Source organism: Syzygium oleosum, unplaced genomic scaffold (genome assembly GCF_021117445.2).
Source record: "Syzygium oleosum isolate NSW1041296 unplaced genomic scaffold, Sole_v2.1 Sole_v2.32, whole genome shotgun sequence".
NCBI classification, from domain to species: Eukaryota; Viridiplantae; Streptophyta; class Magnoliopsida; order Myrtales; family Myrtaceae; genus Syzygium; species Syzygium oleosum.
The window spans coordinates 692,322-763,359 of record NW_026607516.1 but is presented as its reverse complement, the minus strand read 5'-3'; the positions used below and the strand labels follow the sequence as shown (position 1 = coordinate 763,359).

Here is a 71,038-nt window from a genome sequence, read left to right as displayed (position 1 = left end):
GAAGGTGACCCTCGTTTGTGGCTGGCGAGGGCTGCGACGCCCTTGCTGGTCCTTGCTTGTGGCCGGTCGGCAGTCATGGTCGAGTACTGGCCACAGGCCAAAGGAAAGAGAAGGAAAAAAAAACGAAAAAGGAAAATTTTGTAAAAATTAATAAAGAAAATTCAAAAAAGTATTAAAATATTATTAAAAATATCAACGTCAGCGCTGGTCATCACGTAGAATGCCCGATGTTCACGTCAGTGATTTCCAACTTAAATTGGCTGGATAAACTAAATTGGTACCAACATGAAAATGTTTAGGACTAAATTGGTCCAATAGAAAGGTTTATGATTTTTTTTTTTTGTACTTTTCCCCTTTTCTTGCTCTTTCTTGGGACAAAAGATTATATGTAGTTCAAGAGGTGTATGCATGGATTGTATGACGCTCTTTATTGTAAATTTCTTGTCAGTAGAATGGTCTGTTTGTTTCAAACTTAAGCAGCAAGGAGATGAAATCCATGAAAAACCACTACAAGGTTGGAGATTGATCATGTGATTAACCATTGTACCTTTAGGAAAATAGCCAAGACTGTATAAGCCTCAAAACATGCGAGGTGTCAACCCGGTTCAATCTCGTGGAGGCAGAGCTCCGTTGTTCCTTACCCAAAGATACGATTTTCTTTTTCCGTGCTAGTAAATTTCTACAAGTGGTTGTAAGTGTAAAAAAAAACCTTTTATAAAAAAAAACGACTGGTGACTATTTTCCAAATAACTTGTTGGTAACTTACAAAACAATATAATGAGATTATAGACTTTTTTTTTACAGTTGGCAAAAAATTAGCAATTTGTACAAATTTTTATATGCACAACTTACCAACGTTTCAAATTTATTTATTCTTATATGAAATTATCAACCTAAATTACAATTTTTTTTTATTTTTTTATTTAGATTTGATTGACTATTAGTTTTAAAATACCAACTGCTATTTAAGCTACTATCAAAATTTACTTTTTTTTTAACTTAACGATAGTTTTGGTGAATTACCAACTTTTGTTTGTCTTAGTTAGGAGACCCTTACAATTACTAACTCTGTTTAGAGATACCAACTTAAATTAACGCAACTCACCAAATTTTCGTCTATTAAAATACCAGCTAATTATCGACTCTGCATTTTCATATTGTCGTTCACTTATTTCTCCAACTTGCCAACCTTTCATATTCTTTACAAACTTCTATTTGCATTATACTAAATTATCAACTCTCATTTGAATTTCTCACCGCTATTGAGTTAATTTTCCAACTTGTCAACTTTTCATATAGTTTACAAACTTTCATTTGCATTTCTTAAAGACACCTTAAATTTATTAACTGTTTTAGAAATTATCAACCTTAATTAAAGTAATTTACCAACGTTCTCTGATTAATAATCAACTAACTTTAGGTTACCAACTTTCATTGAATTACTTACTAAGTTTATTTTTCTTTTAAAATCAAAATTTCTAATCTTTTACTAACTTTTATTTACATTTCTTAATTATGCCTTAGATTTACCGGCTCTCGTACAAAATTACTAACTTTAGCTCAAGGGATTTATCAACTAATCTAAAACCAACTAAGTTAACGAATATTTTTGCGTCACCACTCCGATTTGAGTTAGTTACTAACATTTATTTGTTATTTTTTAATTTATCAACTTTTCCATTGGATTACCTAATCGAGATCAATAAAGTTGGCAGTCACCCAAGCAAGGTCGGCAGTTTCTTATAATAGTGGGAAACTTTAAGGTGTTGCTGAGAAAGTCAAATAAAATTTAATAAATAATAAGAGCAATTTATTTTTGTCAGCGATAAGAAAGGTTGGTAATTCAAACAGGTAAAAGTCGGTAACTAACTAAAACAAGGGTTGGTAACACAAATTTACCAAGAAATCAAATTTGTGCGAGACTTGTTGAAATCGGTAAACTATCAAAGTGTCACAAGTTACCAACAACTTATTGGGAAAATGAATAACCAATAACCTTCTCTACCAACAAGTTTTCAACACTTGCAAGGGAAAAAAATCATTTCTTTTTTCTAAGAACAAAAAAAATAAAGTCGTCCCTCCTGGAGTTAGTATAGCAGTTAAATGCGAGCTCGTGAGCGGAGGAGGCGTGCATCCTTCAAATGCCAACAATTTCATGTTTTGGTCTTCTTCTTTTTTTTGGATTTTTCTCGGGCACCACTATCGGGTCAATATGTAACATTATTCATGGACCTCGTATTTATCTATACTTATTATAAAATAGAAAAAAAAATAAATGTGAGAATTGCGGATGTTTCTCTCAAGCAACCGCGTCTCATGGGGTTGCATCATGGTTGAAATAGCGTTTACGAAAATTATTGCTTCATCTAAATTAAAGGCTAAGCTACTCTTGAATGGATTAAGCTAATACGATTTTCTAAACAAGAAAAAAGTAATTAAGCACGATACAGAAAGCCTAATAAACTTCAACTTTAGATTTAGTCTCAATTCTATCCTAAAATTTTTTTTTTTTGGTCTCGTAAAAAATCGCCAACTTTTACTTAAGCGTTAAATTTGCTCCTGTTAACCCTTCGTCCAAAATTTTTCGTTGATAACCGAGAGAAGGAAAACTCCCGAACACGAGCTGTTCGAGCTTCCCAAGCCGAGTATCTCGAGTGCGAGCTCTCTGACCGCAAGAGATTGAAGGCTTTCGAATACAATAGATTGAAAATTGAGCGCAAAATGGGAAGATTCCTAGGTGATTTGAAAGGAATAGGGATGTGCTACGGGACCGGGCCACCCGAAAAACAAGTTTAGGAACCGGTTCCTGTTTGAACTGGTTCGGGAACCGATTGGAACTTGTTCGGTTCCTAGTTCCAAGTGAAGACCTACTCGGACCGGTTTTTAGCTTATGTTAAAAAAAAACATAGATCATGGTATTACTATATTTTCGATTACTACTTTTGATTGATAGTAATTTTTATTGCTCATCTTAGGGATTGTTGCTTTTGGCAAATAGTGATTTTTATTATTCATCTTTTATTTTGAATTTTTTCATTACTACTCATTATTTTGCTGGAAAAAATGAAACAAGAAAAAGGAACAAAAGAAAAACAGGTTCTCGAGTAGACTCTAAAACTAGATCGAAAAATAGGATAGGTTCCAAAACAAGTTCTAAGACAAATATAGTAGGTTCCAGGTTTCAAAAACAGAGAACCGGTTATAACAAGATAGGCTCCAGATTCCAGACTTGGAACCTACCCACCCTAGAACCGATTACCCCTAAAAAGGAAGACTCTCTAAAGAGTAAGAGCTTTTGAAGAAAACCAACCCTAATTGCTCTAGTTTTTACCCATATTTCATATCCAAGAATACATCGTTAGGGCTCATATGGAAATTCATCTCCAAAAGACGTATTCTTGGATTTGGGGAAAAACTAGAGCAAAGACGTGGAAATGCCACGTGGGATCACTAAGGGTAATTTTGGATGAAGAGTTAACAGAACAGACGTGGGATTTAAGTAAAAGTTTGTGATTTATTATGAGATAAAAAAAAAGTTTAAGATATAATAAGAGTTAGACTTAAATTTAGAGGTTTCTTATGTAAAAAAAATTAGGCTTTAAGGTATTAGTCCCTTGTGAGACCCACTAGTTTCTTGTCAAAACACTGGATAACGGCACGAACACAAAAAACGTACCACAAAAGCAATTTTAACTATATTCAAGCAAAAAGATCGTCGAATCTCGCGCCGTTATCCAAGATGAGCACACTGGTGTCTCCTTCTATAGTTGCGACTCTACTTTTTCAAGTCATCCAAGATGAGCACACTGGTATCTCCTTCTATAGTTGCAACTCTACTTTTCCATGACGCACGCCTAAATCCGGGCATCCCCAACACCATCATCTACTATGTGCGTCATATGATAGTTGACTTTTGCCCCTCTTTTTGTTGGCTCACAACTAAACCAACAACGGTTGACTTACTCTAGGTCAATTCCTGACGACGATGCCAAACAGGGCGTGCCCTTGTTTACCAAGAAAAGAATCAAAAGGCGAGTGTGCTCTTGAGGTTAGATTAATTAATAATCTTCTTGTTCCTTTTGCTTAAATTAACTTCAAAGGGCAAGTAATTATATTATGCAGAGATGGAAAAAAAATAGAGGAAACGTGGGCCATGCCGAGAATTGAGAAAGTCTCTAGAAGTCATATAAATAGGTTAAAAAAGCTCCAACTCGTACCACATGCCCATATATTAATCGTGTCTTCGATGCGATCATGTATTCGCTTTTTCCTAACAAAGTGTATTATTAAGTATGATCACGTATGAAAGACCGTACGTAGTGTAGTAGTAGACTTGTCAAATCGGTGGGTCGGGTTGAAAATGGTCCGATCCAAATAGACCCATTTAATTCGTTTTGACCCATTTTCCATTTTTCCATACAATGAAAATCCAGTAATCCATACCTGACCCACACATAACCTATACCAATTTGATCTATATTGCTAAAACACTTCCATAATTAACCTAATCTAGGAAAACTAATATTCGAATTAAGGTGAGAGTGCGGAGTGAATGGATGCGAAATTGAATAAGGATGAGAGAGAATGAAGAGAGAGTCATATAAGTGACTTGGATTTAAGTAAGTTGTAAACCCATTTAATATCATATTATGCTTAAACTCATTTATGACTCATTTACTGAATAGAATTAATTATTGTAACCCATCATACGTGAGTTAAAAAATGGATGTATGACTTATTTTGACCTGTCTATGTAGTAGGTACGGATATTTAAGGTAAGGTTTAGGTCGTATAAATCGAAAATAATCGTGCAACGGAAGTGCGAATTGCGTGGTTATCAAACAAGCCCTTAGTTTTCTAGCTAGGGTACTCTCAGCGATGGCAAGGCCACACGCTACACGACATACACAAGACTTCATCCTTGGGTTATAGGAGCAAAATATTCCGATAATGCGGCGCAAAAAGTGGGGGTCGAGATCATTTGGAAAAGCAGCCCAAAATGTGGTGCAAATCTTCCCGTTTAGCACATGATTATGCTTAATCCTCATTTAAGCTCAAAGCTATTGGAGGAGAGCACGGTGCATTGCATCAGTGGAGCCACCAATAATTAAAGGCACGAAAAGGCGACATCTCTCGACTTAATCTTCTTTCCGTCACGAAGAAAATGAAGAGGGGAGTGACATATTTATGGAAAACGTGGGGCATGCTATGCTTTGATTAGATTGTCCCACTATAGTTCTGCAAAAAGTCATTGGTTTGATTTGATGGGTGATACCTAAAGCTGAGGCAAAAGGGGAAGAAATGGGCAGAATGTGATGCACGAGGCTGTAATGCAAACGCGTGCTAATACTACGAGACCAGAGCAAAATTATTAATTAGTTTCTTAGCGAAGGGTTTGCGCGACATGTATTCGACAAGACATGATCGCATGAGGTTGAATGTGTTTGTTTTTTTCTTGTGCGAAGTGGTTTACGTGCGATGAACTTCGTCGTGTTGCCTTTCCACGAAAGCCGACCACCGACCATGTGCCCCACAAGGTTAGGACTCTCGAGATGGGCATGGACGGAACAAGGCATGGCGAAAAGAAAGAGCGAAGAAGGAAGGGAGAAAGAAGCTCTTTGAGGAGTAGGGTTTGATGGATATGGAGATTTACCTTTTGGTCGGAAATGGGAGGTGAGCTTCATCATGATTACGTAGTGTCGACCCTGTCCCGATTGGCCTAAAATCGAGCATTGGAGCGATTAGCACCACGATATTTGGTGGTTGATGATACCCCAATAATCAATATCGTGCGTGTATCTCATGCACATGCTCCATGAATCTACTCTTTACCGATGCGACCCAGGTCAAGCGGGGCTATCTGCTAAGTTTAAGCATATCAATAAGTAGAATTACAAAATGTCATTACGCATCGGTTAGAAAGTTCGCAATGGGTGAATAAGTAGTTGGTCCATACCGCTTTTTTTATTCTCTGTCGAATCAATGTTTGTTTGTCCATCTGTTGCATAAAAGCAAGAATCAAAGGCGTTCCCATCAAATCTGGTACATGCTGCATCATTTGCACCCTCACGTATAGATGGAAAAAATGGCATGTCGAGACTATTTCGGTGCAACAAAGGGCACATCTACTTTTTAACACCCTTTCTCAAAAGTTACGGCCACGAAAATATGGGAAAAATCCTCACCTTCAGGTCAAGTCTCAAATTTACTCTAATTTTTTTTTATTTCAGAAAAAACCTTAAACTTTAGGTTGAATCCCAAATCTGCCTCGAATTTTTTTTTTATCTAAAAAAAATCAAAACTTTAAATTTAGTTTCAAATCTGCCCCGAATTTTGTTTTGTATAAAAAAAATTAGCAAATTTCAATTTATTTTAAAAAATATACCCTCATGATCTGGTCCCAACTTAACGTGGCACTTCCATGTCGATAACAAATCCACATCAGCAAAGTAATGAGGTGATAGGTACAGACCGACGTAGCATTTTTACTTCGATAACAAATCAAACCCAATAAAAACTGTTGAAATGCTCCAAAATAAAACCATTTTAGGATATGAAAGTTAGAAATGATAACAAATCCAACCTAATTTTTTTAATTAAAAAAAACCCAATTTTTAGGATCAATCCAAATTTTTCCCGAACTTTTCTTTATCTAAAAAAAAGCCCCATTATTTTATTGATGTTGATTTGTTATCAATGTGGAAGTGCTACGTCAAGTTGGGACTGGATCACGGGATATATTTTTGAAAATAAATTGAATTTTGGTGATTTTTTTTACACAAAACAAAATTTGGGGCAGATATGGAACTGGACTTAAAGTTTGGGATTTTTTTTAGACAAAAAAAAAGTTTATGGCAGATTTGGGACTAGACCTAAAGTTTGGGATTTTTTCTGAGACAAAAAAAAAGAGCAAGGTAGATTTGGGACTTGACTTAAAGTTAAGGGTTTTTTAGGGAATTAGGCCAGGAAAATATTGGTACTTTGGATCTTACAGGGTAATTCGACAAGCGCGTCACTCAAACGTAGCTCACGAGTGGGTATAGCATCTCAAGGCTACCTTTTAAGACTTTCGCCTCAGGAATCACTACTTCAAATCACGTTTTGCTAGAAACCTTAGAGCCATGACAAAACTACGACACGGCATGGCCTCAGCTATATGTGTCACACGATCCAAACAGACCGAGAGAGTCGATGTGAACCTCACGTCGCGCAAGTCGCTTCTTAAATTGGGAGTACGCGGTTCATAACCCGTCACATCATCTCACCGACCGATTCAAATCAGTGGCTGTACAATTCTCTGATGGAATTGGTCGTACAAGAAAGCGACGAGGATTGAAGAGTGAGCATGTTTTGGTCGCACCGCCCCATGGGGGCAACGAGGGCCTCACTTTGTCAAGCTCCAAAACTGTCGATTTCTGACCACAAGGAGTCGTATTTTGATCCAATGATAGACTTTTCATGTTATAAAATGATTGGTGAAGGTTGCGTGGCTCCTGGATGGGAATCAATGGCACATTGTGCCTCCTTTCCCATTTAATCGTATACACAAGGACCGTACAAAATCACGTTCTTATTTTTTTTTCCGTACCGGTAAATTTCGTGCGTAATAACTACATTTTTCCATACCATAAAATTGATCAATGACCCTTTTTTTTTTATATAAATAAGTTACCAAGACTTTATGGGAAATTATTAATATTTTTTAATAGTTTGTAAATTATTAATTTTTTGTACCAATTTACCAACTTTTGATTGCGTAGCTTACTAATGTTTTGAATTTATTAACTCTCAATATGATATTAGCACCCTAAGTGAGAGTGACTTATCAACTTTTATCGAATTAGAGTATCGGCTAGTTTTCGGTTACTAACTCTAACTTGTGTTGCTTATCAACTAATAGTGTTTTCAAATTTATAAATTTTCATAATGATATACCTTACTTTTGCTAATTCTTTTTAGAGATTATAAACCCAAATTAGCGTGATCCACCAACTTTTCGCCGGATAAAAAATCACTTGGTATTGGTTTGCTGACCCTCATTAAAGTTACTCATCCATTTTTTTTTTAAATTTGCCAAATTTTTTTATCGTCTGCAATTCGCGTTTCTTCTCAATGCCTCGAATTCAATCATCGACTCTTTTCAGAAATTATCAACCTTAACGAGTGTGATCCACTAACTTCTTCGATTAAGTTTCACGGTAGACTTTTCCTATGAATGATTTCTGACACTTGCCAATTCTTTTAAAAATCTATTGGCATGGAGAAAGAAATTCATCTTTCTAGGAACGGAGCGGTAGAATTGTCCATGTTAACAATGTTGCAAGTTTACAAACTTGGGAGTGCCTTGTCCAACATAAAAAGGATGGGAATGTGTAGGTCGATATAAAAGTGTGAAGACGATGGGCTTAGTGGGTTGTACCTTACCATACTTGCGTGCGAATGCGCGATTATTAGGCACACTTAGCACTATGCGTGCTCGCAGTTCATAATTGGCATTAACCGACAATTGTTATATTTTATTTATTAAAATTTGAATATATTATTATAAAATAACTATGCACATAACTTCTTAATCTTTGAAAGGTTCTATTTGTTCAATTGTTATTTTCAAAAGTTACAAAATTTGGAATAAAAAATAAAAAAATAATTTATTATTATTTTTAAATCAAATTTTCAACGAGTCTGTTCACTTTGCAACCTTTCCCGAACAGTTGCTTTTGTCCTAAAGACCGACATAAATTTGTCGGTTTCCCGTCTCATAAAAAAGTCTTGTCGATTTTCCTTTTAGAAAAAAAACTACAGCCCTTGTTTCTAAATTGTTTCCTTTTGAGAGTTCTTGGAGAAATACTAGAATTTCTATCTGGTATTCTCGTGAGAGTTTGTAAGATCTTGGGAGATTTTGCCAATAATTATTAGCAATGTTGTGGGGCCAAATAATTCCTTAAAGAGAGTGTTATTACGCCTCAAAGTCCAATTCCATTCTTCTTTCTGATCACTTGTTTTTTCTCCCAACAAACTGAGTGATTTCGACCTGCAAAAAACAGCCATGGAGATCAGTCATCCATCGTTGGAGCACATCATCATTATGCTAACTCATGAGGTCAAGTGGGGCGAGTTCCAAGTCCACCATTTCGCAGCTATCCCATTGGACTTAATCCTATTGGACTCTCGTGGTCGCTGAGGATACGGGAAGACTTTCGTCGGATCGTACTCGAAAGGATCATTGACGACGGAGGGTCGTTTCCCACCGCCGTCTCCAATGGATGATAGATGATGGGATGCACCGAAGAAGAGAGTTGACTTGCAATGTGAAAGTTTCACGATGCAAGGACGCTAAGCGTTTAATTCCTTGTCGCGGCCGTGCGATGTGGAATTGCATTTTTTCCAAGTCATTTGCTCTCGACTCCTTCGAGTCGCACTTTGTCGGTTGGGGAGAAAGAGAGAGTGAATGGTTTCGAAGAAGTGATTATGGTTCTACGCGTCGAAACCTTTTTGCTAGGTCTATCAGGAACTTCGAAGTCTTTCCTGAGTGATGTGATGGCATCGTGTAACTTATCGGGACGAATGAAATCCGTGCATTTCGAGTTCGATGGATTCGCAAAATCTAAGCGCCCAATAGAAGTCGACTGTCACCCGATAAAAAGGGCGTAATCAACATTTGTTAGTTCACCTACCGTTGCTCGAGGTCGAAGCCGACACGCGATTTGATGATGCTTTTAATGGTGTGCACGGATGAAACTTGCGCCACTCGTGGAACTTCAATGTACTAGTCGTCAGATTCACGTTAGCTTGTAGAAATTTTTGTTTTCTCGTTTTGAGGAAATAGATGTATATTGTAACGGTTGCCTTGTTAGCTTCATGTGGTTGCTAGGAACTAGCAAAATTGCCAAAAAAAAAATACGGATTTTCTTCCGTAACGATAAATTTACATAAAAAATTATAAGTAAACTGTTGTTAACAAAGATGATCGGGGGAATTTTTCGTCGCATATAAACAATTTTTTTGTATTAAATTACTATTGCATAACTTACGAAAATTTTGCATTTACTAATAGTTTTATTATGAGACTTCTAACCTAAATTATAGTGATATATCAACTTTTATCAAATTGAATTACCAACTAGTTTTGGGTTAACTCTTTATCTACCAACATATTTTTTAAGGTTCCAACTTTTCTATCGAGTCACCAATTTTTTTATTGGATGCTCTCTTGGTCCATTGGAGATGTATCAAATCATGATACGTGAAGGCCCATGAAACACCCTTCAAACCCTATGAACTGGTTAAGTCTAAGCCTTTTGATTTGTGCAGATGGCCTTGATACAAAATAGTTTATAAGCAATTGTTGGGATCCTAACATGTGACCTCCCCATTCCAAGCTGAAAATCCTCAAACACTCCCCACCAACCGCACCAACTTCGGGGTTGTAACAAACATTTTATGTTCCTCAAACAAAAGTACTCTTACATAAGAAACGGATTCGTGACATCGGGGTCATTGATCGGGCGAGTGACCGCATGGTACTCCAGTAGGTGCTCTCAATTTACGCATCCGGTCATCGTCTATCCAAGTGAATCGCGTGTACAAACGATCACAAACGCTAATTTCGGGTATACATACACAACCAGTAAGCCTTTCGCATTGCATGCATGCCCACTTTCTCTTCAAAGCTCGTAAACCTAAAACTTTTGTTCATCTTCATGTCCATCAAGACTCATGCAATAGACAGATGACAGACTTTATCACGAACACTTAAAGAGAACCGCGAGAGACATGCTTTGCATATAGTGATCGAGCTAAGTTAGCGAATGTTGACAGTTGACTTAAGTCCTCGTTATCCATAGCAAGCCAAGCAGAAAGTACTCGTCACGGTATGAAAGTTGGAAGGCCAAGAAGATGACGATGAAGAAGAAGAAGAAGTCGCAGCATCCTAAATGAACTTTGGCATCTCTCTCTCTTTCGCTCTCCTTCCACGAAATTGCTTGAAATTGCAGAAAAGGGCTCTCTCTTTTTCACCTTTTCCCCTTTCGGCCAATCTCTTTCTCTTATCTATTCAATTTTCTCCCCTCTGAACTCGCCTGCCTAACTACGACGGGCCAAGAGGACGAGATGGGCATCCCCAGGTTGACTCTGAAAAGAATACTTGGAGCGCGACAAAGCTCGATCATGTGCTTGCAAAGTTTGACATTCCTGCATGCATGAGATTTAACTAAAATAAAGCGTGAAGATGTCGCTTCATTCTGTTCACAGGCATGATCTTTGAATAATCATTATGGTGGTACGCTCATCTTCGTATGTCTGCGAATCCGGATGAGTTCATGATGCCAAACTGAAGTGAGGCTCCTCAATGTTGACCGATGAACATTCAAGAAAACGGAAAAGAACATAAAAAAAACTCTCCATTTGGTCCTTTTTAGAAAGCTAGTCTTCTTAGAAATATCTGAAAACCATATATGATCAGACTTCTACGGTAGTATGAGGGTATGTTGACTAGGGTTGGTATAAAGTTATGCTGACCAAAAGGGATTGATTCGGTGTTTGACATCCCTCGACCACGATTATGATAACTGCTTATGATGATCGTTGAGATATGTCTATCAAGTGATTCGACAAAATCGATATACACAATTAGTCAATGCGTCGGTCGCAGATTTGTATCCATCAGTGTTTATGGTAAGTACAAGTTGTTGGTAAGAGCAAAAACTAAATAAAGAAAAGAAAACTTACAGACTTGTAAACTTGTTAAAAAAGAGTTGGTAATTTTGTAGAAGTATCAAGCAATTATCAGTAAGTCAGCGGTTGACATCGCTCGACCGATGATTATGAGAATCGCTTATGATGGTCGTTGAGATCATTCTATCAAGTGATTTGGCAAAATCATATATACAATTAGTTATGAGTTGGTCGCAGATTTATTTAAGTGAGTGTTTGTGGTTATTATAAGTTATTGGTAATAGAGACAAATAAAAGTTTACAAAAAATAATTAAAAAAAGAAAGAAAAGTTACAAACTTTGTATCGGGCAATTATCAGTAAGTTATTATGAAATCAGGTAACCGGTAATTATTTTTTTGCCAACATAATTTTTTTTTCAAGCTTACCCACTTCTCTATGGATCTATGGGCACAGGAAATTTTCTTTCCATGTCTCGTGTTGTTTTCACATTGCATCACAGAAGATGGCATTGTAATAAATGACCTAAAAGACTAATCCTAGGCTATTCACATGCAGTGCTAGGAATTGGATTTCTTTGACTACCTTTCCAAAATAATTTTCCATCAAATTGACTTGACATTTCTTCCCCTCACGAAAATACAGCATCTCGACCATACATTATGTTGACCCTAATCAGAATAGTCAACGGTCTTGCTAGATAGGTCCACGTTAGCATTAGGTGGAGAAGATCGATGCCGATTCGTGCGACCGAAACATGGAAAAACCCACAAAAAACGTAGAACTCAAATTAAAATTCATGCAAAGTTGGTCATTCAATAGCTCAAATCCTGTTGAAGCTGCTCAAATTTTATTCTGTGTCGGCTGCTGATGATCGACATTTCCGTGTACAAAACTATTCATTAGTTAATCATGAATGAATGGTGTGTAAACGAGAAAATTACACACCTTTCGTCCCGAAAATAATCCTAAAAATTACAAATTATCGTATAAATTGCCGCATATCGTACAAGTGTTGAAAAACAATTCCATCTAAATATTAAACTACAAACCCGTCTAACAGCATAGTTCAAATTAATTGACAATCATCTTACAATGCCCTCGTCGAAAAACAATTCAATGGCTAGAAACGCGGGTCCTTCTTAATTGAATTTAGCGTCCTTTCTTTTGTTATTAAAAGCGTGGTTTCACGTTGAACGAAGGACAGTGATCTGATGTAAAGTCTTTTTTTTCCTCCTTTAATTTGCCCGATTCTTCTTGAGTTCAAACCATGGTTTCTTTCCTTGAAATTACTCGATTGAAAGGGAGTAAGCTAATCGAATCTTTCTCCATCCGAAACTCTTCTTTAAAAAAAAAAACCCAGTTTGTCAATGAGATGGCAAATCGTTCCATCCAAGTTACGATGTTTAACAGCATAGGACAAGGGACAGGAGTTGTAGGTTACCAAATTCACATGCATCTTCGAATGAGCAGTGCATACATTATCTTTGCCTAATCCTTTTTTTTTTTAAATTTACAGTCAACTTTTTATAAGATTTGACAAATAATACCAATATCTGGTTGATTTTATCCCTACTTTACCATTATGTATATCATTTACATGGTTTTCTAATCTGCAAATTCTATGCATGCATATGCAATTTGTACATGATAGTAGGTAGGAATTAATGCAGTCTGACAAATGTTTTTATTTATTTATTTCAAATGACCCCATCTCTTCTCTGAACATACAGCAAGTCGTTGGAATCGATGGTCATGGGTTCGTGGTACACGAAAAGGTCCCTGGAACGTGAGGCACATCTTAAGAGATTTATTTTTTTATTTTTCTTTTCTTTTCTTTTTCCTTTCCTTTTCTTTTTTTTTTGTTTCACCTTCACGGCGGTCGCTGGCCCGGCGCCTGGCCAGGCGGGCCGGCGAGGTCGGCCCCGCCGGGCGAGGCTTGGCCCCGCCGGCCGCCGGCGCGTGGCCGACCTCGCCAATAGCGCGGGGCCGACCTCGCCATATGGCGGGGCGAGCCTCGCTCGGCCAGCGAGGCTCGGCCGCCGGCCGGTGAGGCTCGGCCTCGCCGATGCCGGGCGAGCCGACCTCGCCATTGCGGCAGGCCGACCTCGCCAATAGCCGGCGAGGCTCGGCCTCGCCGGCGCCGGCATGGCCGAGTTCTCGCCCGGATCCGGCGAGGCTCGGCCCCCGCCGGCTGCCGGCGAGGCCTCGGCCTCGCCCGGAACGGCGAGGTTCGGCCTCGGCGACCTCGCGTTCTTGGCGAGGCCGACCTCGCCGATCTGGCGGGCCGAGCCTCGCCGATCCGGCGAGAACTCGGCCACGCCGGCGGGCGAGGCCGACCTCGCCAATAGCGGCGGGGCCGAGCCTCGCCGTGGGCGGCGAGGTCGGCCCGTAATCGGCGAGGTCGGCCGCGCCCGGCGCGAGGCCGAGCCTCGCCGACCACGGCGAGGCTCGGCCTCGCCCAACGCCGGCGAGGCCTGAGCCTCGCCCGCCGGCCCGCCTGCTGGCGGTCGCCGGTCCCGGCGACCGGCCCAAAGGTGAAACAAAAAAAAAAGAAAAGGAAAGGAAAAAGAAAAGAAAAGAAAAATAAAAAAAAATTCGAAAAAATAAAAAATAATATTAAAAAATTGGACGAAAAATTAACTGGTAGATTTGGGACAAAAGTAAAAGTTTGAGGTTTTTTATAAGACAAAAAAAAGTTTGGGATATAATTGGGACAAAGGGTAAAGTTGGGGGTTTTTTAGGGAATTGGGCCCTGGAACGTGAGGCACATCTTGAGAGATTTGACTTGCCCTAGACTCTGAGCATTACTGTTCAATTTCTTTGTTTCTCGAATTAATATTAGATTAATATCATGAAAAATCACAAACTGGTACATCTGTGATAAATCTAAACTTGTACGCTTGTGGCATATTTATCCTCCATTAATTTTTGTTAAATTTTAACGTCAAATTGCTGAGTTGAATGACACGTGGCATTCGACGGATGTACTAGTTTAAGGTTTTACCCATTCGTTTGTCACAGATTTACCAATCTGTGATATTTCGTGGTATTAATCCAATTTACCGGAGGGTAAATTTGTCATAAGTGTATCAGTTTGGGGCTTTTAATTGTCAAAAAATTAATTTGGGGTAAATTTATCATAGATGTACCAATCTGGGATTTTTCGTGGTGTTAACCCAATAATATTTTAGTTATTCAAGCAAAAAATCAAGAGGGAGTTTGTTTACACTCTTTATTTCTTTAATCATGTTGATGCCGACTGACCGATATTGAGGGTCATAGCGCATAATGTGGACATCAACTAGTCTCGAGATTGCGTTGGGTTATAAGTTGATCCCTAAGCAAATGATCAAATGGGGTAATCGATTACCATTTTACTAACCAGAAGTATCGAGATAGTAGTAGAAAATTTCACGAAAACAGTATAAAGAAGTAAAGAACTGCTCTATCAAAACAAGATCGTAAAAAAAATAAATTAATTAAAGTACGAGTTCAAAATTGTTGTTTTGCGAATGATCAAACGGGGTGATCGATTACCATTAAGCAATAATTAATGTTCCGTTTGTTTTGCGAAAAAAAGAATGATCCGAAAAATATTTTCTAAAAATGATTGCTCGTATCGTTTCTCAAAATGAACGAACGAAAAATATTTTTATTGTTCACGGAAAACGTTTAGGCATTAATTATTGTAGATAACCGAAAACATTTTCCATCGATTAATTATCTCAGGCGACACGAACGATCAATTTTAATAAAAAAAAATTATTTTTCACGAAACATACGGTGAGGTCCACAAGGACACCGAAATCAGCTTCCTAAACCATGGGCTAATCGATTTTCCCCCTTACCTAACTGGCTATCACCTTTCAATCTTTTTTAAAGTCTTGCTTCTTTCCTCTCTCTCTCTCTCTCTCTGTTTTTTTTTTTTTTTTTTTGCTCTACTTTTTTCACTTTCATATTCTTCCCTTGGACCTAAATTAGATTTCAATTTGGACCTGCACTTACAATGTTGAAGAGCCTTTTGAGCTTACTTAAGACTTCAATTCAGAACTTTGTATTGACCCCGCAGTTCTTGACGTCAAATTTATTGCTCTTTTGGCCACATGAATTCTCGAATTTTGACTCGTGATGGATCATCCATGACGACTTGCATGCCTTCTTGATGCGATGCAAACCTTCCCACACCGACCTTGCCGGAAAATGATCGGAATCCCCCCACATCCTATGAAAAACATACTGACCTTGCCGGAAAATTATCATTTCGACTAGTTAGGGTGCATTTGGTAGCATTTCTGTTCTTTAGAACATTTTCTGTTCAATAATAGTTTTTTCTAATTCTATTCCTTAGAAGAGTTTTCTGAGCAAAAGAACGCACTTGGTAATCGCACAAAATTTCTATTCCGAAAATAAAAAAAAAAAGAACAGAAATGCGTTTGGCACGATCCTTAAAATTTGTATTCCCAATTTTTTCCATTTAATTATAAAAATGTCAATGTAGACTTAACAATTCATGTTTAGATAAAGCTAGGCTTTTGTAAGGACTTAACTGATCAAGATATTCTAATATGGCCTTAGAATAGTCAAAGATGGAGGGATGGAAATGATCGGAATTCCCCCCCCGGATCCTACGAGAAAACATATTTCCGTTTCGATTAGCTAGTGGTCATTGGACGGGCCCGAACTAAGTTGGAAAGTCAGGCCCGATTGTTGCCTCATCTCGCCGTCACCCAAAATGTACGTCGAAATGTTCGAGCCGGATGGAGCGGGCCAATTCGATTTGAGAGATTTATTTCGATTTTTATTTCCACCGAGTAATTTTCGACAAGTCGGTTTCATTTCGTTTCTCCGCTTCTAGTAATTTTTTTGACGGACCTTAGTTTTTACTTACGTTATTGAGTCTAATATTTTTCCAACCGCTCTAATGCTCCAATCCATTTAAAAAAAAACCGGAAAAAAAACATAAATTATCCTACAAAATTTTTAAACCCAACCCAACCTTCTTCCGAAACATGAAAAGCACACATGACGAGTGAGCCAATCAAACAGCCCACACTCGATATAACTACATATAAAGGCTCGGTAAATTTCATGAAAAATAAATGATTCGAAAAATATTTTTTTAAAAATGATCGTCTATGTTGCTAATAAAAACAGATAAACAAAATTTTATTTTCATCTTTCATGATAAAATTTAGACATAAATTATTTGTAGTGAATTTCATTGATTAATTGTTTTGAACGATACATGCGATCCCTTTTGGGAAAATCCTTTTCAATATTATTTATTTTTCACGGAACGAACGGAGTCAAAATAGCATCGCATATTTTTTTCACAAGGAAAAGAACAAAAAAATCAACCAGAAAATAAGTAGGAGTGACAAACGTAGCCCAAATGAGTTGCCTAATGAAAATTGCGTAGCATTTTTTGCTGAACGGGCCTGCATCGGGCCCACCCATATTTGCCTTAGGGCTCGTTGCCAGTAAGCCTTCGGGCAATCGGGCCTATGATTAAAACTTGCATCGAGCTGTCTCATCGTAAAATTTATATTTTCTGAATTTTTTTTTTCTTTCCTTTTCGCCGGCGGCCGGTCTTGGGCGATGACCGACCTCTGATCAGCCTTGCCTGTGGCCATCGGTTGCATCTGCAGGCTCAAGCATCGGCTCCAATCCATCGGAAGTATTTGCGTGCAGATATGCTGTGCTCAGTCTCTTCAGTAAACTGATTCTAATCCCCAATTCGTGGTGATTTTGCATTGTTCTCACCTCTACATTGGTAACCTCTTTGCAATTCCCATCCTTTTGAGTCTTGATGACCACTGGCAAGGGCCGCACTCCCCTGGGTGAAGGTCACCTGCAGTTGACAAGGGCTTAGACGAAAAAAATGAAAAGAAAAATAAATATTTACAAATTAAAATAGTCTTTGGACGAAAATGCCCTTGATCGATGGCTAGCCGGTGAGATTGGTCAAGCCCTTATTTAAAACTTCCATAATAACTTCGTGCTTTTCTTTGGACCCTTATTCGAGAAAATGATGGCATTTTAGGCGTTGTATGGAATTCTCTCGAAAAGAAATTAGAATTCAACGAAAATCTCAAGAAGGCCACGTCAGCTCGGGTCCGCCATCAAGCCATCAATTTTAGGACACGAAATAGTAAGCGAAATCAATCAAAAATCCGTTGGTTGACCCGACGACGGCTCTTCACTCGCATCTCGCTCGCCGGAGCTCCGAGGAACCTCGTCCATCGCCGCTCCCTCCCATCGCCGCAGCCGGTGAGTTCAGCTCGAATCTCCTCCGCTCGAAGCGCGATTTTCATTCGATTTAGCTCCGAATCATCTCGTCATCGGTCGATGCGCTGCTCTAATGCGACGATGGCGATGCGATTTCATCACGGCATCGGTGTTCCGACGGTACAAAGGAAGAGGAGAGAACCGGTCGGACAATTGTTGTTTCGAGGCGATTTTCGTCATCGGAATTGTGTGCGAATTTGGCGACTCGGTTTCGATTTTTGGTGTCTGTTTGCTGCAATGGCGATTTCGTTGACGGAGACGAGATTGCTGGTGTGTGTTGTTGTTTGCTGGTGTCGCGGTTCAGGTTTTCAATGTGCATTCATTGTCTTCGTGAATTTTTTTCCACTGGAGGCTCGGAGAGTATTACCGAGTTGCCGGCGAGTCCGTGGAAGTCGGTAGGTTTGATTTGGTTTAATTTGTCCGTGCTCATGTGAATTTGAATGTGAGATTTACCTATGAATTGTGCATGTTGAGGAAGGAATGAGTCGGCACTACCTGTTTAAGTGATGGTGGAGCTGTAAGATTCGTTGCTTTGGTTTGACGTGGTGTTTGGAGGTCTTGGTTTGGCGTGTTTGTTTAAATTCCGTCCATTATTTCCGTTTTTACACTGTAATCCTCTTGGTTAATGCATTGTTAAGATTGTCTTCTACTATGGCCGAAAAAATTGAACGGTTGGCTAGTGTTTTCTCAGAATTAAGTTCAAAAATGTTGATTGACACTCTTTTTATAAGTTTTTCTTATACGATGGTAGTTTAATGCTTTCTCCTTTTTAAGGAAGTTGTATGCTGTGATGGAGTACATCTGTTAACGAAATTATCTATGCACTGGTTTTTCCAAGACAATCCTTCTGTTAATTGTTAAATTAACCATTTCTCATAAATGTCTATTTTCATGAAACAGATTCGGTTGCTATTGCTTACTTTGGTTACAATGTGCCATCAAAGTTCCTGTGAACATTTTTCTGATGAAGATGCAACTGCAGCAGAAGAGAGTCTCCTGGTGTATTGCAAGCCTGTTGAGCTATACAATATTTTACACCGCCGTGCTATACATAATGTAATTGTGTCATAATGCTCTCTTTTGCGAACTCTATATTTTGACTTTTCCTTCCCTGGAAACACCAATTGGGATGATGGGCTTTGACTAAAGATGAGTATATCGAGTGAGGGAATTCTTGTGATGTAGTCCCTTGTTGTAGATATTTATGTAGTGTACATCATTTTGAAGCATATCTTAAACTCTACCTGCCGGGTGGTACTCTCAAAAAGAATTAACATCCGGTCTCTTCAAAAGTTGGGCTAGGCAATAGAAAATTTTTAAGTGTTGGTAAAGTCCATACTTTATCCTGATCCTATTGAACAGATGATATCTCTGAATGCTATCAACATTAGGGCTAAGATGTAAAGTCCCTCGGGTTTTCATGGCTTTCATAATTCTAAGATATGTTCCTTGTTCCGATTTTTTGAATCTGTCCATTCTAATATGCTGATCAAGCATCTTTTCGTGCTCTAGCCTTCTTTCCTTCGGAGAAGTTTGCGTTTCAAAGTACAAGCAAGGCCTAAGCGTAATAAGAGGTGAGAATTTTCATCCAAGTACCTACTAGGCAACTATTCCTCAATCATCGCTAAGGGATCTATTTCTTAATTTTTATTTTAGTTTCCAGTTATATTCTTTGATATTACAGTACTGTAGTGCTTCTAGTGGCTATTCCCTAAGTGTCTCTTTGTCCAAGCTCATGCTCTTCTATGTAACTTTGACACCCTGACAAGGAGTTTGTGTGTATTTCCTATTCCGTAATTTATAGGAATATTTCATGGTCTTTTGGTTACATATAGGGAAATTTTATTGCATTCATGGACTTTTTACACAAGAGAAACAAAATGTACAAAGTCCTCGCATTCGTGGCTATTTTTCCAAATAGAGTAATAAATCAAGCCCGTTTGTGATTGAAATGGCTTCTAAAGTTGACCTCTTAAGGTGGTGTTTTTCATGTCGTTGCTGTTGTTAGTTCCTTGTTTTTTGATACACAAGTAGCAGGGCATGCAATAGTTTTGTTCTCGTTTTCTCATTTGATTGACTAAACTGCTAGAGAACGGCAGTCGTTGCCGAAAACTTTTTTTTTTGCCAAGATGACACATTTCTAGCCAAGTTCTCTCTTTTCTTTTCCTTATTAGTTTTTTTTCTCATTGTACCCATCTTCTCTCTTTTCTTTTCTTTATCGAAAATGTCTGTCCACTTTATTGTTGTTTTTTTAGTGTGATTCTTCTTCTTATATTTTGGGGTTCCTGTAACATTTTGTGCCAATTTTCTAGGTTGAGGGCTGGAATAGTCATTTTCAACTATAGGGACTGCAACAACGTGCATCGAAAGATTGAAGGTACATGGATTCATTAATAGCTTGAATTTTGCATCTTCTCCATCTTATCATTTTATGGTGATTAATTTTCTATGATGCAACACAAAGGGACTACACCACATATGCTGCGCTAGATATCAGTTTACTCTTCTTATAAGAAGAAGGTAAAAATACGTGCAATGCAAACATAGTTACTGTGGAAATGCAGAACTAGAAATAGACCCTGGAACTTTGTCTCTCTCTCTCTCTCTCTCTCTCTCGGTTATCTTACTAACTTTGGAAGTTGATCCTATCTGTCTGACTATTATGATATTACAAGTTAATTACAAACTAGATGAGTTGCTGTGTTGCAGCAACGCTACTTTTGTCTCAAAATAACCTTTCTATCCTTGCAGCCTGCTTCTATAGCATCAATACTTTTAAGAGGAAAGGATTTTGAGTGGGTGTAGAATGAGCAAATTTACGTTCACGTAACATGTCCTCAAAAATATAATTTCCTTCAGAGCTTTAGACTGAAGGTCTCATGTGTCTACCTCCCAAAGCACAGCAGGGACATTATTGAATGGCAGTGCCTCTTTGAAGCTACTGTTTCTTTTCTTCCTTGTCGAAATTTGCTCTATTTGTACAAGGATGGGCCAAGCTTTAGTAGTAAAAACTTTTAATTGGTGTCTTTGTTTTAAAAATGCAGTAACTGAAGATTTCTCTTGCCCATTTTGCTTAATGCAATGTGCAAGCTTTAAGGTGAGGTTTTACCAGCATTGGTTTCTCTTGTATCCTGTGCCCACCTTTTTATCTGTCTTTTCAACTCATGCATGTTTGCATAATTTTGATGAAGAAACTAGAGCTTTTATTTTTCTTGAATAAGAAAGAAATACTGCTTCTTTTGAGGCATTTTGCATACTACCTATCGCTCCATGGAGTTTTTGAACTAACTAGCATTTGACATCTTGGCAGAGCTTCATTTGAGATTATGTACATCTTATACATAGAGGAATTGGGTTTCACATGACAAGGGCTTCTTTGTACTTTAGGCACTTAAATCCAGCTGGCATTTCAACTATTCTAAATTGCCTCATTTTAGAGTTCACTTTGCTTTCTAATTCTTTTGGAACTCCAGCCATATCTTGAGTTGTTCTGGGCACATGTATAATAAGGGTTTTCTCAATAGTGGAACAGCAACGAGCTATTAATACCAACTTATTCTGTACATCTCAATTGAGCAACACCTAGTGTACTCTTTCATTCACCCTTCAGAAAAATACTTTTCAACAGCATGATTCTTGAAAAATTTTCACTTGACAACTTTTTAGCACAATATACTAAGCATTTATATCTTTGTTTTCAGGGTCTAAGGTTGCATTTACAATATACTATACTTAGAAAAATAGTAAGCATGATTCTTGAAAAATTTTCACTTGATATCTTTGTTTTCAGGGTCTGAGGTTGCATTTATGCTCATCGCATGACTTGTTCAACTTCGAGTTTTGGGTTGGTAACCAGTTGCCGAGTTGATATATAAAATGCTACTTTTTCCTCCAGCACATGCTGTTGAACTGAAAGTAATTTTTAGGTTTTTGAAGAGTATCAAGCTGTGAATGTCTCTGTTAAAGTTGATATGCTGAGATCTGAGGTAATATATTTCCACTGAAAATAACTTTTTTACAGTCAATTGCTTTGATTATTGGATGTTTAACTCTTTGCTCATAAGCTTTATGCGTTGATTGGTTCCATTGATATTTAATGGGATGTTATGTTTGTGGGCTGCTCTTGGGTGCATTACCATTAAATTTTTGCCTCATATTTTCCAAAATTTATCAGAAGCGAGCAGAGTTTATTTAAATTGTCTGTGATGACTTCAATGCAATGAGATAGAATAAGCGCCAGATTGTAACTTTTTCAAAAGTGCTGTATTGTCATAGATGGGGGGTAAATCAACTAAATCATTTGCTGGGTCCTTTTGCCTTATCTGAATGATGAAGAGGAGTAGCAGGGGTATGTGGCACCTCCTCATTGTGGTGATGGGGTTATGATGAAAAGCAATGTCTTATGGGATAAGCACATATATGATATTCTGCCTGAGCATTTTCATTCATTTCATTTTAAATGTAGCTTAAATGAAAAATTTTATGTTTTCTCTTCTTAAGTTATTGAAGGTCAGGTCTTTCAACCCCTCTGCATGGCCCCTAGACCCCTGAAACCCGACCCCTTGGTCAATTCCCAACTATAGCTTTTAGTGAAAGGTGTTTTTGGTTATCCTTTAATCGTAAGTTGACATGAAGGAAACTCGAACAAAAAATGATGCAGTTTTTACTAGTGTCTAACGGGAAATCATTTTTGTGAAGTATTCTCACTTGAAAAGGACTTTTTCTTAGATAATTGAATGCCCATACAATTTCTTGCATTTGATGTTTGTGCAGGCTCTGACAGAAGAAACAGACCCTAGATTGCGAACATTCTTCTTCTGGTTAGTTTTTCATTCTTTCATTTCCACACTCTCTTCACTATCCTTACCCTTCCTCATCTTTGAATAATACCAGAATTAGAGGTTAATACAAACTATATCTACAGCCCAAAACCACGAAGGCGTCGGCCGAAATATCCTGCTCAAAATAGGAAGCATGTCCAAGTTGAGTTCTTGGAATTTGATCCATCCCAAATAGCCAGTGAGGGAATGCAGAAAGGACTTCAGGAAGTTGAAAATGGTGATAATTTTGCTATTAATTCTTAAAGCATAACAAGTAGTAAACAGCTGCCTGCTGCCCTGCATGATCATGTTTCATTTCAATAACACTTATACATGGTCTGTATTTTAATTTCTCATAGACTTGATGCATAATGAGATTTTCTTTGTCTCAGTTTGTTAATGAGATTTGGGATCGGAAAAGAAGTGAGAAGTTTCTGTTTAATTCTTGGGAAAAAACCACAAAAAACCCCAAACTTTATCACTTGTGACACATTTACCCCGAACTTTTTTTTGTGTCATGAAAAACCTCAAACTATGCAACTTGTGACACATTTACCCCAATATACTATAGCCTAGGGCATTTTAGTCTTTTTCCCTTTTTCTATTTTTTTCTGCTTTTTTTTTCTTTTTTCCGGCAGGGGCTGCCCTCGCCGGCGAGGTCTCCGGCGACCTCGCCGGCGAGGGCGAGGGACCCTCGCCCCGCCCAAGCGAGGGCTGCCCTCGCCGGCGTTGGGCGAGGGCTGCCCGCCGGCGTCGGGCGAGGGTCCCTCGCCCTCGCCTGGGCGAGGCGAGGGCTGCCCTCGCCGGCGTCGGGCGAGGGCTTCCCTCGCCCCGCCCAGGCGAGGGCGGCATCGGGCAGCCCTCGCCCCGCCCAGCGAGGGCGAGGGACCCTCGCCCGACGCCGGCGAGGGCAGCCCTCGCCTGGGCGGGGCAAGGGAAGCCCTCGCCCGACGCCGGCGGGCAGCACACTCCCCGCCCAGGCGAGGGCAGCCATCGCCTCGCCTGGGCGGGGCGAGGGTCCCTCGCCCGACGCCGGCGAGGCGAGGGCAGCCTTCGCCTCGCCTGGGCGGGGCGAGGGTCCCTCGCCCTCGCCGGCGACCTCAGCCCCCGCCGGAAAAAAGAAAAAAAACAGAAAAAAAATAGAAAAGGGGAAAAAGACTAAAATGCCCTAGGTTACAGTATATTGGGGTAAATGTGTCACAAGTTGCATAGTTTGGGATTTTTCTTGGCACAAAAAAAAGTTCGGGGTAAATGTGTCACAAATGGTAAAGTTTGGGGTTTTTGGTGGTTTTTTCCCTTAATTCTTCATATAATGACAATGAAATTGAAATATGAAAATTTGAATTTATATGCCTAGTGTCTTTAGAGTATCAGCATAGTTTAGTAGTATTCTTTGAAGAGTTTGCCTTTATCCCAGCTGATTTAGCTTTCTAAATAAGATTGGTTGCGTTGGCACAAATCACTCTTGACGTAGAATCACAATTCTGCTAGCATATTTTTGTTATCCTCACTTCCTTAATTTGAAAGATACTGGCTGATGCGTGAATAGTGATTGACAATGCCTCTCATACTTGGTGTGCCGATGAGTTGTTGCACATTTTTAGCTGTTGCATGAAGGTTATTGGTATCCTGTTACCCTGGTTTGAGGTTTGAGATCTTACTTTGCTAGCATGGTCAATTTCACATACCCAGTGAAATGTTTTTCTTTTTTGCTCTCGTTTTTTTTTAACTTAAAAGGATATGCATTCCCTCATGTCGATCAAATTGTTATATGCTGACTGTTAAATTGTTATCTTGGTGGTTATCATTCTGACCACTGCCACGTCATCTTGGATTTGCTCTTCGAAAAGTTGGTAAAGCGTACTGATGAGTCTAATTCGTCTTATTTGATAGTGGCTAATTCATGCTGCATTTACAGCAAGTTTCTCCGATTAACTTTGTTTGAAAATGGAACAAACATATCGGAGAGTATGCGTATCACATACCTAAGAAATTGAACTTGTAAATCATCAAAAAGATGTGGGAAAGGTGAAAGAGCCATTATTTTTATGGGGGAATATGTCAGAGATTATTCACTTGGCAATCACCGGTCATCAAATGTTAATAACAATATCTTGCCCGATCAAAGTCACATTTTCATCGTGCAATTTCTTCCTGTATGCGTGCAGCCTTGAAGGTTCTAGTATAATTTGATTAGGATGACTTCTCCCGATGGTTGGAAAGGCTACTGACCTATTTTATGTGTCACAGCTATGCAGAATGGAGTGCATGAAGCAGAGAATTTCTATCCGGACTATCCTAGTACAGCTGAGTGTTTAGAGCATGTTGCGTCCAGTTTTAATGTTTCAGGGACTCCAACTTCTATGGCTCAATCTTCTGTAGACCATGAATGCATCAAATCATTAGCTGGAAGTGATCCGGCTATTCTGCAAATGTCAAAAGCAAGGAGGATTGTGGTGGAACGTTCAGAACCTAGAAAGTATGTACACCCAATTCTTTGACAAGTCATCCATTTGAAGCATGTTCAGTGGGCTGTTAACTTCTGCCTGAACAGATCAGTTGGATTGCATATCATGTCTACTAATGGCTCACTGTTATATTAATACATTTATTTCAGCCGTGGCCAATTGCTGAGACGACAGTTCTATCACTCTCACAGAGTTCAGGTGATCGTTAAACTTAGATCCATCTTTGAATTGGTTTATCTTCATCAACCTGATCCCTCTATAATTTGCCATTCCATATATTCAATTTGTTTTCTTCGACCTTTGGATCTTGCAAACAACCAATTCTAAGAAAAATCTGTCTGGCAGAAGCATTCGTTATTTATTTTAGCAATTCTATGCAATGGAAGGTGTGAACTTTTTTGGAATGCCTAAAGGATCTAACTCACCCAGCTGGTGGCCTTTCCATTTACAGTTTTGGTGCTGAATAATTTAGTTGTCCAGCAATTATGTCCGCACGATCATGTTCTTATCTCTGTGAAAGTCTTCCTAGACTTCCGGATTGAAATTTGTTAATTTGAATGCAAGTGAAAATCATGATCAAGTCTTTGAATCTTTAGGATTAGGTGTGTTTTATTTTTTTCCTTTCTTTTTTGTTGTTTTTCACAAAGAGTGCTGTTTCTAGTTGAGATTGTTCTGTGATAACCTGGATCTCGTAAATTTGAAGTCATGGAAACAGCCTTCTTGCAACTACACTTGAGTTCCATGCGAGTATAACCCTCCTTAGACTATGACGATGTGGGAATATCCTCAATTAGGATGTTGTTTTTGTTGTTATTCCCTTAAGATTTGGTAAATATCATGTTTGGCTCCTCTTTTCTCAGCCAAAACATCCTCCTCCTTTAAGAGTATATTCCACCTAATCGAAAATAATATCTCTTTGAGGTCTGGAATTCTTTTCGCTAAAATGTTCATGCCATCCTAAAACACCACCGAAATAATGTGCCTGACATGATTTCCATGAACTTGCTTCTTTTCTTGAAGCATATGGCAGTGGATCAAGTGTTATCGGATCAGGACAGTGAGGATGAAGTAGATGATGACATTGCAGATTTTGAGGATCGAAGGGTATGTACTCTTTCTATTTAAAGATATGAAAGAAGTATAACTTTGTATCTTCTAAAATAAATCAGTAGCAGGTTTGCAACTTCTCTGTCTGCCTGGTGTTTTCCCCTTTTCAGCATTGGTTCCACAACTAACAGTGGATGCTCTTGTAATGTAGCCAAGAGACCTTAAACATAAGGACAGCTTTTGATTTGGTTCTTCATCTCTGAAGAGGAATAGATTAACTGAAGCTGCTTTCTAGAAACAGCTTTTTCCTAGTCCATTGCCATGGCTAAAAAATATATATAATTCAGCAACAAGATTTACTCACCACACACCAGATTTAATGGATGGGATATCTGCTTCTTCCTTTCTAGTATCTGCTACTACAAATCAACGGATGGGCCATATATACATAGAAGGGCAAGAATTTGTGATTTTGCCTGTTCAAAAATTACTCTCGGGGATTGCAAACTGCCAAACCAGGGAATTTTAAGAATACTTCATTTTAGATCCCCTCTTGTTTAACTCGACAATTTAGGGTTGTGTCACCCGAGATATTTGGCTACTTTCATACATGAGTTGCTCAGTGGAGAAGTGGAAAGTGATAAATATTTGCTCAAACTGTCACCTGTCTATTAAGACAATCGACAGTTCTTAGTTGCTCCCCGCTGGAACAATCTTTTCTCACCCTGTTAATTGGAATTGTCAATCACTAGTTAAATCTTTTGTTTGCAGATGCTGGATGATTTTGTGGACGTCACCAAGGATGAAAAACATCTCATGCATCTCTGGAACTCGTTTGTCAGAAAACAGAAGTAAGCCTCACGTCTCTCTCATGTTGTTTCAGTAGATAAATGAAAACTGAATATTTGAAATTTGCCATTACAGATTGTTCGCATCAGTGAATGCTAACAGGCACCTTCTTTATTTTTCTAAGTATCTTTTGCAGTTATTGCATCACGTGTAAAGCATTCTTATTTGGCACAGGGTTCTGGCAGATGGTCATGTACCATGGGCATGCGAAGCGTTCTCAAAACTTCACAGCCAGGAGCTTATCGAATCTCCGGCTCTCTTTTGGTAGCTTCTCTCATGCTTTGGCTCTAATGCTTGTTACACCGAATGAAAACCTGTTCGCCCGTTAATCCTTCAAATCAAATGTTACTCGAGTTTGCCAAATGCTATTATTCTGCCAGTATACAAAATGCAAGCTTAATCAAAATTTGCCCGTTCTTGCTTTTCAGGTGCTGGAGATTATTTATGATAAAACTGTGGAATCATGGCCTTCTTGACGCATCCACAATGAACAACTGTAACGCAATCCTCGAGAGCTATCGGAACGAGGGACCCAATGCAAAGCGAAAGACTGATCCTGCGAATTAACGTAGCATTCAACAGTTGACTATAGGTAACCCAAAATTCAACCAGCTGATTTAGTTTCATTCTGATGACCCGGCTAGGGTAGAATCAATGTCATTTAATATGGAACCAGAGTAGAAATTGTGGTTATCTTCTGGGATCTGAATGTTGTAAACCTCATGAAACGAGCCTACATGTTTCTCTCTCGATTCTGCCTCCTGCGCTTCCTCTGAATGCGTCCTTCACGAACACATAATCCGGTGTACGGTTGATGTGGCGAGATTCGAGCGGGACCCGTTCATGCGTGCTCACATTTCGACACCGATATTAGCTTCACAGAAATTCAGCTTTCCCTTCGAACGGATGGTAATCAAGTCGACATTAAAGAATAAATCAAGACTAAGAGCACTGTCCAATTCTATTTTTAACCATAGAAGCACTTGAACTTTGAGCCAGGCTTTCAGTTAGTGTCATTGTGGAATTTATGTTTCGCTTTTGCCAAGAATGATCACCTTCTTGGGGGATAACGTTAGTCTATCATATTTAATTGTTAGACCTAATATGGCTACAAATTTGTTAATTACTGGTTGAAATCATGTGTTATAAAATAAAGTGCCACATTTTGACACAAATTAAACATAATATAATTACAATAACTCGTGCGACAGTATTATGATAATTGGCATTATAAATAGTAACTTAAAAGGTCTGAGAAAAAAAGCTCCTTCTTAAGTAGTCGGGTCGTGTCCAAGTCGGCTTTAATGCACCTTGATTGATCCACCTCCCCTAAAGATCTTAAAAACGTAATTCCATGTCACACTCAATATACTTAATATAAATCTCGGATCTATTTTTATACGATGCCAATTAGACGACGAGGAAGCAATTTATAATGAACATGCTTTATCTCGAGCTCAATTCGTCACACTTAGGTTATGTTCATCTCGCAGAAAGCAGAATATGAATGATTAGGAAAATTATTTTCCTAAAAACAATTACTTATAGAAATGAACGGGCAAAAAATATATTTATCATCCGAGAAGATGTTTGGAAATAAATTATTATCGACAATGAGGCTAATTATTTTAAAAATACAAATGATCATTCTTAAGAATATTTTTTTCCAAATTTTTCATTTTCGGCGAACCTTTGATTTGATTAGAGATCGAAAGAGATGAATTAGATTTAATTAACTCATTGATCTCCATTTCATTTCGATAAACAGAAAAGAGGAGCTCGAGCGAGTTGAGTCGGCGACGACGGGTCAACTCGAACCGGAATCTACCTATAAAAGAGGCGCCGTCTCTTAATCGAAACCCCGTCGCACTTACGCATCGAAGAGATTCTCACTCTCTCTCTCTCTCTCTCTCGCTCTCTCACTTCTCCTGTTGCAGAAACCCTCGAAGGTGACCTTCAATGGCGACGGTAGACAAGAGCCCCTCTGCCAAGAGGTGGCTCCCTCTCGAAGCCAATCCCGATATCATGAACCAGGTAGACGTGCTTGCTTGCTGCCCCCCTCCTTTATCGTTCTTTCTTTCTTTTTTGGTGCTGGCGTGAGTTCGGAACGACAAGGAACTGAAATCGGTAGCGCCTGATTTGCCGCGTCGACCTGCTTCCGTTTCGATTGCATCAGCGAAAGGAAGATGTGGTTCGCGATTGGGGGCGTTTGGGAGTCGGTGTTTGTTGATCTCGACGCGGATGGAATTATGTGAAACGAACGCAAACAGTTCTTGCACACTGGTCGAGGATTACGTTGACCAGTGAAGAGGGATTTTTGTACCTTGCTTTGCAGCTGATCAATTTGCTCTTGGAGATGAGCCTGAATTGGCTGATTTTGTTGTTACTGAAGTGACTGGGCAGTGCCAATTGGCATGCGGTCCTGCTGGTAAAGGGATTGGAGGGAACGCTAGTATCACAGAGAGTGAGAGGAGAGTTAGAAATAGGACAGACCCAAAAAAAATAAAAAAGTGAGTGGGCAGTCCTGATCTTAATTGCTTAAATGAATGTTGATGGTGATTGCACTTAATGGTGAAGTTGGGTCTGATTATTGGGTCCATAAATAGCTGGTTTATGGTTTCGCATGTAATTCAGCAATGACACCATTCTAGAAGCTGGTTCTGTCCAGATTGTTCGATTATGGCTATGTTGCTCTGGTCTCTGTGTGAAATTAACAAAGTGTGCAATATCTGTAGTTTTTTCATCATCACCTCTAGTCAATTGGCCGAAAAAAAACCTCTTGTCAGTGTTATGCTTCACCGTGCATATGTAGAATGACATATGTGGATTTCTTTGGGTTGGTCTGTATCACATTACCGGCAGATTGATCTATTTAGAAAATTTTCTTTTGCGGATGGCTATCTGGGTTCTTTTCCTTTTCAGTTCTTGTGGGGCCTTGGTCTTCCGGAGGATGAGGTCGAGTGCTTCGACGTGTTCGGGTTAGATGGTGAACTCTTGGAGATGGTCCCGAAGCCTGTACTCGCTGTTTTGTTCCTCTATCCCATCACGTCGCAGGTGCCTAGATTTCGTTGTGCTTCCATCCTTCTTAGTATGTCTGTCGATTCCTTGTGGATATAGTGAGACGAGATACTTTGTGCTGACTCACATGACTCTTTCTCTGTTTTAGTCGGAAGAAGTGAGAATACAGCAAGAAAGTTTGATGAAGGTAGGCTTTCTTAGTTTTTTTACGCATATGTCATAAATGCATTGAAGAATGTTTATTTTGAACACACTTTCATTGATGCCTTTGAAATTAATAATGGATGAAACCCATTATGTTTTACTTCTATCTATTCTGTTGCTAATTTCTATTCTATAATGGTGTGCGATAATGCTTCAAATATTCACTGCTCTTGGTAGTCATTTTACAATATTTAGTTACAATATTTATTCATCTCTCTTTCAAAATTTTTTGGTAAACTTTGGTCATGACTTCTGCTTATCATTATGATGTTAGGAGTCTAGCAGTAAAGTTTATTTCATGAAACAAACTGTGGGCAATGCTTGTGGAACAGTTGGACTTCTGCATGCTGTTGGGAACGTCACTTCAGAGATTAAGCTTCGTAAGTTTCCACTAGTTTCCTTTATTTGGACTGTCTCTGCTCCTTGTAAGTGCATGATAAGCTTGTGAAGAAGCATACATCCTCCAAATCCTCGGAATTCTTGTTAAGAGTGCTGTAGAAGGTACACATAGGAATCATGAGCCCTTTCTGTAGGATGATTGACTGGTGTTACATTTTCACACCCCAATCAAACTGACTTAGGGAAGAATCATTAAGAATTTGGAGGAATGATGATACCATTAGGACCCTAAAGTGTTGGTATCAGCCAGTCTAAGATGTATTTAAACCTTAGGAGATGGCTTTAGCAATGTCAAAAAAATAAAATAATAAAAGGTCCAAACAACAAAAGAAGGGAAGAGAAGGGAAAAGGAAAGCTACTACTGCCATCCAGAGAACTTTGAAGAAAAGGGCAATACCTGAACATCTTCTTTACATGGATTAGAGCTATCATATTTACCCCCTCATACTAACTCTTCAATGACTAGAAGGCAAAATATTGAATTATGTCGTGGAATATGCAATTTCGTATCTGCAATGATGGCTACGCTCTTTATCAGGAATTTTGCTAGTAGAAGATTCTTTTATGTAGAGGATAAATATTCATGTATTTTTTTAGAATTTTCTTAACTATATGACTGCCTCTATTTAAACTCCTTTTGACATATATTTTTCCTTTTCCGCTCCTTCAGTGGAAGGATCCTATTTTGATAGGTTCTTCAAGTCCACCGCAGATATGGATCCTTGTCAGGTAATCTCTCTCTCTCTCTCTCTCTCTCTCTCTCTCTCTCTCTCTCTCTCTCTCTCTCTCTCTCTCATGAATGAATAAGCACACAGTGCTCACAGAGTTCCATCATTCTGTTTAGCAATAGTTTCTTCTGATTAACTCATAGTCGTTGCATTTTTCTCCCTCTGTGTTCTTAGCGAGCTGTGTTTCTGGAGAATGATAGAGACATGGAAGTTGCTCACTCGGTAGCTGCGGCAGCGGGTGATACACCGGTAAGGTTTTATTATCCTTGTGAACTTTAGATATTGATTGCATGGATCATTTTTACACTAATCCATGGTCAAAGGATTGTTCTGGCACTATGAGCTAAATTTTCCTTGTTAACTTTGAGCACTGACTGTTCATCCTGTCCCACTGATTATTCTTGACAGGCACCGGACAAAGTTGACACACATTTTATCTGCTTTACATGTGTCGATGGTAAGCAGAGCTCCCCTCTCCCTTCTCTTCCTCCTCTCTCTCTCTCTCTCTCTCTGCGCGCTTTTTTTTTTTTCCGCTAGCAAACTTGTGTTTATCTTAAGGCAAAGGGTCACCAACCACTTGACAAAGTCTGTTGATCTAATGGGATCAGTTGCCTTCTCAAATATTTAGGTGAATTGTTTGAGCTGGATGGAAAAAAGTCCACTCCTATATCACATGGTCCATCGTCACCGAGCAGCTTATTGCAGGTTAGCTGTCAATTTTTCTGACTTTATCTTCTAATTTGCCTCCTTAGCTGTTATCTAGGATTTGCTATGTTCTTTGGAAACTATACTGACGGCATTGTGGTATGGGGTGAGTAAGGGTGGGGGGTCTTGGGGCAGGAATGGGTTTCCGGTGCAAGAAATTTGTATAACAGCCTACTCCATAGGGATGTTTCCTGATGTTCTTTAATTCATGTGATCTAGCAACTTGGTCACCCTTTATTATTATTTGAGAAAATGACACAAATGGTCCATGAACTTTGATCCAATGTGCAATGTCGTCCCCGAACTTTTAATTTGTTCAATGTGGTTTTTGAACTTTAGCTCGATGCGCAATTTCATCCCCGAACTTTTAATTTGTTCAACATCGTCCCTGAACTTTTGTTATATGTTCAATCTAGGCCTTAGAGTATATGAAAATATTCAATGTTGTCTTTCCATTAATTCAAGTTCAGGGAATGACAACATTAAACATTTTTGTATAATTTATGGACTAAATTGGACATGTATAAAAAGTTTAGGGACCAATTGAACAAATTAAAAGTTCAGGGATGACATTGCGCATTAAGCTAAAGTTCAGGGACCACATTGAACAAATTAAAAGTTCAAAGGTGACATTGCCCATTGAGTTGTAGTTCAGGGACCACTTGTGTAATTGTCCCTTATTATTATTATTATTTTTTTGTGGTACTGGTCATCTACTATTGTCACCCATTCTATTGGAGTTTTGTCTGACCATTTTATTGCATGACAGGATGCGGCTAAAGTCATCCAAGAAATGATCCAGAAAAATCCAGATTCACTCAACTTCAACGTCATAGCCCTTTCTAAGAAGGTTTGAGGCATATGATGTCTATAGTGGAGCTCGTCAAGTTACCCTCACTGTTGACTTACTGATCGTTGCTTTCCCAGAAGGATGTCGGTCCTTTTATAGTATCATGTTAAACATCCATAAGAATAACTTGCTACTCACTAGAGGGCCTGTAATCTGTCACTTGTGGGTTGTTTACTTTTATGCCTATTAACTGGCTTAGCGGGTTATCTGTCCCGAATAACCATCGGTAGAGGAATGAATCTTTGGGTTTAGATGGTACTGCTGTGTCCAAAAGTGGTGAAATGGATGTTCTGCTGCCGAAACTTGTAAGTTCATTACTTTGCACAGGAGACAGCTTCCTTTTGATGCTTCACTATTGCTTGATGAGTTCAGTACATATTTTGTGGAAGGTATGCATCATCAACTTCTCGGTTTCGAATGACATCGTTACTTTGCATGATATATAAAATGATTTGGCTATATGCTGCGTTTGGTCGTCCGGATTTCTAAACAGGATAGGACTGGATAGGATAGGATAAGAAATCTTGGGATTTCTTCATATTCTGTTCACTGTTTGGTGGACTATGGATTTAAAGTCGGATAGAATAATTTTTATTTTATTTTTTTGCTATTCACGGGTCTGGAGGATCCGGTGAAGGAAAAAAAACCGAGAAATTTTTTTGGTGAAGCGCACAAGGTGCGGGGATGAAGATGACGGTGAGTGGAGCGTAGGATTTCTAGAAAAATAGGCATTAGAAATCCTATCCGGGTCTATCCTACCCCTCCCCCCCGGATTTTTTTATCCGGGCTATATCCGGTCTATATCCGACCTTATCCTATCCTGGACCACCACCAAACACAGGATAGGATAAAACATATCCTATCCTGGCTTTTATACGGTCGACCAAACGCAGCCTTAGGGTTTTCTATTACCTAACCGGTACTAGTTCATGAGATGATACGGAAAGGAAAGGGAGAGAAATGACTGGTAGTGTAGAGGTTTGAAAACCTTAACACGTTGCAAGAGTATGCACTGGTAAGGCCTCGACGACAAGCGTGATCGTGAGGAAGTGGAACGTCAAGGCTAAATTATATTTTCCAGGGAGACTTTCTTCACATGCTTGGCTTCCTTGAGAACTACAGAAAAGATATATGAACATGAGAGAAAGGGGCCGTATATTTTTAAATGAAGCTTGGAAAATGAAAATCACGCATTGACGTTACCAATACGAAAACCGGAAGAAAGTCTCGAGTCAAGAACTACGTAATCAGAGAAGAGAGGGAGGGGATGATGCAGAGTTTTACTGTTAAGACTTTTCTATATGATTTGAGAGCGGCAATAGACGTTCATGGTTCGAATAATCTGTATGGAGCCGCCAGGGGGACGATGCTATTCACTGTCTGATCAGAGCTTTGTTTGTCCGTTGGGCATTATGAACCTCGTGGTCGGCTTTGCATATAAATAAAGTTGTGGAGTAGTCGCTTCCCCTTCATTTGCTTGACACATATACCGATTCCTTTGAAGAGATTTAGAGTACAAATTTGATTAAATAGGTTGTAATTAAATAAGAAGTTAAAGTGGGCGTATATTGTTGATTGGGAAAATTATCCAAAAAAATCCTCAATCTATTGTACTTAATTCGATTCAAAACATTTTCAATTTGGCCAATTTAGCCCTAAATCTTTTTAATGATTTGCCAATGTAGTTCTTCCGACTAATTTTGGCCGGTAATCGCCGATGTGGACACAGACTATCCTACGTGGCACGGCCGGCGTTAATGTTGATAATTTTTGTAATTTTTTTTATAATTTTTTATCTTTTGTCTTCCTTTTTTCTAACCATGGGCAGGCGAGGGTCCCCTTGCCGGTCCACGGTGAAAACAAAAAGGAAAAGAAATAAAAATAAATATAATACACAATCATACAAAATTTATAAAAACTTCCAAATTTTTTTTAACAAATGCAAAATTATCTACGTCGGCACCGGCTGCTCCACGTAGAACGACCGTCATCCACGTCAGCGAATTATATTAGTCAATCATTAAAATTTTAGGATTAAAGTGACTAAATTGAAAAGTTTCGAATTAAATTAGATTTAGGATTTTTTTTATAATTATCCCATTGTTGATGAATTCAAGTAAGGGGTGGGCTTTGACCAGAAACAAAATGGTAATGGGTAGGGCGAATGCCCTTGAACGATACCGAGGTTGACACAACACATCTGTATCGTTCGGAGAAGTCATTACGTACTCCGGAAGCAATCTCTCCTTTCATTGCACGAGTCCGCGCCGCCGTTGAGCGAATGAGGAATACATTTTGGAGACGGTGAATTTTCCCTATTGTCCAAAGTGAATGAGTGCCAAGGCAACGCAGAGTCGCGCTCGAGCAATGCCAAATCTCGCACCCTCATGTTGTGAATGCAACATCTAAGCTACAACCGTGTGGCTCATATCGATCACTTACATGCGAGACCCATACTTGCCAATAGGAACAGAAATGAACAGCCCAAAAATTTCTAGGAAAAGCCCTTTCTCTTTCCATCTCCACTTGTGTCTTGCAAAACATCCTCCTCGGCAGAAAAACACATCCAAAAAGAAACAAAAAAACAAAAGAATTTCCACAAAGGTTCTCTCTCTGTCCTGACCCACATTGGTGCCACATGATGTGGCCACAAAGATGTCAATCATAAGCCAACTAATATTTGAGAAAATGACACAAATGATCCGTGAACTTTGATTCAGTGTGCAATGTCACCCCTGAACTTTTAATTTATTTAATGTGGTCCCTCAATTTTTAATTGTTCGATGTGGTCCCTAAACTTTAGCTCAATGTGCAATGTCATCCCTGAACTTTTAATTTGTTCAATGTGGTTCATGAACTTTTGATACATGTTCAATCTAGTCCTTAGATTATATGAAAATGTTCAATGTCGTCCTTCCATTAATTCAAGTTCAGGGAATGACAACATTGAACATTTTTGTATAATTCAGGAACTAAATTGGACATGTACTAAAAGTTTATGGACCACTTTGAACAAATTAAAAGTTCAGGGATGATATTGCACATTGAGCTAAAGTTCATGGACCATATTGAACAAATTAAAGTTCAGAGGCGACATTACACACTGAGCAAAAGTTCGGGGACCATTTGTGTAATTGTCCCTATTTTTTTTTGTGGCACCTGTCATCTACTATTATCATTCATTCTATTGGAGTTTTATCTAACCATTTTATTGCATAACAGGATGCGGCTAAAGACATCCAAGAAATGATCCAGAAAAATCCAGATTCACTCAACTCCAACGTCATAGCCCTGTCTAAGAAGGTTTGAGGCATATAATGTCTGTTCGCTCGTTTTGTGACGAGGAATATCTTTCACCGAAACTTTGATTTTCGATTTTTATTAAGATAGGTTCTGTGGCTTGATTTCTAGGAGAATCGTGGCAAAGAAGGAAACAAAGTGTTGCACAAGGTTATATGGAACAGATATAATTCGAATGGATTGAAAATGGATCTGAGATCAACAAAGTTCCAAGTTACATTACAATATTCCTATGAAAGCTGTAAAGGACTTGCAAGTTAACTAGAGTTGCAGGAAGTTGTAAATGCAGGAAGTAAAGATTCAGAGGAAACTAAAGTGCAGATAAACTTGAGTGTTTTTGCATTGTTGTCGATCCCCTTTCTCTTTCTTTCTTCTGAGTATTTGTATCTCTTCACATCCTGTAATTGCTTGTCGGTTACTTCCATGTTTTCAAATTTTGAATTTTTGCGCTTCCAATAACTGCCTTTTCTAACCACGTTTTTCCAGTTTTATTGTCCGCCAAAACTTGATCTCAACCGCTGAGACGACTTCAAATTTGGATAAGTAACTCCCCACAATATGCTCGTGCTCATTATCTCCGCTTTTTGCTCATAACTTCTTGCTATCGCGATTTATGTGGCTGGGCTGTGATTCATCTTTACCGATTTTCTATAATTTCGGTATATTCCTGAAGTGTAAACTTCCCGAATTTCGGGAAAGAGTCAGCGTCCCGAGGCATAAATGTTCCAACGCTTTTTTTTATTTTTACTCCCGAACTATGACTTTCCATGTTTCGGTAAATATACCGATATTCATCAACTACCGAATTCGGAATATGATGCCATTCACGCTTGTTTTCAAGCATGTTTTCGAATTTTATCCAAACGTATTTCGGAAGATAGCTGATTTCCATTATACACCATATTCGGCATTAAAGCCGACTCAGCGTTTATGCCGATTCTTATTTTGGTGTCAACAATGTCTATAATGGAGCTCGTCAAGTTATCCCCACTGTTGACATACTGATCGTCGCTTTCCCAAAAGGATGTCGGTCCTTTTATAGTATCATGTTAAAACATCCATAAGAATAACTTGCTACTCACTAGAGGGCCTGTAATCTGTCACTTGTGGATTGTTCACTTTTAGGCCTATTAACTGGCTTAGCAGGTTATCTGTCCTGAATAACCATCGGCAGAGGAACGAATCTTTGGGTTTAGTTGGTATTGCTGTGTCCAAAAGTGGTGAAATGGATGTTTTGTGGCTGAAACTTGTAAGTTTGTTACTTTGCACAGTAGACAGCTTCCTTTTGATGCTTCACCATGGCTTGATGAGTTCAGTACATATTATGTGGAAGGTATATATGCATCATCAACTTCTCGGTTTCGAATGACATCGTTACTTCGCATGATGCATAAAATGATTTGGCTATGTGCTTAGGGGTTTCTATTACCTAACCCCGGTACTAGCTCATGAGATGATACGGAAAGGAAAGGGAGAGAAATGACCGATAGTGTAGGGGTTTGAAAAACCATAACACGTTTCGAGAGTATGAACGGATAAGGCCTCGACGACATGGGTGATTGTGAGGAAGTGGAACGTCAAGGTTAAATTATATTTTCCAGAGAGATTTTTCTTGACATGCTTGGTTTCCTTGAGAACTTCACAGAAGGTATATTGTGAATATGAGAGAAAGGGGTCGTCTCTTTTGAATTGAAGATTGGAAAATGAAGATCACGCATTGACATTATCAATACCAAAACCGGAAGAAAGTCTCGAGTTGAGAACTTTCGTGGTCAGAGAAGAGAGGGAGCGGACGATGCAGAGCTTTACTGTTAAGACTTTTCTATACGATTTGAGAGCAGCAGCAGCAACCGATCATGGTTCGAAGAATTTGTATGGAGCCGCCAGGGGGACGATGCTATTGACCGTCTTATCAGAGCTTTGTCCGTTGGGCATTGTGAACCTCGTGGTTGGCTTTGCATGTAAGTAATAGTTGTGGAATAGTCGCTTCCCCTTCATTTGCTTGACGCATATACCGATTTCTTTGACGAGATTTAGGGCACAAATAGGTTGTAATTAGGGAAAATTACCAAAAAAGTCCTAAACCTATTGTAATTGTGCCAATTCAGTCCTAAACCTTTTTTTTGGCCAATTCAGTTCTAAACCTTTTGTAATTGTACCACCGGTCGATCCTCTCGCAAAAGGATTTCATCCCGCAGGTGACTTTTGGGTGGCTAGCATGTGCGATGTGGTTTACCTCCTATCGTCCGTGCGGGGGTTCCTGGGTTCAAAAAACATTTTGTAATGTCAGTGACATGGCGGTCAGTGGGCGCCGACGTGGTATTATTTTAATATATATATTTTATTTTTTCGATTTTTTTTCCTTTCTCTTTTTTTTTTCTTTCCTTCTTCCCCCTAGCCGAACCGGCCAGGGGGAGGCTTGCCGGCAAGGTGGCCTCGCCGGCCACTGGGGAGGCTCACCCTCACCGGCACTAGCGAGGGCGAGCCTCGCCCAGCTCCAGCGAGGGCCGGCGCGGGCGGAGCTCACCATGGCTGGGCGAGCTCTGTCCTCGCCGCCGCTGGGCGAGCTCGACCTCGCCCAGATCTGGCGAGGATGAGCTTCGCCATGGCTGTGGGCCAGGTCGAGCTCGCCCAGCCATGGCGAGCTTCCCCCTCGCCTCGTCTCGCCTCGCCAGTGCTGGCGAGGGCGAGCCTCCCCAGTGGTCGGCCCTAGCCCCTGGCCGGTCCGGCCACCGGGGAAGAAGGAAAGGCAAAAAAATAAAAACAGAGAAAGGAAAAAAATAAAAAAAATTTCGAGCTCTACCAACGCTGGCCCTCGCCGTCGCACAACCATGGCGAGGCTCGACCTCTCCAGATCTGGGCGAGGTCGAGCTCGCCCAGCTGCAGCAAGGGCAGAGCTCACCCAGCCATGGCAAGCCCCGCCTTCGCCGGCCCTCGTCAGTGCCGGCGAGGGCAAGCCTCGCCGTCGCACAGCCATGGCGAGGCTCGACCTCGCCCAGCAGCGGCGAGGTCAGCTCGCCATGGCTGGGCGAGCTCGACCTCACCCAGATCTGGCGAGGTCAAGCTCGCCTAGCCATGGTGAGCTCCGCTCTCGCCGGAGCTGGGCGAGGCTTGTCCTCGCTAGTGTTGGCAAGGGCGAGCCTCCCCAGTGGCCAGCGAGCCTCCCCCTGGCCGGAAAGAAAAAAAAAAGGAAAAAAATAAAAAAAAATTTGAAAAAAAAATACATTAAAATAATGCCACGTCAGCCGACCGGCGTCCATATCAGTACCGGCCGGCCAAAAGTGGTCGTATGGACTGAATTGACACAATTGCAAAAGGTTTATGACTGAATTGGCATAAAAAAAAGGGATTTAGGACTGAATTGGTACAATTACAATAGGTTTAGGATTATTTTAGTAATTTTCCCGTTGTAATTAAGTATGATGTTAATGTGGGCGTATATTGTTGACTAGGAAAATTATCCAAAAAAGTCATCACTTTATCGTACTTAATTCGATTCAAAACCTTTTAATTTGATAAATTTAATCATAAACCTTTTTAACGTTTGTCAATATAGTTCTTTTGGCTAATTTTAACCTGTAATCGCTAATGTGGACATGGACCATCTTACGTGACATGGCCGGCGTGGATGACTGGGGTTGATGTGGACAATTTTTGTAATTTTTTATAATTTTTTTGATTTTATTTTTTTGTCTTCTAACCATGGTAGGCGAGGGTCCCCCTGCGTGAAAACAAAAAAAGAAAAAAAAGAAAAAAAAATATAATACACATTTATACAAAATTTATAAAAAAACTTCTAAATTTTTTTAAAAAAATGCAGAATTATCTATGTCGGCACCGGTTGTTCCACGTAGAACGGTCGGAGTTCACGTCAGTGAATTATATTGATAAATCGTCAAAAGATTTAGGATTAAGGTGACCCAATTGAAAAGTTTCGGATCGAATTAGATTTAGGATTTTTTTTTTATAATTATCCCATTGTTGATGGATTCAAGTAATGGGTAGGGCTCTGACCAAGAAAAAAAGGTAATGGGTAGGGCGAATGCCCTTGAACGATACCAAGGTTGAGTGAAGGGCCCTCGTTTGATTTTAATTAGATAGAAGTCATTCTTTAATTCCTCATTCGAGGTCGGCATCACACATCTGTATCGACGGGAGAAATCATTACGTACTCCGGAAGTAATCTCTCCTTTTCTCCCACAAGTCCGCGCGCCGCCATTGAGCGAAGGAGGAATATATTTTGGAGACTATACAGTTATTCTCCTGTTGTCCAAAGTGAACGAGTGCGAGGAATCCCTCATGGTGCGAATGCAACATCTGAGTTGCAACCATGTGGCTCCTGTCGATCACTTCCTTCTGCTCCGCGACACACATAGTGCCTCCGGATCATTCAATAGAAATTTCTCGTCATTCCTTTCAATGAAAAGATATACGCGAGACCCTACTTGCCAAAAAAGGAACAGAAATGACCAGCCCAAATTTTCCAGGAAAAGCCCTTTCCATTCTCACTAGTTTCTTAATTGGTTCACATTATCACAAAACATCCTCCTCGGCAGAAAAAACACATCCAAATGGAAACAAAAAAACAGAAGAATTTCCACAAAGGTTCTCTCTCTGTCCTGACCCACATTGGTGCCACATGATGTGGCCACAAAGATGATGTCAATCATAAGCCGACTAATAGCTGCTCGCCACTTGTGGACATTCCCGCTTGGTGTCCTACTTGGAACCCCTCTGCCCCATTCTCTAATGCCGCCACTCGTGCCGCTGTCAGAGCCGCCACCGAGGAGCCCGTCGTCGTCGTCTTTTTTCTCCTCTTCCCGGAGCCGCTGTCCAGTGATGACGACGACGACGGAGTTGACGGCTCTGGAGATGGCCGTCCTAAAACACCACCGAAATAATGTGCCTGACATGATTTCCATGAACTTGCTTCTTTTCTTGAAGCATATGGCAGTGGATCAAGTGTTATCGGATCACGACGGTGAGGATGAAGTAGATGATGACATTGCAGATTTTGAGGATCGAAGGGTATGCACTCTTTCTATTTAAAGATATGAAAGAAGTATAACTTTGTATCTTCTAAAATAAATCAGTAGCAGGTTTGCAACTTCTCTGTCTGCCTGGTGTTTTCCCCTTTTCAGCATTGGTTCCACAACTAACAGTGGATGCTCTTGTAATGTAGCCAAGAGACCTTAAACATAAGGACAGCTTTTGATTTGGTTCATCATCTCTGAAGAGGAATAGATTAACTGAAGCTGCTTTCTAGAAACAGCTTTTTCCTAGTCCGTTGCCATGGCTAAAAATATATATATAATTCAGCAAGAAGATTTACTCACCACACATCAGATTTAATGGATGGGATATCTGCTTCTTCCTTTCTAGTATCTGCTACTACAATTCAACGGATGGGCCATATATAGAAGGGCAAGAATTTGTGATTTTGCCTGTTCAAAATTACTCTCGGGGATTGCAAACTGCCAAACCAGGGGATTTTAAGAATAGTTCTTTTTAGATCCCCTCTTGTTTAACTCAACAATTTAGGGTTGTGTCACCCGAGATATTTGGCTACTTTCATACATGAGTTGCTCAGTGGAGAAGTGGAAAGTGATAAATATTTGCTCAAACTGTCACCTGTCTATTAAGACAATCGACAGTTCTTAGTTGCTCCCCGCTGGAACAATCTTTTCTCACCCTGTTAAATGGAATTGTCAATCACTAGTTAAATCTTTTGTTTGCAGATGCTGGATGATTTTGTGGACGTCACCAAGGATGAAAAACATCTCATGCACTACAAAAAAACATGAATTTTGCGACGAAAATTTGCGACGGGAAATTTTTCGTCGCTAATTTGCGACAAACTTTGCGACGGATTTCTAAATCCGTCGCAAATTAGCGACGGAAAATAATCCGTCGCAAATTTGCGACGAATTTTGCGACGGATTTATTTTCCGTCGCTAATTTCGTCGCAAATTTGCGACGGAATTATTTTCCGTGGCAAAATTCGTCGCAAATTTGCGACGGAAAGTTGGTCGTCGCTAATTCCGTCGCAAATTATCAACGACTAATTTTCCGTCGCAAATTTGCGACGACTTTTGCGACGGATTTATTTTTCGTCGCTAATTTGTGCAACGAAATTTATCCTTTTGCGACGAAAGTAGCGACGAATACTTTATCCGTCGCAATTTGCGACGAAAACGGATTCGTCGCTAATTTGTGAGGGAAAATTACTTTCGTCATATACACCCCACCCGTCAATTTCTCTCTCTCAGTACTGATTCCTCACGTCGCCCGCTTTTCTCCCGCCTTCTCCCCCTTTCGTTTCTCTCAATAATCCGTGCGCGCAGAAATCAATCTCGGTAAAGCTTTTCCACCTGTAAGTATTGTAGCTAATTTCGTGACTAAACATGCGACTAATACGGTCTTGTCCTTTCTATTCATCGCTGGATGCGAAATTTTTTTAATTGACTTTTTTTTTCTTTTTTTGTTGTAACTTGGTGGCCGGTCGCCGGACCGGCGACCGGTCACCGGCGAGACCTCGCCAGCCATGGTGGGAGGCCGAGCTGCCTCGCCAACCATGGGTGGAGGCCGAGTGGCCTCGCCGGCCATGGGCCGAGGCCGCTCGGCCTCCCCCCATGGCGGTCGACCTAGCCGTCGCCCAGATCTGGGTGACGGTGAGGTCGACTGGCGGCCATGGCGAGGCCGGTCGGCCTCTCCCAGATCTGGGCGACGCCGCCATGGCCAGCGAGGTCGACCGGCGGCCTCGCCCAGGTGTGGCGGTCGACCTCGCCATCACCCGAGATACGGGCGACGGCGGGTCGACCGGCGGCCACGGCGAGCCGCGCCGCACAGGCCATGGCCGCCCGGTCGACCTCGCCGTCGCCCGGCTGAGGTCAGCGGCGGCCATGGCCGGGCGCTCGGCCTCGCCCGGCGTCGGCCCGGTCGCCGGACTTGCGGCCATGGCGAGGCCGCTCAGCCTCGTCGGCGTCAGCCGGTCGTCGGTCGCCGGATCGGCGACCGGATAAAAATATGAGAAGAAAAAAAAATTTAAAAATATTCGGAAAAAATAAAAAAATTATCTAAAAATGAATGTTAAGTGATTTTGCTTTTATTTAGGTACGTGTCCAATTGAAGGTCTCGCAATCCAAGTGAACATTGCAATTCTCTTCAAATTGACCACTTTCTGCTACCAAGATTTCAGTCAAAATATCTGGGTAAGTCTTCTTTACATGGTAATTTTTTCAATTTTTTTCAATTTCAAAGTAATTGTTGCGTGAAAAACAAAATTTTAATTTTCATAATTTTATGGTTTTAATTAAAAACAGTAGATATGATATTTTAAATATTTTACGAGATTTTTTTATTTTAATACAGACACAATGCAAAGAGACAGGGCTTGGATGTATAATAAGAACTTACCTGGACGTCGAGGATTGACCGATGAGTTTCGTACTGGGTTGGAATTATTTTTAGACTTTGCTAGTACTAAATATGAGTTCATGGATGGAAATAAGTTAAGGTGTCCGTGTAAAAAGTGCAGTAATGGTAAATTTAATGTGTGTGATAAAGTTAGAGAACATCTTTGTAGATTTGGGTTTATTCTGAATTATTATAATTGGACTTGCCATGGTGAACCATTTATATCTGATGAAGGATATCGAAGAAGTGACCAATTTTTAGTTAGGGAAGAATGTAGCTATTATGACCAATTGAACCCATACGAGAGGATGGTGATTGATGCAGCTGGTACAAGTGGGTACTAGTCATGCATCACAATTGGAAGAGATAGGAGTAACGGGTTTTGATGAGAATGTGTGTAATGGAGCTTTTTCATCTAATCAGTTCTGGAAAGTGATGAAAGCAGCAGATGAACCTTTATGGGCAGGTTGTGACAACCACACTAAGTTATTAGTGACAGCAAGACTGTTAAATATCAAGGCAGAGCATAATGTGTCTGCGGATTGCTTCAACTCTTTTGTTGAAGTAATGCGAGAAACAATGCCTCGTGATAACATCATGCCAAGTGATTTTTACGATATGAAAAAGCTAGTGGATAACTTAGGTCTTCCGGTTGTAAGGATTGATGTATGTAGTAGGGGTTGTATGTTATATTGGAGAGATGATGAAAATGCAGAATCTTGCAAATTCTGTAGCCAACCCAGGTACAAGAATAACAGGAGGCCGGGTCGTAATCAGAAGCGTAGACCATGCAAGCAAATGTTTTATCTGCCCTCAATCCCCAAATTGCAAAGGCTTTATGCGTCTCAAGCCACCGCTGAACACATGACTTGGCATGCAAATCATGAAACAGAAGAAGGTCTAATGTGTCATCCTTCAGATGCAGAGGCATGGAAACATTTTGATAGAACATACCCCGAGTTTGCGATAGAGCCTCGAAACATCAGGTTAGGTCTCTGTGCCGATGGATTTGCCCAATTTGGGAAATCAGGAAAAAGTTATTCATGTTGGCCAGTTATCTTAACGCCGTACAATCTTCCACCTAGTATGTGCATGAAGACACCTTATATATTTTTTACATTGATCGTGATTGGCTCGCAAAATCCGAAAAAGTTAATAGATGTTTATATGCAACCATTGATTGAAGAGTTACAACGGCTATGGAAGGAAGGTGTCCTTACATATGATGTTTCTACCGATCAAACATTTGTAATGAAGGTCGCTCTTCTTTGGACGATAAATGACTTTCCAGCTTACAGAATGTTATCTGGATGGAGTACAGCTGGGATCTTAGGATGTCCGATATGTTTGGAGAGATCAAAGTCATTTAGATTAAAACATGGAAAGAAGTCCAGGTATTTTGACTGTTACAGACAATTTTTACCGATAAATCATACATTCAGAAGGAATAAAAAAGAGTTCATCAAGAATAGGACTGAAAGAACACGTCCACCATTGAGGTTGACCGGCGAGCAAATTTGGGAGCGGGTGTAGGACTTTCCAACTGTTGTTCAGAACCCTCACGGTACGACTTTTGCGTATGGAAGTACACATAAGTGGACAAAACGTAGTATATTTTGGGATCTATCGTATTGGAAGGCCCATTTTATTCATCATAATCTTGACGTCATACACATAGAAAAGAATGTTTTCGACAATGTCATAAATACTGTGATGGATGTCACCGGAAAAACAAAAGACAACTTGAACGCAAGAAAAGATATGAGATATTTGTGATCAGCTAACACTAGATGTGGATGCAAGCAGCAGGGGACCAAAACCAAAAGCAGTTTATACATTGGATAAGGAGCAGAGGCGAGTTGTTTGTCAATGGTTGAAATCTGTGCGGTTTCCTGATGGATATGCTTCGAACCTCGGGAGATGCGTTGATTTGAATGAATGCAAGTTGACAGGTTTGAAGAGTCATGATTGTCATATATTGATGGAAAGACTAATTCCAATAGCTTTCAAGGAAGTTCTACCGAACTTTGTATGGGGCGCCATTACAGAGTTAAGCAATTTCTTGTATGATATTTGCTCGACAGTGTTAAAAGTATCACATATGGAGAAACTAGAGAGAGATATTCCAATTATTCTTTGCAACTTAGAAAGGATATTTCCTCCATCGTTTTTTGATTCGATGGAGCATCTCTTAGTTTACTTGCCTTATGAGGCCAAAGTTGCAGGTCCCGTCCAATTTCGATGGATGTATCCATTTGAGAGGTAATTTTTTTTTAAAATAAAGTTAAAATTACTTTATTATATATTATGTTCCGATAAGCTTCTTTCTATTGCAACTAGATTCTTATATCATTTGAAGAAAAAAGTGAAAAATAAGGCATGTGTTGAAGCTTCAATTTGTAATGCATATATTGTGGAAGAAGTGACAACATTTGCGTCATACTATTTTGAGCCGTACGTGCAGTGCAAGAGGCGGAGAGCAGGCAGAAATGATGAGGGCCCCAGTGATCCTAATTGCAAAGCATTCTCTATTTTCAATTATTTGGGTCGACCAAGCGGCGCATGTCAGTTTTGTTACTTAACAAAGCAAAAGAATTGCATGCAGCCCATACATATATTTTACTGAACTTCCCAGAAGTCGAGCCATACTTCGTGTAAGTGTGAATTTGCAAATATATGTATTGTGTGTCAAATATTTGCTAATATATAAATGGTATTTATTACTAGGATTTTCCAAACTTCAATGTATGGACTACCACCAAATGAGTTTGACCATTTGTGCGATGAATAATTTGCAGCATGGTTCAAAACATATGTAAGTTGCCTATGGACCAAAACCAAGTTATTTAAACTTTATACATCATTTATTAAAATATATATTATTGACCTTGCGTGTGTAACCTTAGGTTTACAGTAATCATGATGAACTTCGAAAGCAAGGATTGCTATATCATCTGCCATGGGGTCCACAGTTAAGAGTACGAAGTTGGCCAGCATATTTAATAAATGGATATAATTTTCACACTCAAGAATATGGAATGGGAAAAGTCACAATGAATAGTGGTGTGTGTGTTCGGTCATCCAATGGTAGCAGTTCAAAAGATGATTTTTATGGCTTGTTGGATGAAATCATAGAGATAGAGTACCCTAGACCTTTAATGATGTGGGTTGTGTTATTTAAGTGCAAGTGGTTCGACCCCGTCAAAGGAATGAAGGTGCATACGAAGTTTAATTTGGTTGAAATAAATCACAAGAAAAGGTATATGAAATATGAACCATTTGTCTTGGCATAACAAGCAATTCAAATATGTTATGCATCATATCCTAGTTTGAAACGTGACAAAGCTGATTGGTGGGCTGTATGTAAAATCAAAGCACGGAGAAAAATCGAGGAACACTGGAAGGATAGAGCCTATCAACAAGAGGAAGTCTGTAACACGGTTGAAACTGAGGAATATAACATTCCAACTTTACGAGATCCATGTGGAGCAATGATAGATGTGGATCCAACTAAAATTTGCGAATTAAATATACAAGATGATTCAGAATCTGATTTTGAGACAGATGATGAAAATGATGCTCATGAAAAAGATGAAGATGAAGACGAAGACGAAGACGAAGACGAACATTAAAATTTTTGTGACAAAACACTAATGATGTGTAATTATTATTGCAACAAGTGTTATTTTGGTTGTCATAATTATTATTATTGTTCTTGTTATTATTGTTATTGTTATTATCATTATTGTTGTTATTATTATTGTTGTTGTCAATTATTCTTATTAATTTAATTGATCGTCGGAAAATTTATCGCTAAATGACGACAACTCAAATATTATTCGTGCGATGACATTTGCGATATTCTATTTTCCATTGGATTTGGATCGTTGCTAATTTCGTCGCTCATTTTACGACAATAATTTATTCGTGGCTACTGTTCATCGAAAGATTTATCGACGGAAGTGAAATTCACGGCAATTTTCCGAATCCGTCGCAAATTTACGACGGATTCAAAAATGTCCTTTATTTTTGGAATCCGAAATAAATCCGTCGGAAATTTGCGACGGAAAAATAATTCCGTCGCAAATTTGCGCCGGACAATAATTCCGTTGCAAATTTGCGACGGACAATATGTTTCCGTTGCATATTTGCAACGGACAAAATGTTTCCGTCGCAAAATTTTGTACGGAAAAAAAATTACGTCCAAAATTTGCGACGACAAAATATTGTCCGTCGCAAATTTGCGACGGACCATAATTCCGTCGCAAATTTACAACGGACCATATTTTTCCGTCACAAACTTTTGGACGGCCAAAAAATTACGTCCAAAATTTGCGATTCAAAAATATTGTCCGTCGCAAATTTGCGATGGACAATAATTTGCGACGGACAAAAAAATCCGTCACAAATTTGCGACGGACCATAATTCCGTCGCAAATTTGCGACGGACCATATTTTTCCGTCGCAAAATTTTGGACGGACAAAAAATTACGTCCAAAATTTGCGACGGACAAAAATTCTGTCTCAAATTTGTGACGGACAAATAATGTATGTCGCAAATTTGGGACGGGAAAAAAATTCCCTCCCAAATTTGCGACGGAACAATATTATTCGTCGCAAATTTGCGACGGAAAAAAAATCCATTGCATATTTGCGACGGGAAAAAAATTCCCTCCCAAATTTGAGACGGACAAAAAAATCCGTCCCAAATTTGGGATGCGAAAAAAATTCTCTCCCAAATTTGTGACGGACAAAAAAATCCGTCGCAAATTTGCGACTGATAAAAATTTCGTCGCAAATTTGCGACGGACCAAAAAATGTCCGTCGCAAATATGTGACGGACAAAAAAATCTGTTGAAAATTTGCGACGGACAAAATATCCGTCGCAAATTTGGGACGGATTCGAAAATGCCCTTATTTTTTGGAATCCGTCGCAAATTTGCGACGGATCCTTTTTTTTTTATGTCCTTCGCAAATTCCGTCGCAACCACATTCGCGCACGTTTCAAATTTTTTCGCCCGTCTCTCTCTCTCTCTCCTCCCTGCACACGCACGTGCCCCGTCACGTCCACTCTTCTTTTCAGACTTTGTCCCTTCTTCCTTTTCTTTTTCTTTTTCTTTTTCTCTTCCTCTTCTTCTTCTTCTTCTTCTTCTTCTTCTTTTTCTTCTTTCCGTTGTCGTCGCTGAGTACTGTGGACCATTTGCGCCAGCTCGCTGTCGCCGTCGTCGCCTGCCCTCCAGGCAGCTCCCTGCCACAGTTGCCGTCGCCGCCGTCGCCTGCCCACGCGTGTGCTAGCCGCTCGCCGGGCGGAGCTCGCCGCCACTACCCAGCTCGCCCGTACGCCTCACCCGCCCGCCTCGCAGACCGCCTAGCGGCCGACCAGAAGCCGTCCACCTTGACCTCGCCCGAGCTCGCCGCCTCACGCCGTCGCCGCCCGGCCCGCCACCCGGCTCGCTCAGCGCGGCTCGCCCTCCAACCTCGCGGCCGCTCGGCGGCCTCGGCGAGCCGTCGCCGCCCGGCCTCGTCACGGGAGCTCTCCGCCGCCCAGCAGCCGCCCGACGTGGTCACCGTCCAGCAGCTGCCAGACGCCGTCGCCGCCCAGCAGTCACACGACGTCGTCGCCGCCCAGCCTCGCTCGAGGACTTGTCATCGCCGCCCGGCCCCGCCCGACGCCGTCGCCGTCCCGATCGCCGCCCGCTCTCAGTCTGCTGCTCGCCGGCCGTGGCCGAGCGCTTGGCCGACTAGCCACCACTTGGGCCCGCGCCCGCGCCGAGCCCCCCACTGGCCGACCTACCAAAATATTATTATTGTTTGGTTTTTTTGGGCCTTGAACCAAGTAAGCGACTCCCTAAACCCTACCTAGTATAATGAGTATTAATTGGACTTGTTTAGGGATTGTTTAGTGTCGGATTGGTTGGCTAAGTTAGGAGCCGATTTCAGGATTGCATGTGGCTTTGATCGATGTTCGCCTGGTTAATTTGTCGATTATGTCGCCGATTAAGTGTTCAATGACGATCGTGTGGTTGATTAAGCGTTTTTTCAGAAAATGCATTAAAATTGATAAATTCTAGATAAATTCATAAAAATTTCCAGAAAATTAAAAAAAGTCAAATTTTCGGAAAATATTAAATTTGGTGAATTTTTTTTTAAAATAAAAAAACCAAAATTTCAAAATATCACAAAATGGCTTAAAATAACTGTGGCCACCCACTTTGAGTGAAATTTAAATTTTTTTAGGTGCCCAAAAAAATGAAAAAATAATAATGAAATAAAAAATTTCAAAACTTTAGAAAATGGCTTAAAATACATGTGGCCACCCACTTTGAGTGATTAAATTTTTTTAGGTGCAAAAAAAATTTAAAAATAATAATAAAATAAAAAATTTCAAAACTTCACAGAATGGCTTAGAATACTTGTGGCCACCCACTTTGAGTGAAATTTAATTTTTTTTAGGTGCCTAAAAAAAATTTAAAAAAATCAAAAATTTTAAAACTTCACAGAATGGCTTATAATACCTGTGGCCACCCACTTTTAGTGAAATTTACATTTTTTTAGTTGCCCAAAAAAATAAAAAAATAAAAAAATTTCAAAACTTTACATAATGGCTTAGAATACCTGTGGCCACCCACTTTGAGTGAAATTTAAATTTTTGCAGTTGCCCAAAAAAATAAAAAAAAATAAAAAAATAAAAAATTTCAAAACTTCACAGAATGGCTTATAATGCCCGTGGCCACCCACTTTGATTGATGATCGTGTGGCCGAGAACGAAGATCATGTGGCTGAAATTGATGTTTCATGGTTGTTCTTGTACTTGATGAATTATCATGTGGTTTGAAAGTGGATCGTGTGGTTAATTATGGTTATTGTCGACTTAGCATGGCATATTGTGCTCATATATTGATGTTTGATATCAAAATGAGTGCGATTCATAGTATATTTGTTCGTAGGAAATTGCACGTCATAAACACTCGGCATTGGCTAATTAAGAGGGAACATTTCTGCTTCTGAACCAAAATGGTAAGCTTCGTCATGTACGTCATTATGTGTCCGTAATACGTGTTCATATTTTTTTATATATTTGTCTAACCTTCCTACTTGTCAGTATAAACGTGGAGGTCACATGCATAGAAGACCAGCCTCTTCCTCGTCCTCGTCCCCATCCCTTTCCTCTTCCCCTGTCCTTTCATCTAACCCTCAACCACTATATGCTGATGGACAATATGGACACGTTGGCCCTTCTTCCAACACTCAAGAACATGGTAGGGGACTTGGCCACATGCGAACTGAATCTCCTCCAGTTCCATCTCCTTTAGATCCATCTCCTTCCGTTCCACCTTATTATTCGACGCAACAATCGAATAATGACGGAAACACAGGTGAAGAAGATAACCGATTCATGATATGCCCATTTGGAGATTCGTAAGTACTTCATTTTTTTTAGTATATGTAATATTTATGGCTTTAGATATGGATGTCAACTGAATTGTCGATGTTGCATAATATCCGTATGTTTGTAGATTCACGGATGCTCCGTTTGTTGTGAGGGAACTGAATAAAATAGTCAAAAACTATTAGATGGGGCAGTATATTAATTACAGAAATGATCCACAAGAAGTGAAAGATTTGTGGTGGAATGAGTTCAAGGTAAGTTTTAGATATTCTATTTTTTCACCAACTAAGTTCGGTGTAGTATATTGATGGTCAAGAATGATGTAAAGGGACTAGAACAACTCTTTAGTTTTCGGTACTAAAGGGACCAAATATTTTCCCCGAGATGAACTTAACAAAATCTATTACCGAATTATCTGGTGCATGGTAATGGATATGTGACCATCATAATAACTTTCAGTTTTTCTTGTATTGATTGCAACGGAAGTTCAAGTGGGATGAAGAGGAAGAGAATAAAGTGAGAAGAATTTTTCAGAAGAAAGTCAGTGATCACATACGAAATGTGATGAATAGAGCGAAGATCAAGAAAGTGAAGCCGGCTTTCATTACAGCTGATAATTGGACGGAAATTAACAGAATTTGGGAAACTGAAAAGACTCAGCAAATCAGTAAGCAGAATAAAAAGAATCGATCTTCTAGTTCTAGTGAAGGGTCTGCCACATATGCTGGGGGCTCTATCAACATTGGGGAGCATCGCAAATGACTGGTAAGTTTGTTAAATAAGTTATAAGTTAATTTAATTCAATTACTCATGTTTACATTTTGTAGGCACATGAATTGGGGATGGAACCGACATTTGCTTCTACATTTGAACGCACATTTCAAAAGAAAGATAAGACATGGACTGGCGATCGAGCAAAAGCTATTAAGGTATGTAAGGTTATACTTTGGGCTTTATGGAAACTAGAATGAAAACTGTGAATGCTTTTAATATTTATGGTAGATATATATATTAAGTTATTTTATTTTCATCTATATTGTTAATGTAGGAAAAATATGATGAACTTTTAATGAGCAATGCTAGTGGTAGTGATGGTTGTGCTGCGTCTGAGCCATCAGTTGACAGTATGGCATTATGGGTGGAGGCAACGGGTGGGATGAAAAAAGGAAAAATATTTGGGATGGGATCCTTGTCAAGGATGTACATGTCGAATCATGTTGGAACTTCATCATCCAATGCGGCTGGTCGAAGGAGGACACGACATGACGAGCAATTGACCCAAGAAGTGAACCAACTGAAAAATATAATTGTAGAGAGGGACGAAGAAATAAATGACTTGAAACAATAAATGCAAATCGTTATGCGACACCTCAACCTCAATCGCGGTGAGGTTCCTCCTCTACCTCCCGCCAATCCAATAGGTGATGGGCACAATGATGAGCGACACAATGATGTTGAGATTGCTGATGATGATGATGATTTTCTCGGTCCTTTCTAGTTAAAATTCCCAAAATTGGGGGTAAGCTTGCTTCACAATCTTTTATGACATAAGTGCAGTTTCACCCAATATGTTTCTGCCCTACAATTACTTTTTGTGCACAACTTTCTTACAACTAGGTTCTTTGCTTGCGAAAAACTGAAAATTTAGAGATTCCAGGATGACATGCTTGTTAAAAAAAAATCATGATATTTGAACATTGTAGAAATACATGCCTTAATTGACTTTGAGTCCTCTCTTCCTGGGAATTGGTGTTGGTAATTCACCTCTCTAAATCATTAAACTGTTGAATGCTATTTGGACAAGGATCTAATTTTTCCTAGGTGACAGAAATACAGTTTACAAGGGTGAAAAAACTACAGTGGATGTCAAAGTTGACTCATATTCATATGTAAGAACATTGATGTTCGTCCTGAAACGTTTTTTTGTTAACCCTCTTGTTTTTTTATACCTAGTTCCACATCCATGCATAAACACTTCTTTTATATTCTGGACTGATTGAATATCTTTATTTATGTATCCACATTTCATCAGGTATTGACAAAAGTGACTGCTTTTGGTGTCCTGCCGAGTACCAAAGCTGCCCAATTTTGTGTCTGGTTTGTCGATTTTTCGTTTTTTAAGCAAAATTTATGCTTGTCCCGCCTCCTATGAATGTTTTGAATGTATTATAAGATTGGATATCAAAAAGCATCATGTCAGACTTTGCAACTTTGCATATATCATTATTTTTTGCGGACTAGCATCTTTCCTTCAGTTATATTTTTCAATTATATGGCATTGTGTCTGGTTTGTTCATTTTCTGTTTTTGAAGCGGAATCAGTGGTTGTCTCGTGTCCTTTGATTGTTTTCAATGTATTACATGATGTTCATTAATGCGTAGCTATTGATATGGACAAGATTTGATGGCTGAAATGGTGTAAAATTTGCGACGAATATTTAGAGACGAATTTTGCGACCATTACAATTCGTGGCTAATTTACGACGAATAAGTAGCGACGAATCAAGTTCGTGGCTAATTTGCGACGAATACATTTTGCGACGAATTTTGCAACGAATTTTGTGACGAATTTTGTGACAAATTTTGCGACGAATAAAGTTCGTGGCTAATTTTGCGACGGATTTTGCGATGAATTTTGCAATGAATTTCGTGACAAATTTTGCGATGAATAAAGTTCGTGGCTAATTTGCGACGAATTATTTGTGACGAATTTTGCGACGAAATTTGCGACGAAATGTGCGACTAAATTTGCGACGAAATTTCCGACGAATTTTGCGACGAAATTTGTGACGAATTTTGCGACGAATAAAGTTCGTGGCTAATTTGCGACGGATAGTGTTCGTGGCTAATTTGCAACGAATTTTGCGACGAATTATTTGCGACGAATTTTGCGACGGATAGTGTTCGTGGCTAATTTGCGACGAATTTTTTTCCATCGCAAAATTTTGCGACGACCTATTAGCGACGGAACCAGAGCAGAAATTGTGGTTATCTTCTGGGATCTGAATGTTGTAAACCTCATGAAACGAGCCTACATGGCTCTCTCTCGATTCTGCCTCCTGCGCTTCCTCTGAATGCGTCCTTCACGAACACATCATCCGGTGTACGGTTGATGTGGCGAGATTCGAGCGGGACCCGTTCATGCGTGCTCACATTTCGACGCCGATATTAGCTTCACAGAAATTCAGCTTTCCCTTCGAACTGATGGTAATCAAGTCGACATTAAAGAATAAATCAAGACTAAGAGCACTGTCCAATTCTATTTTTAACCATAGAAGCACTTGAACTTTGAGCCAGGCTTTCAGTTAGTGTCATTGTGGAATTTATGTTTCGCTTTTGCCAAGAATGATCACCTTCTTGGGGGATAACGTTAGTCTATCATATTTAATTGTTAGACCTAATATGGCTACAAATTTGTTAATTACTGGTTGAAATCATGTGTTATAAAATAAAGTGCCACATTTTGACACAAATTAAACATAATATAATTACAATAACTCGTGCGACAGTATTATGATAATTGGCATTATAAATAGTAACTTAAAAGGTCTGAGAAAAAAAGCTCCTTCTTAAGTAGTCGGGTCGTGTCCAAGTCGGCTTTCATGCACCTTGACTGAACCACCTCCCCTAAAGATCTTAAAAACGTAATTCCATGTCACACTCAATATACTTAATATGAATCTCGGATCTATTTTTATACGATGCCGATTAGACGACGAGGAAGCAATTTATAATGAACATGCTTTATCTCGAGCTCAATTCGTCACACTTAGGTTATGTTCGTCTCGCAGAAAGCAGAATATGAATGATTAGGAAAATTATTTTCCTAAAAATAATTACTTATAGAAATGAACTGGCGAAAAATATATTTATCATCCGAGAAGATGTTTGGAAATAAATTTTCACAAGAGGCTAATTATTTAAAAAATACAAATGATCATTCTTAACAATATTTTTTTTCCAAATTTTTCATTTTGGCGAACCTTTGATTTGATTGGAGATCGAAAGAGATGAATTAGATTTAATTAACTCATTGATCTCCATTTCATTTCGATAAACAGAAAAGAGGAGCTCGAGCGAGTTGAGTCGGCGACGACGGGTCAACTCGAACCGGAATCTACCTATAAAATAGGCGCCGTCTCTTTAACGAAACCCCGTCGCACTTACGCATCGAAGAGATTCTCACTCTCTCTCTCTCTCTCGCTCTCTCACTTCTCCTGTTGCAGAAACCCTCGAAGGTGACCTTCAATGGCGACGGTAGACGAGAGCCCCTCTGCCAAGAGGTGGCTCCCTCTCGAAGCCAATCCCGATATCATGAACCAGGTAGACGTGCTTGCTTGCTTGCTGCCCCCACCCTTTATCGTGAGTTCGGATCGACAAGGAACTGAAATCGGTAGCGCCTGATTTGCCGCGTCGACCTGCTTCCGTTTCGATTGCATCAGCGAAAGGAAGATGTGGTTCGCGATTGGGGGCGTTTGGGAGTCGGTGTTTGTTGATCTCGACGCGGATGGAATTGTGTGAAACGAACGCAAACAGTTCTTGCACACTGGTCGGGGATTACGTTGACTGGTGAAGAGGGATTTTTGTACCTTGCTTTGCAGCTGATCAATTTGCTCTTGGAGATGAGCCTGAATTGACTGATTTTGTTGTTACTGAAGTGACTGGGCAGTGCCAATTGGCATGCGGCACTGCTGGTAAAGGGATTGGGGGGATGCTAGTATCACAGGTGTGGGGTTCAACTTCCGCGCTATGCAATAGGCAGAGCAAAACTCAGAGAGTGAGAGGAGAGTTAGAAATAGGACAGACCCAAAAAAAAAAAAAGTGACTGGGCAGTCCTGATCTTAATTGCTTAAATGAATGTTGACGGTGATTGCACTTAATGGTGAAGTTGGGTCTGATTATTGGGTCCATAAATAACTGGTTTATGGTTTCGCATGTAATTCAGCAATGACACCATTCTAGAAGCTGGTTCTGTCCAGATTGTTCGATTATGGCTATGTTGCTCTGGTCTCTGTGTGAAATTAACAAAGTGTGCAATATCTGTAGTTTTTTCATCATCACCTCTAGTCAATTGGCCGAAAAAAAACCTCTTGTCAGTGTTATGCTTCACCGTGCATATGTAGAATGACATATGTGGATTTCTTTGGGTTGGTCTGTATCACATTACCGGCAGATTGATCTATTTAGAAAATTTTCTTTTGCGGATGGCTATCTGGGTTCTTTTCCTTTTCAGTTCTTGTGGGGCCTTGGTCTTCCGGAGGATGAGGTCGAGTGCTTCGACGTCTTCGGGTTAGATGGTGAACTCTTGGAGATGGTCCCGAAGCCTGTACTCGCTGTTTTGTTCCTCTATCCCATCACGTCGAAGGTGCCTAGATTTCGTTGTGCTTCCATCCTTCTTAGTATGTCTGTCGTTCCTTGTGGATATAGTGAGACAAGATACTTTGTGCTGACTCACATGACTCTTTCTCTGTTTTAGTCGGAAGAAGAGAGAATACAGCAAGAAAGTTTGACGAAGGTAGGCTTTCTTAGTTTTTTTACGCATATGTCATAAATGTATTGAAGAATGTTTATTTTGAACACACTTTCATTGATGCCTTTGAAATTAATAATGGATGAAACTCATTGTGTTTTACTTCTATTTATTCTGTTGCTAATTTCTATTCTATAATGGTGTGCGATAATGCTTCAAATATTCACTGCTCTTGGTAGTCATTTTACAATATTTAGCTACAATATTTATTCATCTCTCTTTCAAAATTTTTTGGTAAACTTTGGTCATGACTTCTGCTTATCATCCTGATGTTAGGAGTCTAGCAGTAAAGTTTATTTCATGAAACAAACTGTGGGCAATGCTTGTGGAACAGTTGGACTTCTGCATGCTGTTGGGAACGTCACTTCAGAGATTAAGCTTCGTAAGTTTCCACTAGTTTCCTTTATTTGGACTGTCTCTGCTCCTTGTAAGTGCATGATAAGCTTGTGAAGAAGCAGACATCCTCCAAATCCTCGGAATTCTTGTTAAGAGTGCCGTAGAAGGTACACATAGGAATCATGAGCCCTTTCTGTAGGATGATTGACTGGTGTTACATTTTCACACCCCAATCAAACTGACTTAGGGAAGAATCATTAAGAATTTGGAGGAATGATGATACCATTAGGACCCTAAAGTGTTGGTATCAGCCAGTCTAAGATGTATTTAAACCTTAGGAGACGGCTTTAGCAATGTCAAAAAAATAAAATAATAAAAGGTCCAAACAACAAAAGAGAAGGGAAAAGGAAAGCTACTACTGCTATCTAGAGAACTTTGAAGAAAAGGGCAATACCTGAACATCTTCTTTACATGGATTAGAGCTATCATATTTACCCCCTCATACTAACTTTTTCATGACTAGAAGGCAAAATATTGAATTATGTCGTGGAATATGCAATTTCATATCTGCAATGATGGCTACGCTCTTTATCAGGAATTTTGCTAGTAGAAGATTCTTTTATGTAGAGGATAAATATTCATGTATTTTTTTAGAATTTTCTTAACTATATGACTGCCTCTATTTAAACTCCTTTTGACATATATTTTTCCTTTTCCGCTCCTTCAGTGGAAGGATCCTATTTTGATAGGTTCTTCAAGTCCACCGCAGATATGGATCCTTGTCAGGTAATCTCTCTCTCTCTCTCTCTCTCTCTCTCTCTCTCTCATGAATGAATAAGCACAGAGTGCTCAGAGTTCCATCATTCTGTTTAGCAATAGTTTCTTCTGATTAACTCATAGTCGTTGCATTTTTCTCCCTCTATGTTCTTAGCGAGCTGTGTTTCTGGAGAATGATAGAGACATGGAAGTTGCTCACTCGGTAGCTGCGGCAGCGGGTGATACACTGGTAAGGTTTTATTATCCTTGTGAACTTTAGATATTGATTGCATGGATCATTTTTACACTAATCCATGGTCAAAGGATTGTTCTGGCACTATGAGCTTAATTTTCCTTGTTAACTTTGAGCACTGACTGTTCATCCTGTCCCACTGATTATTCTTGACAGGCACCGGACTACGTTGACACACATTTTATCTGCTTTACATGTGTAGATGGTAAGCAGAGCTCCCCTCTCCCTTCTCTTCCTCCTCTCTCTCTCTCTCTCTCTGCGCGCTTTTTTTTTTTTCCGCTAGCAAACTCGTGTTTATCTTAAGGCAAAGGCTCACCAACCACCTGACAAAGTCTGTTGATCTAATGGGATCAGTTGCCTTCTCAAATATTTAGGTGAATTGTTTGAGCTGGATGGAGAAAAGTCCAGTCCTATATCACATGGTCCATCCTCACCGAGCAGCTTATTGCAGGTTAGCTGTCAATTTTTCTGACTTTATCTTCTAATTTGCCTCCTTAGCTGTTATCTAGGATTTGCTAGGTTCTTTGGAAACTATACTGACGGCATTGTGGTATGGGGTGAGTAAGGGTGGGGGGTCTTGGGGCAGGAATGGGTTTCCGGTGCAAGAGACTTGTATAACAGCCTAATCCATGGGGATGTTTCCTGATGTTCTTTAATTCATATGTTCTAGCAACTTGGTCACCTTTTATTATTATTTGAGAAAATGACACAAATGGTCCATGAACTTTGATCCAATGTGCAATGTCATCCCCGGACTTTTAATTTGTTCAATGTGGTTTTTGAACTTTAGCTCGATGCGCAATTTCATCCCCGAACTTTTAATTTGCTCAATGTGGTCCCTGAACTTTTGGTATATGTTCAATCTAGTCCTTAGAGTATATGAAAATATTCAATGTTTTTCCATTAATTCAAGTTCAGGGAATGACAACATTAAACATTTTCGTATAATTTATGGACTAAATTGGACATGTATAAAAAATTTAGGGACCAATTGAACAAATTAAAAGTTCAGGAATGATATTGCGCATTAAGCTAAAGTTCAGGGACCACATTGAACAAATTAAAAGTTCAAAGGTGACATTGCGCATTGGGTCATAGTACAGGGACCACTTGTGTAATTGTCCCTTATTATTATTATTATTTTTTTGTGGTACTGGTCATCTACTATTGTCACCCATTCTATTGGAGTTTTGTCTAACCATTTTATTGCATGACAGGATACGGCTAAAGTCATCCAAGAAATGATTCAGAAAAATCCAGATTCACTCAATTTCAACGTCATAGCCCTTTCTAAGAAGGTTTGAGGCATATGATGTCTATAATGGAGCTCGTCAAGTTACCCTCACTGTTGACTTACTGATCGTTGCTTTCCCAGAAGGATGTCGGTCCTTTTATAGTATCATGTTAAACATCCATAAGAATAACTTGCTACTCACTAGAGGGCCTGTAATCTGTCACTTGTGGGTTGTTTACTTTTATGCCTATTAACTGGCTTAGCGGGTTATCTGTCCCGAATAACCATCGGTAGAGGAACGAATCTTTGGGTTTAGATGGTACTGCTGTGTCCAAAAGTGGTGAAATGGATGTTCTGCTGCTGAAACTTGTAAGTTCATTACTTTGCACAGGAGACAGCATCCTTTTGATGCCTCACTATGGCTTGATGAGTTCAGTACATATTATGTGGAAGGTATGCATCATCAACTTCTCGGTTTCGAATGACATTGTTACTTTGCATGATGTATAAAATGATTTGGCTATATGCTTAGGGGTTTCTATTACCTAACCGGTACTAGTTCATGAGATGATACGGAAAGGAAAGGGAGAGAAATGACTGGTAGTGTAGAGGTTTGAAAACCATAACACGTTGCAAGAGTATGCACGGGTAAGGCCTCGACGACAAGCGTGATCGTGAGGAAGTGGAACCTCAAGGCTAAATTATATTTTCCAGGGAGACTTTCTTCACATGCTTGGCTTCCTTGAGAACTACAGAAAAGCTATATGAACATGAGAGAAAGGGGCCGTATATTTTGAAATGAAGCTTGGAAAATGAAAATCACGCATTGACATTACCAATACGAAAACCGGAAGAAAGTCTCGAGTCAAGAACTTTCGTAATCAGAGAAGAGACGGAGGGGATGATGCAGAGTTTTACTGTTAAAACTTTTCTATACGATTTGAGAGCGGCAGGACGTTCATGGTTCGAATAATCTGTATGGAGCCGACAGGGGGATGATGCTATTCACTTTCTGATCAGAGCTTTGTTTGTCCGTTGGGCATCGTGAACCTCGTGGTCGGCTTTGCATATAAATAAAGTTGTGGAGTAGTCGCTTCCCCTTCATTTGCTCGACACATATACCGATTTCTTTGAAGAGATTTAGAGTACAAATTTGATTAAATAGGTTGTAATTAAATGAGATGTTAAAGTGGGTGTATATTGTTGATCGGGAAAATTATCCAAAAAAATCCTCAATCTATATTACTTAATTCGATTCAAAACATTTTCAATTTGGCTAATTTAGCCCTAAATCTTTTTAATGATTTGCCAATGTAGTTCTTCCGACTAATTTTGGCTGGTAATCGCCGATATGCACACAGACCATCTTACGTGGCACGACCGGCGTTGATGTGGATAATTTTTGTAATTTTTTATAATTTTTTATCTTTTGTCTTCCTTTTTTCTAACCATGGGCAGGCGAGGGTCCCCTTGCCAGTCCACGGTGAAAACAAAAAGGAAAAGAAATAAAAATAAATATAATACACAATCATACAACATTTATAAAAACTTCCAAATTTTTTTTAACAAATGCAAAATTATCTACGTCGGCACCGGCTGCTCCACGTAGAACGACCGTCATCCACGTCAGCGAATTATATTAGTCAATCATTAAAAATTTTAGGATTAAGGTGACTAAATTGAAAAGTTTCGGATTGAATTAGATTTAGGATTTTTTTTATAATTATCCCATTGTTGATGGATTCAAGTAAGGGGTGGGCTTTGACCAGAAACAAAATGGTAATGGGTAGGGCGAATGCCCTTGAACGATACCGAGGTTGACACAACACATCTGTATCGTTCGGAGAAGTCATTACGTACTCCGTAAGCAATCTCTCGTTTCCTCGCACGAGTCCGCGCCGCCGTTGAGCGAAGGAGGAATACATTTTGGAGACTATACGGTGAATTTTCCCTATTGTCCAAAGTGAATGAGTGCCAAGGCAACGCAGAGTCGCGCTCTAGTAATGCCAAATCTCGCACCCTCATGGTGTGAATGCAACATCTAAGCTACAACCATGTGGCTCATATCGATCACTTACATGCGAGACCCTTAGGGTGCGCATGAATACCATTCTGTGCCCGGGAACTATTTCTGAACAGAAATGATTTTTTTTATTCTGTGCCCGGAAACAATTTCTGTGCATTTGAAGGCGTTTGGTAAACTGTCCAAAATTTCTATTTCTAGAATGGAAAAGAACAGAAATGTGTTTGGTAACTACACACAAATTTTTTTTTATTAATAATATTTTAATAATATTTTGAATTGTTTAATTTTTTTTTTCTTTCTACCCAGGCCATGGCCGGTCGCCGGCGACCGGCGGCCGACCACAGCCCAGGGCCGGCGGAGGCGAGGGTCCCCCCTGTCGGCGAGGGTGAGGGCTGGACCCTCGCCGCCTGGGCGAGGCGGCTGCCGTCGCATGGCAGGCTCGCCTCGCCCATCGGCAAGGTTGAGCCTCGCCGTCGCGAGCCGCCGCCGCCGCTGGGCGAGGGTCCCCTCGCTCCGCCGGCAGGGGACCTCGCCCGCGCGGCCGCGAGGCCGTGACGCCCTCGCGCCCTGGGCCGTGGCCGTCGCCGTCGCCGCGACCGGCCACAACCCAAGAAGAGCAACACAAAAAGAAGAAAAGAAAAAAAGAAAAAGAAGAAAAAAACTGATTCTCAAAATTGTGCGAGAAACAAGAAGCAACTTTTTTTTACTTCTTGTTTCTCTTCCAAAACTGTTTCTCGGCACAAATATTTGCAAAAATGTGCTCGGGAACAAAAAGTTTACCAAACGCATTTCTGTTCCCAAACTATTTCTGGGAACAAAAGAACAGAAATTTTCACTATTTGGCACGTTACCAAACGGCCCTTACTTGCCAATAGGAATAGAAATGAACAGCCCAAAAATTTCTAGGAAAAGCCCTTTCTCTTTCCATCTCCACTTGTGTCTTGCAAAACACCCTCCTCGGCAGAAAAACACATCCAAAAAGAAACAAAAAAACAAAAGAATTTCCACAAAGGTTCTCTCTCTGTCCTGACCCACATTGATGCCACATGATGTGGCCACAAAGATGTCAATCATAAGCCAACTAATATTTGAGAAAATGACACAAATGATCTATGAACTTTGATTCAGTGTGCAATATCGGCCCTGAACTTTTAATTTATTCAATGTGGTCCCTGAATTTTTAATTTGTTCGATGTGGTCCCTAAACTTTAGCTCAATGTGCAATGTCATCCCTGAACTTTTAATTTATTCAATGTGGTTCATGAACTTTGATATATGTTCAATCTAGTCCTTGAACTATATGAAAATGTTCAATGTTGTCCTTCCATTAATTTAAGTTTAGGGAAGGATAACATTAAACATTTTTGTATAATTCAGAGACTAAATTGGACATGTACCAAAAGTTTAGGGACCACTTTGAACAAATTAAAAGTTCGGGGATGACGTTGCACATTGAGCTAAAGTTCATGGATCACATTGAACAAATTAAAAATTCAGAGGCGACATTGCACACTAGACAAAAGTTCATGGACCATTTGCGTAATTGTCTCTATTTTTTTTTTTTTGTGGCACTTGTCATCTACTATTATCACCCATTCTATTGGAGTTTTATCTAACCATTTTATTGCATGACAGGATGCGGCTAAAGTCATCCAAGAAATGATCCAGAAAAATCCAGATTCACTCAACTTCAACGTCATAGCCCTTTCTAAGAAGGTTTGAGGCATATGATGTCTATAATGGAGCTCGTCAAGTTACCCTCACTGCTGACATACTGATCGTCGCTTTCCCAAAAGGATGTCGGTCCTTTTATAGTATCATGTTAAAACATCCATAAGAATAACTTGCTACTCACTAGAGGGCCTGCAATCCGTCACTTGTGGATTGTTCACTTTTAGGCCTATTAACTGGCTTAGCTGGTTATCTGTCCTGAATAACCATCGGTAGAGGAACGAATCTTTGGGTTTAGTTGGTATTGCTGTGTCCAAAAGTGGTGAAATGGATGTTTTGCGGCTGAAACTTGTAAGTTTGTTACTTTGCACAGGAGACAGCTTCCTTTTGATGCTTCACCATGGCTTGATGAGTTCAGTACATATTATGTGGAAGGTATGCATCATCAACTTCTCGGTTTCGAATGACATCGTTACTTTGCATGATGCATAAAATGATTTGGCTATATGCTTAAGGGTTTCTATTACCTAACCCCGGTACTAGCTCATGAGATGATACGGAAAGGAAAGGGAGAGAAATGACCGATAGTGTAGGGGTTTGAAAAACCATAACACGTTTCGAGAGTATGAACGGATAAGGCCTCGACGACATGGGTGATTGTGAGGAAGTGGAATGTCAAGGTTAAATTATATTTTCCAGAGAGATTTTTCTTGACATGCTTGGTTTCCTTGAGAACTTCACAGAAGGTATATTGTGAATATGAGAGAAAGGGGTCGTCTCTTTTGAATTGAAGATTGGAAAATGAAGATCACGCATTGACATTATCAATACCAAAACCGGAAGAAAGTCTCGAGTTGAGAACTTTCGTGGTCAGAGAAGAGAGAGAGCGGACGATGCAGAGCTTTACCGTTAAGACTTTTCTATACGATTTGAGAGCAGCAGCAGCTACCGATCATGGTTCGAAGAATCTGTATGGAGCCGCCAGGGGGACGATGCTATTCACCGTCTTATCAGATTGAGCTATTCACCGTTGGGCATCGTGAACCTCGTGGTCGGCTTTGCATGTAAGTAATAGTTGTGGAATAATCGCTTCCCCTTCATTTGCTTGACGCATATACCGATTTCTTTGACGAGATTTAGGGTACAAATAGGTTGTAATTAGGGAAAATTACCAAAAAAGTCCTAAATCTATTGCAATTGTGTTAATTCAGTCCTAAACCTCTTTTTTTGGCTAATTCATTTCTAAACCTTTTGCAATTGTGCCAATTCAGTCCATCCGGCCACTTTTGGCCGGCCGGTGCTGACATGGACGCCATCCGGCACTAGGGCGGCTGACATGGCATTTTTTTAATTTTTTTTTTAATTTTTTTCGATTTTTTTCCTTTCTCTTTTTTTTTTCTTTCCTTCTTCCCCCTGGCCGAACCGGCCAGGGGGAGGCTTGCCGGCGAGGTGGCCTCGCCGGCCACTGAGGAGGCTCGCCCTCGTCGGCATTGGCGAGGGCGAGCCTCGCCCAGCTCCAGCGAGGGCCGGCGCAGGCGGAGCTCGCCATGGCTGGGCAAGCTCTGCCCTCGCCGCCGCTGGGCATGCTCGACCTCGCCCAGATCTGGCGAGGTCGAGCTTCACCATGGCTGTGGGCCAGGTCAAGCTCGCCCAGTCATGGCGAGCTCCGCCCTCGCCTCGCCTTGCCCAGCGACGGTGAGGCTCGCCCTCGCGAGTGTTGGCGACGGCGAGCCTCCCCAGTGGCCGGTGAGCTGGCCCTAGCCCCTGGCCGGTCTGGCCACCGGGGAAGAAGGAAAGGCAAAAAAATAAAAATAGAGAAAGGAAAAAAATTAAAAAAATTTCGAGCTCTACCATCGCCGTCGCACAGCCATGGCGAGGCTCAACCTCGCCAGATCTGGGTGAGGTCGAGCTCGTCCAGCGGCGACGAGGGCAGAGCTCGCCCAGCCATGGCAAGCTTTGCCTTCGCTGACCCTTGCTAGTGCCGGTGAGGGCGAGCCTCGTCGTCGCACAGCCATGGCGAGGCTTGAGCTCGCCCAGACCTGGGCGAGGTCGAGCTCGCCCAGCGGTGGCTAGGGCAGCTCGCCATGGCTGGGCGAGCTCGACCTCACCCAGATCTGGCGAGGTCGAGCTCGCCTAGCCATGGCGAACTCCGCCCTCGCTCGCTGGAGCTGGGCGAGGCTCGCCCTCGCCAGTGCCGGCGAGGGCGAGCCTCCCCAATGGCCAGCGAGCCTCCCCCTGGCCGAAAAGAAAAAAAAAAGGAGAAAGGAAAAAATAAAAAAAAATTCGAAAAATATAAAAATATATATATATTAAAATAATGCCATGTCAGCCGCCCGACGTCCATGTCAGCGCCAGCCGGCCAAAAGTGGCCGGATTGACTGAATTGACACAATTGCAAAAGGTTTAGGACTGAATTGGCAAAAAAAAAGGTTTAGGACTGAATTGGCACAATTGTAATAGGTTTATGACTATTTTGGTAATTTTCCCATTGTAATTAAGTATGATGTTAATGTGGGCGTATATTGTTGACTGGGAAAATTATCCAAAAAAGTCATCAATTTATCGTAATTAATTCGATTCAAAACCTTTTAATTTGATAAATTTAGTCATAAACCTTTTTGACGATTTGCCAATATAGTTCTTTTGGCTAATTTTAACCTGTAATTGCTAACGTGGACATGGACCATCCTACGTGACACGGCCGGTGTGGATGACTGGGGTTGATGTGGATAATTTTTGTAATTTTTTATAATTTTTTTGATTTTATTTTTTTGTCTTCTAACCATGGGTAGGAGAGGGTCCCTTCGCCTGAAAACAAAAAGGAAAAGAAAGAAAAAAAATATAACACACATTTATACAAAATTTATAAAAAACTTCTAAATTTTTTTTAAAAAATGCAGAATTATCTATGTCGGCACCGGTTGTTCCACGTAAAACGGTCGGCGTTCACGTCAGTGAATTATATTGATAAATCGTCAAAAGATTTAGGATTAAGGTGACCCAATTCAAACGTTTCGGATCGAATTAAATTTAGGGTTTTTTTTTTTTATAATTATCCCATTGTTGATGGATTCAAGTAATGGGTAGGGCTCTTACCCAAAAAAAAAAAGGTAATGGGTAGGGCGAATGCCCTTGAACGATACCAAGGTTGAGTGAAGGGCCCTCGTTTGATTTTAATTAGATAGAAGTCATCCTTTAATTCCTCATTCGAGGTCAGCATCACACATCTATATCGACGGGAGAAATCATTACGTGCTCCGGAAGTAATCTCTCCTTTTCTCCCACAAATCTGCGCGCCGCCATTGAGCGAAGGAGGAATATATTTTGGAGACTATACAGTAATTCTCCTGTTGTCCAAAGTGAACGAGTGCCAGGAATCCCTCATGGTGCGAATGCAACATCTGAGTTACAACCATGTGGCTCATGTCGATCACTTCCTTCTGCTCCGCGACACACATAGTGCCTCCGGATCATTCAATAGAAATTTCTCGTCATTCCTTTCAATGAAAAGATATACGCGAGACCCTACTTGCCAAAAAAGGAACAGAAATGACCAGCCCAAAGTTTCCAGGAAAAGCCCTTTCCATTCTCACTTGTTTCTTAATTGGTTCACATTATCACAAAACATCCTCCTCGGCAGAAAAAAACACATCCAAATGGAAAACAAAAAAACAGAAGAATTTCCACAAAGGTTCTCTCTCTCTGTCCTGACCCACATTGGTGCCACATGATGTGGCCACAAAGATGATGTCAATCATAAGCCAACTAATAGCTGCTCGCCACTTGTGGACATTCCCACTTGGTGTCCTACTTGGAACCCCTCCGCCCCATTCTCTAATGCCGCCACTCGTGCCGCCACCGGAGCCGCCACCGAGGAGCCCGTCGTCGTCGTCTTTTTTCTCCTCTTCCCGGAGCCGTTGTCCAGTGACGACGACGACGACGGAGTCGACGGCTCTGGAGATGGCCGTTTTGGCGAAGATCGCTTCGACGTCACCCTGACCGGCTCGGGCTCGCCCGAATTGATCCGGAGCGGGAAATTGAGCAAGGCCCGCGAGCCGCGCATCCTGTAGGCGGCTCGGTCGTAGGCCAGCGCCGCGTCCTCCGCAGTCTCGTAAGTCCCGAGCCAGACCCGGGCCCCGTTCTTCGCCGGGTCACGGATCTCCGCCGCGAACTTCCCCCACGGCCGCTGCCTCACTCCCCTATAGTGCTTCCCCCTCGCCGGGACTGCCGCGGGCGGCGGAATCGTGGCGCACCCCGTCAACCAGGGCGCCGCCGGGAAGGACTCCGGCTCCGGCTTCACAGAAATCTCCGCTGCGAAGCCGGGCCGGCTGGCCTCCTGCAAGCCCAGCGGGGCCCAACCGATCGATTCAGCCCCGTTTAGGAGCCCGTAGAGGACCATATCGTCCGGGTCGTCCTCCCGGAGAGGGAGCTCTCCCCAGTTCTCGGCCAGAAACGGGCACAAGTTACCGCCGAGGCTTGTGCTCCACGGCTGAGTTCCGTTTGGACAACTCAGGAGGAGTCGACTCTCCGAGTCGTCGAGTAACAAGTGCCTGCTTATGGATTCAAGGAGGGCCAGGTCGGACTCTTGGAAACTCTGTGCATACATGTTTCCACCGCGATTTCCCGATGCTAAATTGCTCAAAATCCAATCTTGGGTACGTCAATTTCTTAGGCTAAATCACTTGTATCTCGAAAGCGAGAGAGAGAGAGAGAGAGAGAGAGAGAGAGAGAGAGAGAGAGAGAGAGAGAGAGAGAGAAGAGAATGTTGTTAGTTTGGAAGGGAATTCTTAGAGGATGAAGAAGAGGATGAGTATTATATAGCGGGAGAGATTCATGTACATTGATATTTTGTCTTGACGATTCCCGTTTTGGAAGTAAACTCTTCTGAGGAGCCCTCGGTTTCCATGAAAGTTCCCTGCGTGGATAGTGGCTCTTTTAGGTGCAAATAGAAACGTGCCCTATTCACATATTAAAATATACATATACTCGGTTAAAACAAAGCAGCACGACGATTTCCTTTTGCCTTCATAGCATGAATCTGCGAGCTGCCTTTTGTCCAGTTGCCCGTCAGTGCTTTGTCGACAGTCAATCGTTTCTCATTCAATTGCTTTTGTTTAATATTTTCTCAATTTGTCACGGCCTCAAATTCAAGTCCATCTATACGTCCCACTTGCAAATGAAGGAAAATTCAAGTTTTTCATTAGAAAATTAGAGGCTTCACATGGAACAACTTCCTCCAAGTTCATACCCTACGAACATGTTCAGGATATCAGGATAAGGAAATCAACGATTCGATGGAACACATCTCATCTCTTGGTGCGATCTGAAGTGCCGAGGAAATGTCCGATGTTAGGCATATCAAACGGTACGGAGAAAGTTCGACAAGTGAAATCGCATCGCGTCGTTCAAATGGCTATTAGATAGGACGAAAGCTCAATGCCCGGCAAAGCGATCTTATTCAATAGACATCCGCGAAAATTCATTCGATAACCCGAGTTTCGTCGTGACTATAATTCACAAGAGGTAACGTATTGAACCCTTTTTTAGGTTGTTTATGGGTACAATGGTACTGGACACATTCTCTATGATTTCTCTTCCGGATAAGCCTCCCACCCACCACGTCAGTTCCCCCATTAGGATATGTGGTGGCGGCCCACTCCATGGGACGTGCAAACTCCCTCCCTTTTTCATGTCCTTTCTTGGAAGGAGAGGGTGATAGATTTTGGCCCTTTCTAGCATTACATTAGTATTTTAATTAATGCCATCATCGAAGACGTGTGGATGCTTCTCTTTGATCGAAATTAAAGTTGCTTTGATTGGTTGGTGGGGATGGTGCCACTTGCGACACGAATCAGTTTCCAAGATTTCCACTTTTGAAGAGAGGCTTCCCATTGTGGCCTTTAACCTTACTGAGCTTTAAAGAGAAGATAGAGCGAGTTCCATCCATTTCGCTTTCATTTGGAGATCTTAAACATCATCTGTATAATCTACCCAAAAAAGCTGTGATTGGATCGTCGATTTCAGGCACGTGAATCGATGGATCCACCGCTTTTTTCAAATAGTTTGACATGACACTTCTACAAATGCTAATGAGTTTTCGTAGGAAAATCGATCACGGAGCAAGGACGCTGTGGTTATTTCTGTCATTTCAACTATGAACTCACATGTAAATTCAAAACTCCGCATTTGGGGGAAAAAGAAAAGTCCAATTCAGTTATAGAAGTCTCGCCTTTGACTCTCATTAATGGTGAGTCGTTTTGCCCGCCACCAATCGCCTGATGGGTTATTCAATATTCATAGTTTCGCAATAGAAGATTGGACATTTTGTTGGCATACCTAATCGAGATAGAAGGTATGGCAAAAAAAACAATGAAGTTATGGCTCTCAACTTGTGGTCTAAACTTTACCGAATGCTGATGGAATCAAAATGAACATGATTATAAGTAAATTATATTGATTTGGAAGCTCCAAAAGCCACAAGACCAAGCATTTGATCCAAAAGAAGATAAACTATCTCCGAATGGGAAGTTCTTCCTTTAGAATACATTATGGCCCTCGACTTCTGCTTTAAACTTTCCCAAATACTAATAAAAATCAAAATGAACACGATTAACGGCAATGGATGCATGAAAACTACGCGCACGAGTCATTGCAAGTTCAAAAGTAGAAATGGTAAAATGCGATGTCGCTTCTCGATATATGTAATTAACCGATCCGATCAGCTGGTTTAAGTGTATAATACAACGGAAATGTCTTTATCCTTATTCATTCTCTTTAGGGGATGCCGTAGAGAAAATTCAAAAATTGTACAGTGATGAGCATAATAATAATCCAAATTTGAAAGGTTTTTTATTTTTTGGTCGAAATATTTTTTGAAAGACTAGGAGAGCGATAATATGCATCGGATTAAGCGAAGCTGAAAAGTATATAAAGCAGATTTACTGCCGTCCGATTTAGAACGCACATCTCCCGAGGAAGCGCCACGTCAGCCGAGTAAAACCCTTTGAAAAGCTGACCACCCCCCGGTCAAACCTGACTTTGACTTTGAACAGTCTCGGTTCCCAAGGAACAAGTCGCCGCACGTGCGCGGACACCCCACACGCGAGAACTTATTTTCTTTTGCCGGCTTAAAAAGAAAAGAGGAAAAAAAAAATCAGATTATTCCCACGTGCTGGTCCTCTTTGTCAAACCGACATAATGAAATATATCCATTTATATTTTATTTTACTAGGGGGAGTTTTATGGATCCCAAGTGTTCAATTTGGGTTCGTTCGAGCCATTAAAGTAATGCAACATGCTTTTTTTTTTTATAGTTAATGAGCTTTATACAAATAATGCAACATGTTTGTGCTTGGATAGTCACATCATGTTCAAGCATTTCTTAAATTATCTTATCTCCTTATCAATCTCCTCGTGGCTTGATTTATCAAATTATATATATTACAGCTCAAATAAATCGAAAATAAGTGCGGCTAGCTTCGATTTATTTTGCGGAGAATTAGAGAAAACTTGTTGAATTTCGTTGTGCATGTATAATCAGATTAGAAATTGCGATGGAACTTTGTTTTTTTTTTTCTAATTCCATTAGAAGTTCTAATTCTTTGAGGTGGGCGAGTACATAGAAAACATTTTTGTTATGGACCTGCTTATTTATCGATTAGTTGATGGCATAGAATTTGTGAAAGGGGCTCTTGAAATTGAACATGCTTCATTGTTGCTAATGAAATTTTAAAATGTCTAAGTAACCGGAAATCGAAAAGATGGGCCGAAAATAGGAACCAGCGCACAATGAGACGGAGGGGTCACGAGACTCGTCATGCCAACATTTGGGGGGGGGGGGGGGGTGGTTTTAAATGTGCTTCTTATCTATGGTTGATGACATAATCGAATTACGAAAAGGTAACAAAAATATGCAAATGCTTTTGAACGAATGACCACTCACGTATCTTTAACTTCCAAGCAAAATCCCACATTGAAAAGATTAAATTGCCTCTCCTGACAAACATGTTACTTAGGATTTGCGTGGTTTGGTGTGTAGTTGATTTTGGGTGCTTTTGGTAAGTTTGAGAATCTAGA

General features: G+C 40.4%; 4 protein-coding genes across 6 annotated transcripts; 3 read left to right on the top strand and 1 right to left on the bottom strand.

Annotated features, from left to right (window-relative positions):
* Positions 1–17,780: 17,780 nt before the first annotated feature.
* LOC115686450 (polycomb group protein EMBRYONIC FLOWER 2-like) lies at positions 17,781–27,902 on the top strand. Its single transcript, XM_056304393.1, has 15 exons — positions 17,781–17,945; positions 18,864–19,019; positions 19,476–19,537; positions 20,276–20,340; positions 21,008–21,060; positions 21,754–21,807; positions 21,890–21,949; positions 22,737–22,783; positions 22,888–23,021; positions 25,034–25,262; positions 25,401–25,449; positions 26,272–26,355; positions 27,070–27,149; positions 27,322–27,411; positions 27,576–27,902. Exons 2-15 carry the CDS (start codon positions 18,894–18,896, stop codon positions 27,712–27,714), a joined length of 1,272 nt encoding a protein of 423 aa, XP_056160368.1. The 5' UTR covers positions 17,781–17,945; positions 18,864–18,893; the 3' UTR covers positions 27,715–27,902.
* A 1,110-nt stretch (positions 27,903–29,012) lies between these two features.
* LOC115667231 (ubiquitin carboxyl-terminal hydrolase 3) lies at positions 29,013–33,403 on the top strand. The gene is made up of 9 exons (XM_056304397.1): positions 29,013–29,181; positions 30,070–30,201; positions 30,314–30,352; positions 30,644–30,749; positions 31,439–31,497; positions 31,671–31,745; positions 31,905–31,953; positions 32,125–32,201; positions 32,971–33,403. The coding sequence occupies exons 1-9, from the start codon at positions 29,107–29,109 to the stop codon at positions 33,055–33,057; spliced, it is 699 nt and encodes a 232-aa protein (XP_056160372.1). The 5' UTR covers positions 29,013–29,106; the 3' UTR covers positions 33,058–33,403.
* Positions 33,404–40,817: 7,414 nt separating this feature from the next.
* LOC115686475 (ethylene-responsive transcription factor 2-like) lies at positions 40,818–67,686 on the bottom strand. 2 transcript variants are annotated; one of them, XM_056304394.1, is made up of 2 exons: positions 66,781–67,686; positions 40,818–41,083 (listed from the first exon to the last, which is right to left on the bottom strand). In XM_056304394.1, exons 1-2 carry the CDS (start codon positions 67,566–67,568, stop codon positions 41,071–41,073), a joined length of 801 nt encoding a protein of 266 aa, XP_056160369.1. In that variant the 5' UTR covers positions 67,569–67,686; the 3' UTR covers positions 40,818–41,070. The 2 variants fall into 2 exon arrangements, with proteins under 2 accessions (XP_056160369.1, XP_030467650.2); XM_030611790.2 differs by lacking the exon at positions 40,818–41,083 and having other exon boundaries at positions 66,436–67,686.
* Positions 55,301–63,489, top strand: LOC130135390 (ubiquitin carboxyl-terminal hydrolase 3-like). Of its 2 annotated transcripts, none has more exons than XM_056304395.1 (9): positions 55,301–55,479; positions 56,390–56,521; positions 56,633–56,671; positions 56,963–57,068; positions 57,750–57,808; positions 57,954–58,028; positions 58,188–58,236; positions 58,406–58,482; positions 62,927–63,489. In XM_056304395.1, the coding sequence occupies exons 1-9, from the start codon at positions 55,405–55,407 to the stop codon at positions 63,011–63,013; spliced, it is 699 nt and encodes a 232-aa protein (XP_056160370.1). In that variant the 5' UTR covers positions 55,301–55,404; the 3' UTR covers positions 63,014–63,489. The 2 variants fall into 2 exon arrangements, with proteins under 2 accessions (XP_056160370.1, XP_056160371.1); XM_056304396.1 differs by lacking the exon at positions 62,927–63,489 and adding an exon at positions 59,249–59,681.
* Positions 67,687–71,038: the final 3,352 nt, after the last annotated feature.

Coding starts and splice junctions, on each gene's coding strand:
- LOC115667231 (XM_056304397.1), top strand. CDS start 29,107: ATGGCGACGGTAGACAAGAGCCCCTCTGCCAAGAGGTGGCTCCCTCTC. Junction 30,202..30,313: donor TCTATCCCATCACGTCGCAG/GTGCCTAGATTT, acceptor TCTCTGTTTTAG/TCGGAAGAAGTGAGAATACA. Junction 30,750..31,438: donor CACTTCAGAGATTAAGCTTC/GTAAGTTTCCAC, acceptor CCGCTCCTTCAG/TGGAAGGATCCTATTTTGAT.
- LOC115686450 (XM_056304393.1), top strand. CDS start 18,894: ATGTGCCATCAAAGTTCCTGTGAACATTTTTCTGATGAAGATGCAACT. Junction 19,020..19,475: donor ACCGCCGTGCTATACATAAT/GTAATTGTGTCA, acceptor TTCGTGCTCTAG/CCTTCTTTCCTTCGGAGAAG. Junction 25,263..25,400: donor GAACGTTCAGAACCTAGAAA/GTATGTACACCC, acceptor CATTTATTTCAG/CCGTGGCCAATTGCTGAGAC.
- LOC115686475 (XM_030611790.2), bottom strand. CDS start 67,568: ATGTATGCACAGAGTTTCCAAGAGTCCGACCTGGCCCTCCTTGAATCC.
- LOC130135390 (XM_056304395.1), top strand. CDS start 55,405: ATGGCGACGGTAGACGAGAGCCCCTCTGCCAAGAGGTGGCTCCCTCTC. Junction 56,672..56,962: donor AGCAAGAAAGTTTGACGAAG/GTAGGCTTTCTT, acceptor TCCTGATGTTAG/GAGTCTAGCAGTAAAGTTTA. Junction 58,237..58,405: donor CTGCTTTACATGTGTAGATG/GTAAGCAGAGCT, acceptor TCAAATATTTAG/GTGAATTGTTTGAGCTGGAT.